At 38.8% G+C, this 71108-nt stretch overlaps 3 protein-coding genes across 6 annotated transcripts; 1 reads left to right on the top strand and 2 right to left on the bottom strand.

Moving 5' to 3' along the window:
- Positions 1-15147: 15147 nt before the first annotated feature.
- Positions 15148-21603, bottom strand: SNX20 (sorting nexin 20). Of its 2 annotated transcripts, XM_030457814.1 has the most exons (5): positions 21499-21539; positions 20877-20879; positions 20127-20301; positions 18755-18906; positions 15148-16261 (listed from the first exon to the last, which is right to left on the bottom strand). In XM_030457814.1, exons 3-5 carry the CDS (start codon positions 20290-20292, stop codon positions 15593-15595), a joined length of 987 nt encoding a protein of 328 aa, XP_030313674.1. In that variant the 5' UTR covers positions 20293-20301; positions 20877-20879; positions 21499-21539; the 3' UTR covers positions 15148-15592. The 2 variants fall into 2 exon arrangements, with proteins under 2 accessions (XP_030313674.1, XP_008499523.1); XM_008501301.2 differs by lacking the exon at positions 20877-20879 and having other exon boundaries at positions 21499-21603.
- A 4223-nt stretch (positions 21604-25826) lies between these two features.
- On the bottom strand, positions 25827-27487 carry LOC115598954 (atherin-like). The gene is made up of 3 exons (XM_030458003.1): positions 27434-27487; positions 26674-27149; positions 25827-26265 (listed from the first exon to the last, which is right to left on the bottom strand). The coding sequence occupies exons 1-3, from the start codon at positions 27485-27487 to the stop codon at positions 25863-25865; spliced, it is 933 nt and encodes a 310-aa protein (XP_030313863.1). The 3' UTR covers positions 25827-25862.
- On the top strand, positions 26164-51984 carry CYLD (CYLD lysine 63 deubiquitinase). 3 transcript variants are annotated; one of them, XM_030457559.1, is made up of 17 exons: positions 26164-26248; positions 31003-31663; positions 32543-32845; positions 33701-33806; positions 34742-34837; positions 35892-36008; positions 37589-37968; positions 39348-39513; positions 40196-40337; positions 40867-40989; positions 42030-42121; positions 43205-43271; positions 43704-43836; positions 44437-44545; positions 45615-45733; positions 46444-46660; positions 48139-51984. In XM_030457559.1, exons 2-17 carry the CDS (start codon positions 31157-31159, stop codon positions 48321-48323), a joined length of 2862 nt encoding a protein of 953 aa, XP_030313419.1. In that variant the 5' UTR covers positions 26164-26248; positions 31003-31156; the 3' UTR covers positions 48324-51984. The 3 variants fall into 3 exon arrangements, with proteins under 3 accessions (XP_030313419.1, XP_008499522.1, XP_030313420.1); XM_008501300.2 differs by lacking the exon at positions 26164-26248 and adding an exon at positions 26762-26919; XM_030457560.1 differs by lacking the exon at positions 26164-26248 and adding an exon at positions 26797-26919 and having other exon boundaries at positions 32543-32710.
- The last annotated feature ends 19124 nt before the right edge of the window (positions 51985-71108 follow it).

Raw genomic sequence — 71108 nt, 5'->3', positions numbered from 1 at the left:
TGAGTCTTATTCCTTGTTTTCATGCAGCACAGCAAACTATTGTTCTACTTCATTACCTTGGGTCTCTCAAGGATAAAAAGCACAACTTCAGTGAAACTGAAATGTTGGATACTAAAAGCAGTATGAGTCTTCCAGTTTGAATTGTGTTGTTAAAAAATAATTGCTGCAGAAGTTGTGCTCCCCTCCCAGCTACATCCTGAACATCCCTGAACTCTATTGTACTGTGGTCTGTTAAACCATTAAGTGTGTGTCTGTGTAAAGGCACTTGGGAACTTAAATTCACAGCTACACTTCTTTCAGATTAATTTTCCTGAGGTTTCCTATTTAGGGAAGCCTAAATTTATTACAAGAGGTCTGGATAACAGCCTTAAAATGGAACTTAGCACAAGAATAACTATTTCTATGACATTCCTGTTACAAGCTTCACCACTAATATTTTTCCTTGAACTCTCTGCCTCTTTATCTTGAAAATAACACAGGTAAATCCTTAGTCTTTTACTAAGAAGTATATTGGAAAGCCTACTAAATGAAAGAAATCCCCCAAAAAATGATCATAATAAAAAGGTGCTTTGACTTAGATGTTTCCCAGAAGTAATACAACAAAATTAAAATCAACCGATTCCCCTGGAAAAACACCAGTACATGTTGCTACAGCAATTCCTCAGCATGTTTTTCTAAGCTTAATGTAGTTTCTGGAATAGCTTCTTAGGAGGGTTTTCACAGAAATTACTGAAGGAAGGAGATGTTACTTGAATGAATAATAACAAAAATGTCATAGGTAGATGGTACAGAGATCTAGGAGCTAATTTCTGGTAGACTTCAAACGTGGCCACTCTGCTGCCTTCACATTTTCTATGTGAACATAACAAAAACAGCTTTGGAAAACTCCCAGCTCTCCTGTAAGCTTTAAGAAATTTCTAAGGAACTCTCTGAGATTTTTTTGTTTTCTTTTGATAAAGGAAGTTGGTGGTGTTTTTAAAGCTGTCTAAAATATTTTGACATGGAGCTGCAGTACCGTTTTCACTTGAAAAATTTCACTTTCATGTAGTTTGTGGAGGACTGGGAAGTTTCCAGTCAAGTTTTTTTTTTCTTTGAAAGAAAGTAACTTTAAAAAAGTTATTATTTCTTGCTGAAAATGGCAAGGATTTATAATTTTTTTTAACTCACAGTGTGGCTCTGAGAAAGCTGTTCTAAAATTCTGTCTAGTGTACTACAATAACTAAGACATGGATATCACTCCTTAATTTTCCTATTTTTCTCACTTTGGTAATTTTTTAAAATGTTTTTCTTGTTATTTCTATAACTATCCTCTTATTTTTCTTTTTTCCCCTGTATGCTTTAGTTGCTTTACTTCTGTGTCAACATTTCATTTTTCTTCTAGATCCCTTCTTTCTTTCCTCATAATTTCAAACCTCTCTAGATTTGTCTACTTTCCTGGTTTTTTCCTTTTTTTTCCTTTATCCTCTTTTTTCATTTCTTCTTTCATCTGTTTTTGTTTGTTTGGTTGGTTGGTTGGGGTTTTTTTGCATATGCTCCCTTTTTAGAAATACTGCAGTTTCCCACATACTTTTCTTTCCCAGTGGAAGACTGGGGCAGGCAGCAGACTGATGCTCCCTGGTAGTTTCCCAAGGAAACTGCTCACCTGGGAAAGAGGGTGCTGATGGATGGGAACTGGATAATCCTAGTGGTGGTTGCAGTTTAGCCTGTGCAGAGCAAAGCAGCTATCTCAGCAACTGATATTGAAGGTCTTTCTTTTTGCAGAAATTATTATTCTTTTTTAATATAAAATGTGCATTTCTGAGTACCACAGCCTATAGCCAGCAGAACTGGAGAGATGTGGAAGGGCTGGAAGTCAGGGGACAGATGAACCTGAGGATATCAAAAAGCATTCAGCTGTCTGAATGCTGGACAGGGTTAATGTGCATAGCCAGACACCTCAGTAGCCTCCTCTCTTTGTTCTCAGAACACTCTTCTTATTGCCATTTCCTTTCTTCACTTTGCAGATTCTCTTTCCTCTCTGATGCATCTCTGACAGTCAGTTTTGCTGTGTAGGTATGGAAATTACCCATACATTTTTATCAGTGTCAGGGCTCTCTTGATATGCCCTGGAAAGTTTTGACAAAGAAAAGAAAGGTAAATACCAAATGAAAACCTGTGTCTTCCTGAGGTGGCTTGAAAACATGATCAGATTTTTTTCAACAGTTTTATAAACATTAAAGAGCAGACCTTCTCCCAACAGTTTAGAGTTTCTAGTTTCTGTCTTTTGAGGCTACAAACCTTAAAGTCATCACTGACTCCTGTACAGGGAGACCACTCTGGAATCTCTGAGAAATTATTGTGTTTTGGGGCAGCATGGGATGTTATAATCAGCTTGTGTTGCTGAAATTATTTTTGGAGCTTCAAGTTCTACTGACAAGTTGCTGCTAAATGCCATTTTCAATACGTAACTTCAAGATTTGTAAAAATAGGCCAAAAAAATGTGTCCTGCTACTCTGGAGACCATACTGTTCCTTTGATAAAGTGTATGAAATGGACAGGTTATGGGAAGGGAAAAAAAAACCACCAAAAACCCCCCCCAAAACAAAAAAAACCCAGAACCCAACAAGATAAAAGATCTATTGTTTTGAATACAAGAGGCACTGTTTCTCTGCAGGTGTTCTGTAAAAGGGAAAGCTGCAAGGATAGCATTTGTGAGCTTCATCTAATGAGCACAGAACTCATTCCTCAGCCAATGATTCTCCCAGTAAATATGATCACAAAGGAAACTGAATTCAAACATCAATTTATTCCCATGCTAATTAGTGCATTCCCTCACTTTCACAAGGTAACTAATCCAGACAGAATCAAAACCAAAAGAAACTTTTGTTGTTTTTTGGTGTTTAACTTTGTAATTGGACTTTGGTTATTACAAATGGTACTATTTTAGGAGACCACTACACTGAGTATGTATGATTGTGACTTAGGAGGTGTGTGGACCAGATTCAGGCCTGGTGTTAACCGGTGATCCAGCCCAGTAAAGCTAAAGGTGGTAGAAGCTGCCTCAGGGTGTCTATCTGTTATTGTAGCTCCACTCACCCCTAGGCTACTTCCCTGGTTAATCCCTCCCTATGCAGCCTAGAAACACATTTCTTTTTCTTATTTAAGATTCCATAGACCCTTCATATTTAATATTAGTATAAAGGGAAAACAGAGCCCCAGGAGAAAGATCAAGAGTTTCTGTTCTGTTGAGGCATCAGAGTCGTTCTTTCTTAATGAAGAGGAACAGCAGGATGGATAAAAATCAATGACTCAAAAAATAAATTGGATTTTTAATTTAAAAAAAAAATCTTGAGTAAAACTAGTTGAAATTAACTTTTAAACCTATATGAAGCCCAATTTATTCTGATACATTAAATAATTCAAAGTTTAAAGAAAAAAATCCCCAAATGTGTTGCTGGCAAGCTTTTCACATGAGGTCAGTGAGTCACTACTCATTAGCAGTGAAGAGAAAATAGTTCTTCTGGATTCCATTTACTCAATTTCATTTAGTGACTGAAGTCAACACAAAGAAAATAGAGGTATTTGTTTTGACAAATATTGTTATTTTCCTAAAAAGACAGCAATAAAATTTTCTTTGTTAAATATATCCATTTTGCCATTATCTGGCACTCAGCACTGAGTCTGAAGAAGCAGGATGCCCATTTTCCTCTACCACCTATGGTTAAAAATTAAGTGTAAGTTTTAAAACCTTGAATTACATGATAGTCAGAAACAACCACTGCAATTCACTTTAATTGGATGCCTTTTGTTGATTAAAATAATTTGTTTGAAAAGCAAAATATATTTGGATAATTTTACACTTCCCCTTTGAACCTTTGCATTATTTTGTATTTGTAAATATGGATTTATAATCTATGATTTTGTTATTACCCTCTATAGTTGCTTCAATAAATATGTATAGTTGCACAACTGTCTGTGCAGACATGAAATAGCTACACTTAGTAAAAGTCACCAGGCTGAGATAAACAGTCTCTCTTTAGGAAAATAATTGAGAAGCATCAATGCAAAACAAGACAAAAATAATTTGAAGTTCTAGTTTTTGCTTGCTGATTTACAGGTCATGATTCTCTCTCAAGCTGTTCTGTTCTAAGCCATCACTTAACACCCTAAAAAGCCCACGGGTTTAGCTCATCAGGGTTTAATGTGCAGTTGACCAGGCACGTGTGATAGCACAGGAAAATCACCATGTTATCAACTTTTGGCTTGTCTGTGTTTCAGCCCAAACAGGACACGGTGTCAGCCTTGAAAAACAGGAGCACATTTAGACGGAAGAAGGTGTTGAAGGGGGTGTGTGTGCTGTTGTTAGGAGGCTGTTGAGCAAATGAGCCTGCAGTTTTACTCTTTAATTTAAAGAACTAAGACTGCCTGCCCTGCCATAGCAAGATTTGAACTGGATCATTATCTGGGTTAGGGAAAGCACACAGGCAGCCCTTGTGGATGTGATATTGGTCAGCAAATCTAAAGCTAGCTAGAAACAGGAGCTGAAGGAAAAGTTTGCTCAGAAGGCTGAGAAGCTCTTCACAGCACAAATGAAAACCTTTCCACTTATTTGGGACTCCTCTCAATACACACACAATTCATTTGATCCAGGGGGTTTATTCTAATATTCTGAGGATGTGCTAACTGCCTTCAGTCCTTTCTGGAAGGAGGCACTTTGCTACTGGCAATATTTGCTTTGAAACTGAAGAGAGTTATGTTCCAGCAGGTCCTGAAAAAAAGTACTGTCACTTGCCATTTAGCACTGAAGGTTAAGGGCTAATCTGGATTCTGATTTTTGTTGCTGCTGTATCACGGGCCAGGGGAAAGCTGGGGAAAGCTGTATGTTGCCTTTTCAGCAGAGATCATTGAGGGGGAAAAGCAAATACTCATGAAGAAATGAAGCTCCACTTTTGCATATACAGTTGGATTTACCTCAATGCAGATTATTGATGCGAGTAATATTTCTCCTTACTCATCAATATCCTGTTCTGGTTTTTTTGAACAAGCTTTCCCCCCCCATTCCCTCTCCCCCTGTTGTCTTTGTACCCAGTATTTTTCCACACTTCATTTCCTAAAAGACTAGCAGGTTTGAGGATGCATTGTGATTTCTTTTCTACAGGGCTTTATGAAGGAAGCTGGAGGCAGTTCTCATTAGTCTCACTGACATCTTTTATCACTTATCAGAGGAACAAGCAAACGGAGAGCAATTCCTTTGATCATGGCAAAAGTAGAAAGAGTATTAAAAACCCTATGAAGATTCACTAAGTAGAAAGTAGAAACGACAGTCTGTGGCATGTTTCAAAGAAGTAACATGATTTAAAGTTGCCAGATTTGCTTGTATATATTAAAGAATTCTTAATGATGCTACATTTTACATTTTTACATGCACCCTTAGGTTTTTGTTGTGTGTGGTTTTTTTTTTTTTTTTAAGGGCAAAAAAGGTTTTTAGGTAGAATGGATGGATTAGATCAGTCAGAAAGTATCTCTAAAAGGTGAGCTGTGTCAGAGAGGAATCCTGTGATTCAATGAAAATTCTTGAAAATAAAAATAAGGTTGTAACAATGACACAATGGATTGAAAAAGAAACCTTCTCTCATAGCAGAATGTTAAGAAATCTTGTGAATTCCTTTTCTTTTCAAGGCATTCTGGGGTGAATCAATGTATGTTTGTAAAGGTTGAATATAGGAACTGCAATGCTTGCAATTATCCATATATACCTGATTGCCTAAGTCTGACCTCAGAATACCATTACTTCTTCAATCTATGGAAAAATAGGATTTTTCTCAGTGGTTCTGAGTATTGATTCACCTGGCATGATGCCCATGTCATGTACCTTGTATTATTACCAACAGGGCAGAGAGAACAGAGGAGAAAATACACTGCTTCCCACAACTATTGACCATTATGGAGTCTGGATCCACTAGTGCTTTGCTATACAGCTGCAGCTTGGTTATGCACTGCTTATAAATCCCATCTCAGTCAGATTCAAACAGGCCTTGAAGGCCAAAATCTTAGCCAGTGAAAATACAGAGACTCCATTTATTTAGGCATTTTCTTCCAGCATGGACTCTGTGTCAGCCTTGTCCCTGCAGCATTTTTTACTACCATAGCTAATTTTTAACTATGCATCATATCCAAATCAAATTCAACAATGTGGTACATTTCTACAGCACCTTCTATGAAAGTGTCCTCAGAGCACTTTCTGATCGAGCTAAAATTAGCTCTGAACTACATATAAATTCCTAAAAGATTTGTTTAAAGGAAAAGAACCCAAAAAATCAAACAAACACACAAAAACCCAAACAGGTAAAGAGAAGGTAGAAATCTGTGCACTCAGTTCAAACAGGCAGAGGGGCAAGTTCTTCTCTGTTACACCAGAGTAAAAGAGGAGGAACTAATTCAGTATGTTGCTTTGTAACAGGCTTGGCATGCGATTCTCTAAGTGAGTGCAATGCACTGCTCAAACAATGCCCACCAGAGTGACTTGCATGAATCTGTAAATGACCTGGACGTGGCAGGAGAAGCAATACCTGGGTGGGTTATCAGATCTCCCTTTATGTACACATTTTTCTCACATTTGCTTCTTCTGATAAGGAAAGCCACAGAGTACTTTGTCACACATAGGCTCAGTTATTCAAGAGGAAGACAGTGGGAGGAATAAACAAATAGCTTTAAGGAAAGTGAACCATGGATCCAAAATGATACAAATCTTTTTACCAGAGCAAGGGGTTTGGAGGTAAAGCAAACTTCAATTAGTTTCTCTGGATTAATTAAAGAAGATTGTTGCCAGAGGCTGTCAGGAGGGACAGGCTGACACAGCGTGCCATGCTGAAGAAGGAACCCAAGATTTAGATCTTTTCCTAGACCTAGAGATCTTAATGAAAATCTGATTAGCATATGATCTCTTTTATTGTTGCTAAGACTTTCTTTTGATCCTTTTAAATGAATAAATGTTTCATTAAGTCTTGATTACCAGCATTGCTCCCTCATGGAAGAGAACTATAGACCCTGAAGATACATCAGTCCTGAGAACATTAGGAGCTGCTGCCTGAGACAGGTGATGATTGTCTAAACCAGCAAGAAGATAAATGAACATAGCTCAGTGCTCTTACTAATGGTCAGGAGTGTTTGTTAACAGCTCTCCCAGGTGATAGTCCACCTCCATGGCTTGTTCCTGCTGTTTGCAGAGCAGTGAGACAAAGGGCATCAGTGTATGATGCAGCAGCTCCAAACCACGGCAGCTGCATACCCAGCACAGATACTTGAGGATCATCTGCAACAGGCAGGAAAGCCTTAAATGGCAGGGAACAAAGGGAAGAGAAATGCTACAGCCACATGGTTAGGAAAGACAGTATTTGAAATCTGGCATTTGTTACAAAGAACAATGAGAAAAAAGGATTTTTAAATACAACTGTACAAGGAGACATAAGGTCTTGTAACCATAGCTAATGGATTAAGCCAGTAAGTTGTCTTCTCTGTGGAGGTGTGCCTTGTAACACTTCATTGCTGCAGGCTGTAGCTGAAAAGTTACTATGAGATGAAGCTGAGCTGTATGGGAAGAAAGACAGGAAGCATGCATGTCTGAAAGCTGAGCTTTGGAGATCTCTAAGGCTATTTGTGCTTTTGTGAAATGAAGAACTTTACCAAAATAGGAAGACAAAATGTGGAGAATGTCAGGCTACAGTGTTCAGTGAATAAACCCATGTGGGCCTAAGACCAACAGTGTAAGGCAGTTAGGAAGTGAAGGCTCCCCTGTAGCCCAATGTGCTGCAGCCACCCTTTATCCATGAGAGACATGGTCTCTCAAGTACATTGTTTCCTATTTAGAGACCTTTCCGTAACTTGCAAATCTGACTATTTTGTTGTAAATACAATTGAAGTACCTGCAGCAGAGAGAATGGGATGGGAGGAAGGAGCAGAGAGGTCTGTGGAGCCATGTGATGCAGTTGTGGTACAGATGAGAAACAGTAGCTATAAATACATCCAGTGGAAAGATTGAACCTCTGGACTAACACATGAATAAACTGCCCGGCTCTACCATGTGTTTCTTCTGACTGTGATTATCTCTATAATTGTTCTTTGTCTCAGGATTCCACTTGTTTGTTTATTGTGTTTATTGCTCCCTTGTCCTCTTGGTTGTGAGCATCAGTGGCATTCTACAGTGTGGCATGAACAGGGGCAACATCCTGAGCTCAGATCGAGTGTCTCTCTCACCCTGCCTTTCTGCACTGTCTCTTAAGTCTTGGAGGGTTTTGGGGTGGCAGCAGCAAAGGCTGTTTCAGTGTACTCTGCTTTCCCAAAGGGAAATGAGATTTATATGGCAAATTAGGTCAGTTATTATTATGCTACTGCACAGCAGGACAAATTATAATTTTAAATATATTTAAAATGTATAAGTACTTTTAAAATACATTCTGATGTAGTACAAATCAAGCCTCTTACAGTTGCTGTGTGGACCAGTTGGTTGAACATGGCGTATAATAATCAAGGAGCAAGTCAGTTGGGTTTAGTGATGCTTGTGAAGACTATATAATTTATACTATTGTTACTGTTTGCTTTCAACCAAGTATCCTCACTGCTGTCTCCTCTGGATAAGAAAAATGTAGATGCATAAATAAAAAAATAGTTCTTTCTGTCAACCTTTCTCTTAATGTCTGCATGACTCTTCTCTCGAGGAGATAAAATGAATGGAAACTTACACTCTTCCTTTCCCAAAGTTTCCCAGCATCAGCCCTAAAAACGTAGCATTTGTTTTGCCACTAAATAATCAATTTTTAGCTTCTCCCCAGATTTCTTTTCTCTCTTCATGATTCTCAGATAGCAATACTTTCTTCCTGTCTGTGCCTCTTTTGAGACTTTTTTTATTACTCCATCATCACATTTTAGTTTCATGGCAGACTTCATAATCTCAAGGGCACCAGAGCCCTCTGCCAAGGTTTATGCAGATTTAAAGTCTGGATTAATCTGGCTTGGTATTTATAAAACGTTCTGAACATGTGAAGGACCTTAAAAGCACTGCATATTATTACTGAATCCATGGAAGCCCCCCCTGCTAACTCAGCACACATTTAAGCTGCTGTTCATGGAAATGAGGTGCAGTGACAGAAACAACTAAATCCATGTCTCCTCTTCTGAGACTGTCTCTTTCTGTCTTCTCTTTTGTTCTGTCTCTTTTTTTCTTTTCCTTCCAGGATTTCTGGAAGAAACTGAATAGGAAGGAGAGAGACCCCCTTCAAAGATCTCACCTCCAGAGAGTATTCTTTCAAAGACTTTGGCATAGTCTTCCTGCATTTTGTTGGGGCTGGACTGCCCAGATCCCTCATGCTGTTTCCTAAGCACTTTTAAAAGCTGGCAGCCTCTGCAGAAACCTTTTGGAAAAAAAAATATCTTGATGCAGGGGGATGCTGCTTTCAGACACTGGTCTGCAGCTGGCACTCAGTGGGGGGTGAAGCCAGGCTCCAAATCCAGGCCATCCCAGCAACTTGATAAAAATCCCTAGCACGACTCAGGGAACTGTAGGCTTTTGCTGGCCAAATCTGCCGTGGTTCTCAGGTGCTGCTTCCAAAAACATTTCCACGTTTTGTTATTTGAAGCACAAATGAAGGAGATGGCTGGCAACACAGTCCAGTTTTAGTCAGCATGTATTCCCCTTCTGTATTATCAACAAGGGGACAAAGTTGCAAATCAAATGTGTATACGTATAGTGTCAGGTGTATATTTATGCCTTTATATGACTGAATTTTTAATGCAGCTTTAAAATATTCTGTAGTAGTTGAACTCAAAACAGGATCAGCTTTCATTTTCACACTTGGGAGTGTGGCTATCTAAAATGGAGTCAAACTTTCCCCAGCACTGTTCAGAAAGCATTATGGGTCCATTTATTTTTACTTCCCTCCCCCCATTATTTAATAGTTCTTTTTAGAGTTGTGAGTTTTACTTGGTTCCTTTTGATCAGAAGGAAAAGGTACTGTAGGAACTGAGACACTGCAGTGACTCTGGCTTTGAACTCACCAGGTCTAAAAGCCTGCAAGAACATTTTCTCTTTCAGCTTTCGAGGCAGCTCATCCAGCTGGCTGATAAAGGGCTATGTTAAATTGTCTTGAAGGACAGCTACAAAGCTAAGTGCTACGACCCTACCTCACTCAGTGGAATTGATATATACATATATATATATATTTGTTTTACTCACATTAAAATTTAAATGTTAGAATTTAGATAAAAAAAGAAAAATAAAAAAATCCAAGTCATTAAATCCTTTATGTTATAAAAAAAAAGTTTATTTTCCCTTCACTTCAGCTTGCGGGTGTCCTAAACTCCTGCAAATGCTGCAGCTCCATCTAGTGGCACAGCAGCCGGTTGTCAGGGTAGAAGGAAATTTTTAGAAATACTAATTAAGAAAATTATTAGGATTTGAATTCTGCATATTTTGAAGTGTAATCTTCTCAAAATTTCCTTTTTAAAACAAAACAACAAAACGAAGTTAGAATCTTCTCTAGCTCTTCTTGAAATTAAAAAGATAATTAATTATACTAATTTAGAAAGATTAGTATATGAAAGTCCATCCAATCTATTTCTCTGGTATTTTTTTTTTTGCCTGAGTAGTCGAAGACTTACAGATATATTCCTATTTCTAATAAGAAAAGGTAGTACGTCTGAAAATGTGTATGTGTAGATAATTACATGGTGCTACGGTAGTTCTGATCTGAATTTCTTAAAACACTTGCCAAATATTCATTAAGCATCAAAACATTCAAATTTGTTTACTATATCCACTCATCATTCTATCTCTCCATCCATCATATATAGAGACTGTGCACATGTTTATGCAGACAGCAGACCACATTCTGCTCTCAATTACACTATAGCCTAATTTATTTTAGTGTAGTTACTTGAACTCTCACTGGTCTGATATGGAAATTACTGTCTTGTGTATCTGTATATAGAGCAGATCTATACACACAGAGTGTGATGAACATATGTTGTAATGTGATCTTAATACAAATAGGTTGGTTCTTTGGGGTTCTCACCTCATCCAGATGGGAATTGACTTTCAGTGTTTTACACCACTACAACTGTGTTTAGTTTTTCAACACATCTTGCTCCTGCCTTTGATCTAATCAGAAAATAAACATTCTTGATTTGATTTGCTCAGCTGCTGCCAGAGCCACAAAATATAGATTTCATCTTGTGTCCTGAACTCTACTCTCATGCTGCTTGTACAAATCTGTTGAATTCAATAAATGTATTTAGCCTTATTAAGATTCGGGAAAGCAAATATTATCCTCCAGTGATGCAGCAGATAACAGGAGTTAATAGCAAGTGTGTGATAAAGATCACAGGATTCCCTGTAAACAAGATGCTGCATTGCACAGAGAGCATCTTGTCTGCATATCCTTCATAAGTAACTAGGCATCCTCATGGGCTTCTTTAGTTATTTTAGAAAGTTGTGTAAACAGTATTATCTACTTAATGCCCCAAATGATATAATAATTGATATGGAAATGGGGCAAAGCTCAATAGATCATAATACAACTCTCCACGGACTCTTGGAGATGATCTGCCCAGATTTTATTTAAATTTTCTTCTAGCTTGTATGTATGCAGCCTGTGGTTTGTTAGACATGCTAGGCAGATGTTTGTTAGACAATGCTTTCTTTTTTTTGCCTTTTTTTTTTTAAAAGAAATTAAATATGAATTTAGGAGTACTTCAGAGGTGTCAATGGCAATATGAAGAACAAGATGATACTGAAAAGCTCTGATATATTGTGTGTTGTTGAGAAAAGTGGGTAATAACAGATTGCTAGCATATGTGGTACCACAGTGGTCGTATGGTTCCTCTTGTTCAGACTGCAAGAGTAGTGGAAATAAATGCTAGAGTTCTAAGAAATGCTTAAAACTGGAAAAATGTATTTGAAAATATTTTTCTGTTCCCTCTTGTGAAAAATGATATTGAAGCCTGGAGATTTTTCTTAATATATTCTAAAATTCTCTTACACAAGACTTTCTGCTTTATTTTTATAAAGTAGTGGTTAAAATATTTCCCTTATTCAACCACTCATTAGTTCTTTAAGTTTATTTATTAGTCAGACTCACTCAATTGTTTTCACTTTCAAGACATCACATGCAGCTGTCTCAGGTATAAATTATGTCAGGCAAAAACTAAGCTGTGTTGCTGTTGCTTTGTCCATGCAAGATGGACTTTAGAACATGCAACTGTGCCATGTCTCTGTTTTGCAGAGTTGTGATGCCACTTGTGCTTCACTGTTTCTCTATTTAGTGTGGTCTCCAGATACCCACATTAGACTTCAAGAAAAATTAGCTACTAGTTAGCTATTTGTTTGTTTGTTTGTTTTTTGAAACATTTTCAATGTCATTCAGAGGAAAAACAAGATGTGTTGGCAGATGGAGAGCCCCCATTTAATTTTTATACATCTTATGAAAAAGCCAGAAGACATTCAGTGCATGAATGGAGGCTTTGCATCCACTACTGTATCCCTGCACCAAGGAAAGGTAATGGGGAAAGTGACTCCCTGCAGGAACCTCGCCCTGCCTGGCTGCACTTTTTTACCTGAGGCAGGTGAAATTACATGTATGGGCAGAGGGAACCCAGTCCTCGCAGGCTGTCATTCCAAGGGGAAGATCATATAGTCAATATGGGAGCAGGAATGCTATTATATTTTATTTTAGTAGCATGTAAAAACCAAGTGAAAAGAAATAGGCAGAAGGTGATTTTGAAATGTGTGTAAATAAAAGCTGAATTCTTTTGGCAGGTCTAACCAGTCTCTGAGAGTACAGAGCTAAGACAGAACTGGCTGGTTGCCTGCAGAGCTGATGAGCCAGTCTGTCTCACTACAGTCCAGTGAAATAAATATATAATTCTTTTACTTCTCTAGTGTATAAGGAACGTAACTCCTGATTCTAAAATAAGACTGCACTAGTAAGAAACTATGTCATGGTCAATAAGTATATAGGTTTGACAATTTACTGCCCTAAGTTCTCTTCTATTTTAATATATCTTCAAGAAATGAAATAGGCTTCCATAAATCAAACTTGCCTCCATCCCAATGCACATTTCTGCAATAAATGTTGGGGTTAACTTATCTGGTCAACTGAATGAGGAAGCTTTACTGGGGAAGTACTGGGTGAGGAAATAGGGGCACAGAGGTTAAGTTACTCGTGCAAAGTTCTGACCAAGTCTGTGGGCAGAGCTCTGGGTGAAATCGAGGCCCTATGGGTCCCCTACCACTATCACCACTGTACTAGATTTCACAAAGGATTTTCAGTGTCATGTCTGAGATGAATAAATCTGAAAGTCACAGGCTCTGAATTTGTAGGAAGAGGATACACATGTGATTTGCCTGAAGGATGTTGAATTGTTTGGGAAGATTTTGGTTCTATTGTACTCTAACACATTATGAAATCACAAACTGATTTAATGAACACTGCACATGATTTTTTGATGACACATGCTGTAGGCTCTGTGGTTTCATACAGGAGGTGAATTGACAGGAAACAGAAACTGAACTCAGCCTTTGGGTGGGGCAGATGTGTTCTTCCTGAGTAGCACTGAAGATGTTGTGGCTGACTGGCAGATGCTGCACTGAAAAGGGTCTCCACTAAAGAAGTTCAGTGAGGAGGCATTAGCCAGCAGACATGTTGTTCTTTCTGCAGGCCATTCCTCTATTAATTAGTTAATTATCCCCCATTATAGAAGGAGATTGACCTCTGCCTTCTAGTGGATAGGAACTAAGTGACCTATCTAGGACCATTTCTCTGACAAAACTCTGCTAGCACATTATGTGGAAATATGGTCCCTCTGATCTTGCTGTCATCTGTAGGGTGAGGTTCTGTGGACTCAATTAGCTACTACATTACAGTCCCATTGTGGCCTGAGGACAATCCAAGGCAGTTCTGCCTGGGATGTGGCACACAATGAGGGAAGAGAGCCAAAGGGGGTAGTTATTTCTCCCTGTTCTTTTGGTCTTTCACCACAAGCTGCTCTGGAGACAGGAGCACCACAGCAGCTGTGCTTCCTTTCTGCCTTCATCTGAAGTCACCTTAATGTGATGCAGACCTTAGACATGCATTCTCTTTGCCATTTAGTTACTGATTCAGATCTGATACTCTAAGAAGGGGTTTCCTTTGATCCATTTAAATCTCCTACAATAATTGGATGTTGTGGGAAGATGAATCCTTACCGCTCACTTAATTACTCTTAAATCTCTTACTTCTGGCATAACTAGAAAAAACAGTAGTTGTCAAATACAAATAATGCACATATTTTGAGTTTAATGCCTAGCTGTTAATAGGTACTTAAAATATTATGCTTCCACCCTAGACACTCCTATTATTCTGTGCTTTTTCTAAGCCATCCTTTTTATAACAATGCACAGCATTTTTTTTTTCAGATTCAGTGCATTTTCAATTAGCTGATTCTTTTACGTGTCTGGAAGGTAAGTAAATACAGTTAGTTCTAATTTATAGCATCACTGTGCTTGTAGTATCTGTATCTGGAGTGCAGGCCTGAAAGTACTCAGTGGACTACATTCAGGATGACATGTTAATTACAGTATTTATGAGAATTATTTTACCAGATTATTAAAATAAGTGTATGGGAGAGATAACAGAGTTGTGGGAAATTACAGAAGCAGGTAAACAAGAGATTTTTTTCAGATCTTCGGAAGCTTTCACAGGAGTGTTAGGGCCAAGACAAGATTAGTATTTGTATATGTGGGTTGGATCCCTGAAAGAAATAGCTGTAATACCACAGTACCACCAAGATGATATCTGCATGGTGTGCCAGGCTGTAAAACTCAGGCAATGCCTGATTTACATAAACCTCTGAAAGGCAACAGGGAAGCACATGCTGAACACAGACTGTCTGTTAGCCATGTGTCTCACAGCTTGATAGTAAGAATTAAATGCTAGCTTTATATTAGCCAGATGTTCTCCTCAACAGCTCCCTTCTGTGGTTCCTTTCCATTATGTATACAGGGCATGTAATGAATTTTCCACCCCAGTCAGAGCTGCACTGGAAGATCACCCCAAACAAGAACCTGCCTTCAGTGCATGTCATAAAGCTGTATCAGCTACAAAAGGGACATGAAGCATCTTCATTCATAGAATGATCATCACTTTTATTTTTTGCTGCTACCAAAGCTGATTGTAAACCTCCCCCCTAGGTCCTCCCACCCACAGCAGTTGACTCTGGTGGGAACAGACCCAAACCCATCATTCTCAGAAATGACAGATGTTGTTTGACGAGGCTTCAGCTGGAGCAGTAAAAAACCTGTATTTTCTTATGCTGACTTTTCACACAAAATAGCATGCATTCAACATAACCAAACCATAAAACTTAATAAGCTTAATACCTTATGTGTTCCTCATATCTGTAAATATGATATTTTACAACATAAATGTTAAGGTCCTTTTTGAGCATGACAGATATTTAGGATTTTTTCCATTAATATAATGTTAAGTCATCCAAATTAGTAATTTCCAGTTCTTACTCTTTCAGGAGCTTATGTTTTGGGAAAGGACCTGGCAGCTTTGCTCTTTAAGGAAAATGTTTATGTTCATTGTACATACTCCCGAACTGCAAGTTCTTTCAGGGTTAAAACTCGTATGGGATCTTTCTTTGCCTTCCATTCTTCCAGTTTTTCTTGCAAAGACAGAAAATCCTTGCCAAGTTCATATGCCAAACTGATCATTGTTTCTAACAATGGAATATAATACCTGTGGCTAGAATGCACACAAAGGCGTGATAGAGCTTTTTCTCCATATTCAAAGGCACTTGCAGGGTTTTCCAGGTCCTTGTGGCACACCACGATAGCGCAGAGAGTTGGGACAACTGAGACAGGGTTTCTTCTTGTCAGCCTTTCCTGCAGACCGATGACTTCTAAAAGGATTTCCAAAGCTTTGGTGTACTGGCCACCTCGCAGGCAGCCATAGGCTTCCTGAAGCTCTGGCCTTATTAAAAAGTCAATAAATTTTTTTGACCTTCGGACATATTTCATAGAATATAGAAGTCTCAGGTAGTCCATGAAAGCTAATTTTCTCTCATTGATTATTTCTTCTGTGAAGTTCCCTGTTAGAGTTTTTTTGGGAAAGGTCACATCTTCCATTTCTTCACTAAATTCCTCCAGCAGATTTCTGTGCAGTTTCTCAAAATCTGAATAACGCCGTTCAATTACAGACTTGTTGCTGTCAAAACTCCCTGTTTGCAAAATGATGATTTTATACATCTAAACACAATAAAACAGAAAAATAAACATGAGAAGGACCATTCTATCACCAGTATAGTCAAATTTTGCCTGTAAATGCTTTGAAATTACTTTGTACTGATATATTCCAGCAGCCAAAACTTTCCTGCACCAGTTTTATGTGTGAAATCTTCTATACTCCTATGGCTTAAAGGAGCTGCTGCATAAGATTCTGGTGCATTCTAAGTGTAGGCCTGATCTTCAAATATAATTCCCACCTTCTGCTGGTTTGGACTTTTGTCACCCAACTTAGTCTTGTCTAAGTTAGTAAATTAGAGTTAGTAAATAAGTTGCAGATAAACTATAGATTAACAGATCCCATCCTGCAAGGTGCTGGGAATAATGAGCTAGCACCAGACTAAAGCATGTGAAATCACTTACGAAGCATTTCTGTAGCTGTACTTTGTTTGTAACAGCCATGTTGCAATCAGTCATCTTCAGTGAACTGAATGGATTTCCCAGACAATGTTGAATGTAATCTATTTTACATTGGTCATAATACTCAGAACTGTTGTTTGTATCAGACATTTCTAGGGATTTGGGGGTGTTATTAATGCTGTGAAAGAAGAGGGAGTATTTGGCAGCAGTGTTTGGTGTGTGCAAAAATAACACACCAAGCTACTCCAAAACCTTTTTTCCACTCTAAATCATTGTCCTGTTATTCAGACTTACTTGGCATACAAATAATGCAAAAAAACCCCAAACCATTTCTATGAAAAATCTGTTTGGTGTCCAAAACCCTTCACTAGCAGCTAACAGCAACAATGTACTACATTAAGAATACTCAAGAGCATGTCCTCCTCAGCTCTTCACCAGCCTCAAAATGTCTATAACAAATGGGAGAGCTGCAAAACAAAATTATGTGCTATGTGATGTGTAAATAGATTATCTTCTGGTCCTGATCCAAGCATAATGATGTTGAACAAGGGTCAAATCCCCAGTGTGTGTAAACCAGTGGAGCACCACTGAGACCAGAGTAACTGTGTCAACATATAGCATCTAAGGATGTGGGCTGGTGACCTTGCTGCCTTTTGGATGGTGACAATGTTCCCATTGAACTGCACCCTGTTTCCATTGAATTACACAGGAACCAGAGCAGTTCTACTCATGCCATCATTTCCTTTCTGATGATGAAAGCTGCAAACCAGTGCAAAACAGTGCATGAGTGTCTGTTTGATTATCTTCCTTGTTTTTCCTTAAAGAGAAATTATCTATCATTTGACTATCATGCAAACTGGTTGAATTTTGTTGTAATATAAATCTTTTTCATAGGCATGCACCTTACAACTACATTTAATTACTTACGGGTATGCTGAATACTCTTGTTCTCATAGTTTTACTAAATGGCCTCAAGTTGCACCGGTGGAGTTTTAGATTGTATATCAGGACAAAATTCTTTACTGAAAGAGTGGTCAGGCACTGCAACAGGCTGCTCAGAAAAGTGGTGGAGTCACCATCCCTGTGGGTGTTCAAAAAACATGTAGAGGTGGCACTTCAGGATGTGGTTTAGTTGGCATGGTAGTGTTGGGTTGATGGTTTGACTTGATGCACTTAGAATCATTAAGACTAGAAAGGACTCCTATGATGCTATTGTATGAGTCTAAAGTGATTTTTAACAATTTAGAAAGCTGGATAAAATTCAATGTATGCATGGACTGCAGCATCAGTAGGTGGTGGTGCAACAAGATAATAGAACAGTCTCCAGAACACATACATGCTTCAATTCTTCCAAGGTGCAACACCCAGTATCAGCAACACTATGATTTGTGGCATTTTCCATCTACAGAACTTAGAGGTTGTTGCAAATGAGGAAAACATCCCTATTGAGTTTCACAGGAGTACAGAGAGAGACTTGCTCTTTATCAGTCCTCCTGAAGGCCAGAGGCAGAATCAAAAATAAGACCCCAGTGTTAATACTGTGAGTAAAGATACAAAAATGCAACCTATTCTGTTGTCCTACATACTCATGTTTCAACATAAAAACATGGCAGAAATCCAATAACTAATGGAGCTACAGGTAGGGAAGGGGAATGATCCCAAACAATCTAACTGGAGAATGTCTCAGACTTTGTCAACAGCAAATAATTTTGCACTTGTGCTAACATAATCTCTGATGTGGAATTTATACAAATGAAATGCAGTTGCTGCAGCAGGCTAGCTCAGTGGAAATGTAACTATATTGATATCTTTATACTTGTGTGAATTTCCTTAATGTTGACAAGGCTCTGTGTGTTACAGATATTCAAACTACTAATTTACTTGATATCAGCAGATTTCATGAACCAAGTGCCAGAGTTGTTTTGTAGGAGGAGATTCCACCAGCTGTGCTCATACAGTCAGTGAGAACATGATCATGGCTTGCAACTCTTGTCCCACAGTAAGGCTTTCATGTAGTGAGACATGCTGTGTGCTGTGCAGACCCCTTTAGAGTGATTAAAATAAATTATCTTCTTACATATTAATTTCTTATCTTACCACATATTTAGATAAGTGGTGCTCTACAATTCTGGTTGATGGGATTTCAAAAAGGAGTTTGACTTGTCTGCACTGGCTTTTTTCATTCCTCCAATATTCCTGAAGCTCCTTGGTGGTCATTGAAGAGTTGGGACTTAACGATGCACTGGAATCTAAACCAATATATTTAGTATTTCAGGTTATAACCTTTGCATTTGGAAAGAAAATTCTTACACATTTATTGTGAAAGGAGAGCTTAAAATTTCTGTTGCTATAATAGCAAAATAAATCAAAACAATAAAATAAAATACAGATAAAATAATTGCTAAAAATAACTGATAATAAAGACAGGTCCAGATTCTTTGAGTAAAGCTGTTGTGGTCTGAAATTTTGAAAAACATCAAATCAGATGCAGAATACAAAGTTATAGAAAAATAGACAAGAAATATTGCATCATACACACAGATATACACATGCTTATAGAAAAATATAGGACAGCTGGTTGAAGACATTACTTACAAGGACATTTGTATCATTTCAAAAGGTTGTTTTATCTATCTTTTAAAACTGCTAACTCTTCTTAGCAGGCAACATATAGGCTAGCAAAGTGGATAAAAGAAATGGAATATATGTATTTCAGTTGGCACACCAGTGCCAATTTCCAATCAACAATGTCTCTGTCGATGCAGTCAGCTGAAGTCAGTCTGTGATGTGTCTAACATTCAGACAGTGGAGGAGAATGACCATAAATTAATGGGAAGATAACAGCTTTATGCAGAAATAGTATTGTAAAGGAACCTCAGTCCTCCTTCACTGGCCCCACTTTTCCTTGTTCTTAATCACTTGGCCACAGTTTCAGTTGTCAAGATCTTTGAGGTTTGGTTCAATCACTGCAAAGTATAGATTTCATAAGAGAGGTGGTGATTATGGCATCTTTGCAGGCTGAAAATCTTGATGATGTTATATATATTTTGGATTTTATATAAAAATGTATTTAATAACAGATGACAGCAATTTTAAGCATAGTAATAATTCAATGCTGCCTCTGTATGAGGCACATGAGCAACAACTGCTTGAGATTAGCTTCAGTCTTGGCATCCTTGCTCACGCTGCCAAGAAGTTCAGGTTTTGTGATGTACAGAAAATCCTCTCTTAAGACTGGTACACATTTTAGGTGGAAGGAATTTAAAAGGAAAACTGTGTGTATATGCATAGCAGGATGTGCATCTCTTTCATTTTTGCTACCTTATTACTACAAGTTAAATCAAGGTTTATTTTCAGTGGACTATATCAATGTAAATCTGGACTAATGCTGCAATAAATAAATCAAAGGTTTTAGTATAAAGCATTAAGGCTATAAATAGCTACATGAAAAATCAAGGAGAATATCAACCTTGCTGGTCATCTTTTTCTGCGTTTTCTTTTCTCACTTGACATGACATTTCAGCTTTGGGTTGAGTTTGCTCTTCATCATCTGGACTTCTGGTAGAAAATGAAGTAATTCTGTTTACAGCTTCTAACAGTTCCTTTTCTGCTGTGCAGTGTGAGTCTTGGTCCATGGCAAGCTACTGAAAGATTACAAAAAAGATTACAAAAAACCTTACCTGTTACATCATTGTATTATACCAGCAGTTGAAAAAATTCTAAGAGGATCCAAACAACTTTGCTAGGATGCTGTGTTCAGTTAGTTACAATTCAGCCAACAGGTGAAAATCAGAGCACAACCTACTCTAAAAAAAGACACAAGTCTCCCTGTTCCAAATGTAAAAATAACGCCCAAGCAGGGGTTGTTAAGTAATGAGAGGGTTTAGGACAGGGATGTTACCACATATCATTTTGCCTCCGCTTGTCTACCACACAATTGTGCAATGGTGGACACAGAAGTGAGGAAGGAAGCTCCTTCAGCAGACCTATTGATTCCTGGCAAAATGTGAGGCTATAAAAAGAAAACCAATTACTTCCCCTACTGGAAATGGAAGTGCAAACCACTTTCCTTTAGCAGAAACCCTTCCTTTGCCTGGCTTGGTTAAGTGTGTATGTGTTGTCACCCTCCTTAATAAGAGCATCATGGAAACCCCTAATTTTGGACTTCAGGGTAGGAAGCTAAAATTTTCACTGATCTCTTTGGCTTTCTGAAGAGGACCCACTTCTTGTCTAACTGGTCAGTCCTTTGAAAATCATGACAGTTTATCCCAAGAGCATAAACTTCCAAATATTTGGCTTAATGTAAAGATAATCTCAAATGTAGTGCATTAAATGAGGAATATGAAAATGGCTGGACAAATTTGGACAAATTTTTCTTTGTTGCACATTGGTATAACCTTATAAGCAAAATTGTATTTATAGTCAAGATATATATTTTTGTATATGTTGAACTTCATATAAATAAGATATAGATATATACATCTGTACATATATAAAAATAGCACTTAAAAGCAATATTTACCAGAGAAACACAGCACACTTCTAAACAGAAGAATGCAGAAGTGAATGCTAGAATACTCAAGCCTTGTGCCTTGAACATATCTGCCTTGAAAACTCTGCACTTCATATAAAGCTTCACAGCTAAAAATAATTTTAAGTTCTTTTAAATAAGCTATTTATTTTTTACATATCTTTAAAATCGAAAACAATACAAAACTCTGCAACAAATTACACCCTTTTACTGTCAACAGGCACTCATCCTGTTCCGTTTCAGGGTAAATGCCACTCCAGCTGTTACACTGAGCTGAAGCACTAGAAACTCAGGTGCACAAACCACTCACCTGGGGACTGCTGAGGAGTTTTTAGTTGTGGTGCAGGAGTAGTCGGTAGGAAGTCATGAAAAGCCTGCTTCGCATTTCAGAACACAGCCAAATGTGCCCGTGTTTTCTTCTAACAAGCAGATTCTGGTTTTTTACAAAAAGGAAGGAAGAAGCCTTGATTAAATCAGACTTCCTCGTCCAATTGGCTCACTGGTTCAGTGCTGGCTGATTACGCAGGAGGTTCCTCTGTGGCTCCAGCAGCCCCAGTCCGGCAGCAAGGGTGGGTTTACAAACCCCAGTGTCATGATTACCCGTGCACACCACAAAGTCTGGCAGAAAGGAAAGGCTTGAACAGTAAATGCAATTAGAAAATCAATGGAATCTTCTCTGCGTGGATTTCTGAAACCAAAAAACCTCTTAGCAAAAGAGAGATTAGGAAAAAAAAAAGGCAAATACCTAAGTGTGCTTATGTGGAAAAATAGGCCCCTTGGGACATCTTTAAAATACAGACTGAACATTGAGTTAATGAAAGAAAATGCAGATGGTACCACTAGAGATAGCCTCACTCTATGTAAACTTGCACTTCTGACAGAAATCCTGATTCTGTACAGTGCTTAAACATATGCTTAATTTCAAATATCTGCTTAATTAAGGTTGAGAAAGGAAAATTATCGTACCTGCCATTACTACTAAACTTGAGATGGGCTTATGTGGGTGCCTAAAATTAATCCTGTGCTTAAATTCTTTGTTGAACTGAGGGCAAAGCTGAAGAAGAGTGACACATTAATCCATGTCCTTTGGCCCGGAAGCTTCCTCTGGCAGCTCACTTCGCTTTGCTTTAAAGCACCAGGATAGCTATTTCTGGGGTAAATAATACAGATGCTATGTTGTTTTTTTTTTTCAGTAATGTCATTTCCCTATTGCCAAACCTCACTCACTGAAAAACCAAGTGATTTTAATGCAGTACAAATGTGGAAGGCAGATATCCAAAGGACCACATGGATCCTGCCCCACACATTCCTTTAGAACAAACAATTTGAAATAATGTAAAACCAGGGCCATAAACTGGCAATGTCTCTCTTCTCCTTTATTTTCAACATAAAACAATGCCAACTTCAACTTGGACTCAGTCTAAATGTAGAAGTTTTGCCAAAATTTCTGTCAGAATGATGAAAAATCACTCCCATGGAGCTACAGGCATACTGGCAAAAGCCCTGGTTGTAGATGCTGTTGTGTTGGCAGAGTCCTTTAGCTGGGTTAGTGTGTTCCATGCAGAAAGTGATTTAAGTTATACCAGAAAAGAAATCTCTGCTTGCCAATACAGCTCTAAGGTGTTGCTATACCAGCCAACCCTTTTAAGTGCAGACAAGGCATGGGTTTCTGGCTTCAGTCTTATTCTTTTAAAGTTAGATTTATGGATTTGGTTACAATTATGAACAAAAACCAAGGGGAATTTCAGTGCATTTCACTCATGCTGACTGCTCACAGATGTATCTAAGCTTTGAATTCTAAATCTTTTAATTTATGTGTTGCCAGAAAGCAATATATTATTTTGTGATGCTCAGTGCTATTGTCCTGCCCTAGATAAAGCTGAAAGTATATTTTTCAGTGTATTAAGTATGACCTACACTTTCAGTTATTTCAGAATAAGTAAGTTCGAGTCAAAATTAACCTGGATGATTAAAGAAAAGTGAAATGTTATGAGCATGGCTGACTGACATGAAATAATTTACAAGTCATTGGTGTTCTACAAGAATTCTGCCTACCTCAGTAGAGGAGCCAGCTGTTACTGAACAGGTTCCTTGTGCCCAAGATCCATGACATCCACAGCAGCTTTAGCAGGCTGCTGCTGCTCATACTGTTCCCATGAGCTCAGGTTTGGTCCAGACAGTCCTTGGCTGTTCACTGGGACTCAGTTTTGTTAGTCTGGCAGCATTTTAAAATGCTGGATTAGCACATTCAAAAGAAGTCCACAGTATACAGTGGCGTTTGCTAGCAGAATGCATAACTAGTGTCTTTCCTTTTATGTCCTCAGTCCCACTTTCAATGGTCTTAATACTGTGTGCTTAATACTTAATCAGTGGCAAAGGGAAATTTTCACAATACCATTCTGAGAGATGGGCACAGTGCACTTACACCATCAGTTTATCTGACTATTCATAAAACTGCGGTAAATTTTAATGGAAAACCATGTTGAGTCATAGCAATGGAAAAGGGATCTTCATGCACTTCCTCACTCAGGTTTGTATTCTGTGAAAGCACTGACTTTGGCATATATTAAGTGTTAAAATGTATCTGCCAAGGGATGTGGAAAAATAGTGCTCTGCAATAGCACAAGAGTGAGGCAAGGTTAAAGTCATAAAACTGCAGTGCATAGAAGTGGTTATCTTAGGACTTAGTTTGTCCATATTGGTTTAAGATGAAAGAACTCATTTTGGGAAGACCAACTTGAAAGTGTATGTATAAAACTTGGTAAGCAGCCACCAGATGAGCTAGCCCTGCAATGCTTTGTCAAGGATGACTGAATTGAAAGACCATTGTTTGTGCTTTTGATGGTTAAAGAACCAGAAGGAACTGTTGCAGTAGCATAAAACATTCTGCCTTGATTTATACCCTGATTTGGCCAGTTCACATTTTCTCAATCAGATAGATTATATGAACCCAGACAGACACAGTATTTAGCCACAGAATACAAAAGTGGTATCAGCCTGAAAAATTGACTTGAACCAATGTTATACACAAACTGAAGTTTACTGGCAGATTTTACTGTAGTTTTGTTATTCTTGTTAAATATTCTTGTTAAAGCATGTGGCAGTAATATCCCTATTACAAAATACTCTTCACCTTCTATCCTAAGAAATACAGCTTCAGACAACCTCACAGAGTCTCTGCTGGTTTTTCCTCTCAGGCCCCTAACTATGTAACTGATCCTTACACCAACTTGTTCACTAAACTGTAGATAATGAGAGAGAAAAAAAAAAAAAAAAAAAAAGGAGGAAGAAATACCTAACATAATTATCCAGGTCCACTTTCATCACATAACTGATATTTAGATAGTGCTGTAATGTTGTGTTTGATCCTTCTTCAAGAGCCTTCTCTGTTCTAGTGCAGCTACATAAATACCTACCATTTCCATGTCTGAAGTAGTGAAAAAGTCAGCTGTTCTGCATGAATGTTTTGCACTTTTGGGGTGATATCATGATAAATGAACACCATACTCCTATGCTGACACAGCACAAAATTCTGTTCTGTGCTATTTTTGTAACATTCAATTGTATAGTGTTGTGTCATTTGAATGTGGCATTTGTTTACCATATTTCATATTACAAAACAACTCTTGAGAAGAGTGTAGTTTGAAGAAATAATTTGCCATTTAATAGCAAATATCCTGTGCTGGTGTTACTGAAGGGGTTTTCAACATGAAAGAAATATAACAGGCCCATTTTATACTGCCAAAGCCCTGTTAACACTTTACAGCTCCTTTATATATTTAAAGGAGTATGAAGGAGCTTTAGAGTAAATAACAGTCTTGTCCTGCCTTTCATCTGTGGTCTGTCAGTGACACAGAGCTGTAATGCAAGCCCAGTGGGTCAGTAGGATATGAAGCTAAATGGTCTGTGTTGGTCATTCTTCCTGCTGAAATCATAGAGGGTTAAGTACAAAATCACATGGAATAGAGCAATGTTTTCAAATATTTGGTTTTGAGTTATTAAGTATTCCACATATAGTCATTCCTTTGAGTGTTTCAATATTATTATAATGTCTCTGTCCCCTTTGCTTCTCAAATATAATTATGGTGTACTTAGGCTAAAACAAATAGTCATGTTTCACATGCAATTTATTTATATTCAAAATGTAAACATAATGAAATTTGGGATAGCTATTTATAGCAGACATGCTAATGCATAAAAGGCAGCTCCACAAATGGAGGGAAAGGCAGCTGGTGTGTATAGATAGCCACCTGGAGGATTAGCAGAGCATAACCTGGGTTTGCTGTGTGCTCTGCAAAAGGAAGAAATGTAATGCATGCATCTTAGTAACTTTTCACTATTTATTTATTTTCTTTTAAATAAGCATGAGCTTAAAATAGAGCATCAGTTTGGAAAAAAACGATTAAAAAAGCTATTCTCTAAAAATAAATATGGTCTTCGGGAAATGCTGAATGTGTGATGAAAGCCTTTAAACCTAACTCTCCTTTTGAGCAGCTCTTGTTCATTGTCACAGTTCATTGTCTCATTATTTAAGAAAAATTCGCTATGTATAAAAAACTCTGCTGCCAAGTGGATAAAACAGTGCAGCATTCAGACAGAGTCACATTCAAAAGTAGGATGGTTAAAGAGGAGCTACATTTGGCTTTTATTAAATTAAATATTCAATAGCATTGCTTACATAACTTCAGAGTAAAAGTATTTCAGGACCGGACATTGAAGCCCGACCGAGTGTGACACTGACAGACAGTCCCGGCTCTCATGAGGGGCACTGGGAAGGACAGCCCCGAGCTCACCCAGCGGTTCGGTGCCGTGTGCCGGCAATAGCCCGCCCTGGCACAGCACTGCCGGGATCGCTGCTGCCGTCTTGGCAAGCAGCCCCGCTGCCCCGTTCGGGGTTTCTGAGGGGGCTGCCGTAAAGCCCTGACCTCGCTCCTTTCCTCTCGTCCCGCAGGATGCCGGCTTGAGCCCGCCCGGCCCCGCCGAGCGCCTCCTGATCTGCAGGGAGTTCCGCACCCTCAGCCGCGCTGCGGATCCAGAGACACGGTCGCGGTTCACCGGAGGTGAGTAGTAAACGGCACTGAAAACCGGTACCGGAGCCCCTCCCCGGGAGCTTCCCTGGCACGCAGCCCCACCGCTAGTCAAGAGGCGGGAGTGCTGCCCCCTCGATCCCCTTCCACGGAGGTCTGGAGAGCACCGTCCCTCCGGCAGCCCAGAAGCAGCGTGCCCTGAGGAACGGGAAAGCGTCTCCCGTACCCGAGGCGCAGCGCCGGTAACCGCCCCGGGCACCCGCCCCTCAGCCTCCTTCACCCCCAGCGCTGCCCCGGCCGCCCAATCAGCCCCTCCGCAGCTCCCCAGGTCCCGCCTTCCTGCTCCGCGGGACCAATCAGCGCCCTCAATGCTGAGCGCTGTGCCGGCCGCCTCGCATGACCCTCCCCTGCGGCTCACACTATCTTGATGGTGGGGAAACCCCGCAGCTCCTCCTTACCTGGCAGCGCTCTTCGCCAATAGCGCTACAAAGCGGCTGCGGCGAGGCGCTGTGATTGGCTGTGAGGGGTGGGTGGGCGGGCTCTCCGGGGCAGCAGGGGGCGTTTCGGTTGCAGCTGCAGCTGCGATTGCGACGATGAGGGCGCGGGGAGCGGGCTGGGCGGCGGTGCCGAGCGCTGCGGGGCTGTGAGCCGGGGAAGTCCCGCAGGCGAGCGGGGCGCTGAGGTGCGGGGCTGGAGATGAGGAGGTGAGTAAGGGAGCGAAGGGCCCCGCGGTGTCCGGCGGTGCTGTGGGACGTTGCTCGGCGCCGTCAGGTAGGGGCGAGGCAGTGTCGCGGCCTGGTCCCGCCTCAGGCCGCTCTCCCCGGCCACTGGCCTGGCGCTGCAGGAGCAGGGATCGCTGCGGGCCGGGCCGGCTCTGCGGCGGAGAGCGGTGAGGCCGGGCCGGCTCCGGGGTGGCGTTAGCTCTCGGCAGGGTCTAGCCGGGGAGCCGAGCCTGGGCCCTGGGTGTGAGCGCGAAGCCTTGGGCAGTCCCTTGCTCCGGCTCCAAAGTGTCCCGGGGTTTTCCGTCCCTGTCCGGCCCATAAGCGCCCAAGGGGGCGGAGACATTTCTCATAACTGGGATGGGTAGAAATAATTTTTCTTCACAACTTAACCCCAGAACGGCCTTTGTGACTTGCAGGTACGGTATGTGCCGCGTTTCACTCTTGCAGTGATAAAAAAAGGAAAAAAGCTCTCTTGCTGAGTAAAGTTTAAGATTACCTTGTTTTTGTTTAAAAATTTGGTCGAATGTATTTGGATTGAGAGGACTTGCATGGCATCTTGAGGGAAGGCTTATCGGCAGAAGAGTGATGGTGGTGTGTTGGTTGGTGTGTACTTGCTAAATCTAGTAATGCCAGAGCATTCTGATAGTTAAGAATGATTTTTGGTCTTCTGGGATAGAAAAATAAAATCAAATTTATAACACCTCACAAGTTTTAGTGGAGTTTTTCAGCTATATTTTTTTTAGGAAGTCGTGTTGCCAGTATAAGCTTATTTGTATCAGGCAGTATTTCAAATGCTATTTTTAAGAAACAGTTTCTTTTTTTTTTCTTTGATGGATTGTATTGTGGTCATGTAATTCCGTGCTATTTGAGCTGCAACTAATTTTACTTGCTCCTAGTTTTAGCCTTTCCTTGAATATGGTTTCTGTTGAAGAACATAATTTTGCATTTCAGGTTTTTAAAACGTGGTATTTAAAGTGAAAGTTCTGCAGGAAAAGTGTAATTAATTGTAGCCTCTTAATTTTACATTCTGAGTCAGAGATACAGACTTGTGTGTTTATGCTGAAACGTGACAACTGATTCAGACAGCTCTGAATAGTTCATCTGAGGCTACTGCAGGGTAGAAACAAAGTTCTCATATTTCATGGCAAACTGTTCTTATGATGAGATGTCTCTGTGGTGACAGCAGGGACTGAAGATGGGGGTAAAAAAAGGCAGTGAGGGAATCTTCGAAGTCAGGTACCTTATTGTGCCTACTTCTGGTATTCTGTAATTTTTTTTTCCCTAAGTATGTAGCATTGCAGTCATTTCTGTGTTTTGCCTGTTGCTCCCCAATAGCCTTTGAGCATGAAAATAATTGAGGTCATAGGTGGCGTAAAGAACACGGTGGAACAGGCTCTGACACCTCTGTCGTGAGGGCGAAGTATTCCTGCAAAAAGTGTTGGAGTTGCTGGCATGTTGTGCAGTGCAATGATGTTTCATTGCTGAGCAGAATTTATGGTTCCCAAGGTAATTCATACTGAGGTCAAATATTTTATTCTGGTGTTAGTCTGATACATGTGTACGTCTTGTTCAGTGGGTACACTTCACTTGCAGAGTAATCAATTCCATAGAAAAATGGCTGTAAAAAACATATGGTTTATGTAAATAAAATTCTGATATATCGCCAGAATTTCACATCCTTTTTAGCAAGTTGTTCTGTGCTGTTAAAATCCTGACTGAACCATTTTTATATTAAAGAAGCTTTGGCTTTTAGACTTATTTTCTTTGGCAGGGAAATTAATGGTAGATAAGTTTTTAAGGAAGGCATTTAATGAATTTCTTCTTAAAGGGAAAAGACACTTTTTTGTATTGTAGCTTAACATTTCCTAACACTTTTCTTCTAAACACATGAAGATTATGTAATATTGCCACAATGGACCTACAAGCAGGGAATACTTACTAAAAATAGATATAATAAATAATACTTTTGATAAAAACTACTTTTTTTTAAGCTCTGAGCCGACTTCCCTCTTAGTATAGTATTTTCATTCAAATTTATTAAAAATAATTGTTTCTAAAAGTAACATAGGAAAGGTCAGGATTGCTCTGTTGTCAGATACTTGCTTGAAGTGTATTGGGGGTGGGATACTTTAGTGAAATGGCTGGTAAAAAGGGAAGTCAAGTAAGTACATCAGATTTTCAAAGCTGAGAACAGAAAATGGAACTATGAAGGGCAAGATCATACGTTTTTCGACAAAGGGAGGAAACTAGATAGACCTGGGATGGAATTCTGTTTTATTATCTGAGTAGACATACAAAGGCTCCTGGTCATTTAGGCATGTTTTTTGGGGGGAGTGTTAGGGATAGATCCTGTTGTGTCCCTCATCAGTTCTGGTGGTAAACATTACTATTTCAGTCTGATACTGGTGTCAGAATTTTGTTGTTAATAATCAAACATGAAAGCCCATTTATGTGTGTCAAAAGTGAAGAAAAGTATTTTTAAACTTGAAAACAGACAGTTTACCAGACTTTATCTCTGTGAGGTCTGAAACTGTCCAGGTTCTGGTCCTTAGGTGTTAATTACTGTGCAGGTGGAAGCACTTTAAACCACAATTCCTGCAGCAGCTGTGTGTAATTGTGATGATGACCTTAACACCACCTGTAACACCTGTGAGGATGGGAATGCTGTGTTCAGTTCTAAGGGCTTTATGGCACCAGAGCCTTGCCAGCGGCTCACAGAAATGTGTGAGTTCCTGGTGACTGAAAGATGCTACTTGGCACAAATTTCTGTGGTTGTTGTTACTTCTTTGTAGGAGTTGTGTTAAATACTCTTTTTTGTTGTTTAAAAACAGTGGATGAAAATAGCTGTAGTACTGCAGGATTCCGTTGCTTTCTGATAGCTTCTGAAGCTGTAATCAAATTGAGTGTAAAAAACAGAAATATTATGGTATTTGAATGCCATCAGAGTAAAGTTCTGGAGGGTTATGGTAGCGAGAGGAGACACAAGGAAAAAGAGTATTTGCTTTTTATTTACTGACGTTTAATATATAAATAATAAATAATACTTGGGATTCTCCTTCAACTGAATGCAAACTGTGGTGTCACAGAGTAAAGGAAAATTGACATGTCAAAATTTTCTTGAATAAAAAATACCCTTTTTTGTCATGTTTAGAACAGCAAATCCTGTTGAGTTACTGTGTGCTGTTCTTTATGATCTAAACTACAGACATAAATATATGTGGGTATGTATTTTTTTTTATTGGCTGCCATGTGCAATTAAGTATTTTCAGATTTTTCTTGTTAGTTTACTGACTGTGAACTATAATTCTTAGGGTGATACTTAACTAAGGTGTTCCCTTCCAGGCTGTTTTAATAATTCAAAGTTCTATTTTTTATTGAAGTGATCGATCTTTCTAAAATGGCAAAAGTCTCCAGGTTTTTCTGCACAATCACATGCTGCAATGCTGGTACAACTTGTGTTTCATTCATTGTTTTTTGCTTACTGGAACTGGAAAATTCTATTATTTAAAGAAACAACTGCTACAAATTACCAAAGTATCTATTTTCTGTTGCTTTGTTACATTAACACAATTTTCTGCTTCACAAAATCAAAATGCTTTGCAGGAGGACAGATGCAATATGCTCTGTCAGAAATAAGCACTTTCTAAGCAAGGGGCAAGATCTTTGCAGTGGAAAGTGTCCATAAAGTACTGTTTGTAAACCTGAGCAGGATATTGGATACTTACCCCTGTTTATCTGAAATTAAGATTTCTTTTTTTTCTTTCACTTTCCTATTTTTTTTCTGCATTTCTGCTTTTTCCATAGCCCCTTGCTTCAGGGAACTTGAGTAGGAAAGGACACAGCAATAACCAGTGCAAAGGGGTGTGTCTCTGCTTAGCAGTACTGTGGCTGGTGTGAGACTGTTGACTGCCTGAGAGTTTTCTGGAGTATTTCTGCTCTGTTGGAGGAGTGGGGCTGGTCACAGATTTAAGTGATTTTCTGTTGTTTTACATAAGTACTTAAGGGTAGCTGTACTTTCCTAATTTCATTTTGGGTTTTTTGGGTTTTTTTTTTCCCCTCTTCTAGGCTTTCTGCTGTGGATTTGTCTCTTTTCAAAAGGAATATTGCATTGTTTCACAACGATTTGACCCTCCAGTAGAATTTGTCGAGATCAGTGCACAAAGATCAACATCTTACTTTTCTTGAAGACTTATGTGCAGCTTTTAAAGTTTTAATCACAATGAATTCAGGCTTATGGGGTCAAGAAAAAGCAAGTCCATCTTATTGGGAAGAGAGGATCTTTTACTTACTTCTCCAAGAATGCAGTGTCATAGACAAGCAGACTCAGAAGCTGTTGAAAGTGCCCAAAGGTAGCATTGGGCAGTTTTTTCAAGACCGTTCTTCTGTGGGACACTCCAGAAATATTCCTTGTAAAGGCAAGAAATTGCAGATTGGATTAAAGATTCTGGAACAACCTCATGCAGTCCTGTTTGTGGATGAGAAGGATGTCATAGAAATAAATGAAAAACTAGCTGAGCTGCTTCTGGCCATTACTAACTGTGAGGAAAGGTACAGTCTGTTTAAAAACAAAAGCAGGTTAAGTAAAGGCATCCAGATAGATATTGGCTCACCTGTTAGAGTACAGCTGAGATCAGGAGAGGAAAAATTTCCTGGAGTTGTTCGCTTCAGAGGACCCTTATTGCAAGAAAGGTCCCTTACAGGGATATACTTTGGAGTAGAGTTACTGGTAAGTTTCTTGGTAAGGGGGAGCATTATACATGTTTTGTAAAATGAGATAACAATCTTATTTAATGGAATAGCTGTAATAGATTTTTTTTTTTTTTTTCCTAGAAGCATGATTACCTCTGAAAAGTCTGTAACTCTCAGTCTGTTCATAGGTATTATTAAATACTTGTGAACACACTGTATCACATTAACCTTGTATTCCCCATGTTCAGTTTGTTGAGGTGTGTGGGATGGCAAAAAGATATTGACTGCTGGTTTTGTAGAGCTCTAAAAGTCAAATAGCAACTGGTTAATCTAGAGGATGTTGCTGTTTGCTCCTGGTGACATACTTCTGTAAAGTTAATGACAGCTATAAGCTTTTGAATGATTAGGTTCAGGAGAGTGCCACTCTTGCATTAGAAATATATTTTTCAAAGTTTCCTTTAAACTTTTCCAAAATTCTTTGCAGTTCCCACTAAGAACCTCAGAGAATATCAGGCCCAGGTGCTTCTGAAAATCAGAGCTCTCTATCTGGTGTCTAAGTGGATCTTTTGAATGCTTAGTGTGAAGTAGTCTCATCTTGATCTGGCACAAAATTGATGATGGAAGAAAGATTTGCACCTGATAAAAACATGCTTCTAGGAGTGAAAAGGCTTCTGCCTGCAGCTGTTCTCTAATGACACCATTCTGTTCATTCTTCTGAGACAGAAAATGTGTATATTTGCCACAAATTCAGACAATGGAATTCTCCCAGTATAGGTCATCAGGCAAATTCTTAGTGCAGTTTCTCCAAAAATTATGAATTGAATCATAACTGAATTATGTTACTGCTTTTGTAGTAATCTGTTGTTCATTTTTTTTTTCCTCCTTTTTTTCCCCTTCTTCCTCCTCCAACACTTAGGAAGAAGGTCGTGGTCAGGGCTTTACCGATGGGCAGTACCAAGGCAAGCAGCTTTTCAGATGCGATGAGGATTGTGGGGTTTTTGTTGCTTTGGACAAACTGGAGCTGGTGGAAGATGATGACAATGAACTGGAAAGTGACTATGCAGCTCCAGTTGACACAATGCAGGTAGAACTTCCTCCTCTGGAGATCAACTCCAGGGTTTCTCTGAAGATAGGAGACAGTATAGAGTATGGGACAGTTATATTCTGTGATGTCTTACCAGGAAACGAAAGTTTAGGATACGTTGTTGGAGTGGACATGGTAAGAAATTAACCTGACTTTAATAACTTTTGCATGTGTGTTATTTAGTGAATTACATGCAATAAAGAAACCTTATCCACAAGCTACTTCAGCGGAGGCTGGCCTAAAATGGAAATAGACACTTGTGTCCAAAAGTGTGGCTTGGTGGTAATTATTTGTTGGCATCAGGTAAACAGTATCCTATTTGATACTAAACAGTACAGGAGAAATACTGTGGTTATTCTGAGGAGCCTCCACTGAGCTACTTGCAATGTTAGATGTCAGTCTTGAAGTAACAGAGTTGAGTGTTTGTCTTGTGATACTGCCTTTGTTCTGCCTTTTGAAAAAGTAGGCTGGGTGCTTTTTTCTTTTAGTTATTTTTAAAAGCTGCTTTTCGTGTCGCTTTGACTTTTTTCTAGCTTAAAAATAGAGTTTTAAGCACAAAAGTTTATTCTTCAAAAAAATGTGAAGCTTATAATTAAAAAATTATTTCTAGCAACTTGATTTTTAAAAAATTGAACAGCTTTCAAATGTCTGGTAGTGAAAGCAAGTAGATCAAGTGCTTCCATTTTCTTGATTACAGTAGCTGTTGCTTAACTGCTCTGGAACTGTTCTAAGTCATTGATAAATAATGGATTTTAGTAGAAGAATGCTTGTTAAAATTGGAAATATTTCTCAAAAGAACAGTTTAAGTTTGTGTTAGTCTTTAAAGACTAATGCTTGCCTGTTCTCAATAGAAGCTTTGTTACAGGAAAAAGTGGGTGTTGTCAAACCTTTTTGTTTTCCTATTTTTTACATTCCTTAAGGCCTGTGTGTGTATTCTGTACAATGTACATCTTCTGTTTGGATGCACAGAACATGTTTTTCTATTTTTAGGATAATCCGATTGGAAACTGGGATGGAAGATATAATGGAATGCAGCTGTGCAGTTTTGCAAGTGTTGAAAGTACACTTCTTTTACATATCAATGATGTTATTCCAGGTATGCTCTGCTTTCTTAACCAGAAGGCAGACTTTGATAACATCTCATAGGCACAGTCTCATGATTAAAACAATACTGCGGAATTAATATCCTAAATTCACTTGAATTAGTTTAACCTTCTGTGTTGTGCTTCTCTTCGGTTTCCTCATCTTTTTTTTTGTTGTGGTCTCACCAGTAGAAAAGGCTCAATATTGAACAAAATGTCCAATGGTACAGCTGGACAGCATTAATGAACGCTTCAGTGTCTGTAGAGGGAATCTTTTTATTGAATGTTGTTCAGTTTACCCAGGAGTTTAATCATCTTGGATTAAAAAGCTTGGAATGTGCTGTCTGTGCCTGGAATATATTGATAACTTATGCATTCTGGGGGTAGATTCTTGAAAATTCATAGCAAGGCTGTGGACTGATTCACTATGCAGTAGCTCAGTGAATAGTGTTAACTTGCACCACTACAGATCCCTAATACCTTTTCTGAAGAAGCCAAAAAGTGTCCTGTAAAACCTTTGTCTGGGCTCTGCCTAATGGGCGTGCAGTCAGGCACAGCCTCCTGTCTAACATTCCTCTCTCTCTCTGATTTGCCCAACTTTTCTTATGTCCATCTTCTACTTGCTGGTTTAGTCAAGTGTGGTTTTGTATGAATTCTCCTTTCTTCTATGAAGAGTTCATGAGGACTTCTGTATTTTTGGGAAAAGAGGATTTGTTGTAGGTTTGTGGGTAGAAAACAAAGTTGATGTGATAGAAGCAATGCCCATGTGTATATGTACATAAATATATACGTAAAATGTTGGTTATGCGCCCACAAGGTTTTGCTCTTCTCAGCTTTAAAACTTAGGATGCTAGACCTTGGTTCAGTTATGTTTCAGGTTGAATTCTCTGTGACACAGTAAAAGTATAGAAAAGGGAAGCTAATATTCTCTTCATATACCACGTCTTAGAGACTGTGTCACAGGACAGGAGACCTCCCAAGCTTGCCTATACCTCAAGAAGTGGTGACAAAAGCTTGTTCAATCATAGTAAGCCAAAGGCTACAGGTACGTATGGGAAATGATTTTCTTTACCTATGTGAGATTACAGATTCCTGTTGCTTGGGTAGCAGTGTTGCCTTGCATTTTCTGTCACTTGATATGTAACAAAAAATAAGTTAAATTTCTGTGAAGCGGCGTACCAGGATTTAATCATAATAAAGATGGTAGACAGTTTCAGAGTGCTCAAAATAGCAAAAATTTAAGAGTATATTAGTTGCCTTGTATAACCAGTTCAGGACTGTGTTCTGTTAGTTTGAAAATGTGGTGTGTGTTTGGTCTTCTTGTATTTTTAAATAATAGTTTACTGTTGTATTCCTTCTGCAGGACTAGAAACTACTACATTTTTATCCCAGGAGCAGATCTATGTAGTAGTGAATATGTTAATTTTGCTGCGATTCAAGACCAAACTTGAATTCCCAAATATATAAATTCCCAAGTATATAAATTCCCAAATATATAAAAAATATATTCCCAAACTTCTTGTGACTCTTTGACCCACTCAGAAAATCCTCACAGGAAAAAAAGTGTGAAAGGGAAATATTTTTTTAAAGCAGAAATTAAAATTCAGTTTCTTTTGAGTTTACCAATGACTATTTAGGGTTGTAGAATACTGATGACAGAATACTCTGTAAGCTTTTGTTTTGTGTGATATTGGGTGTTAGAGATGGTCCTCAGTGCAGAGTCACAGCTGTGTGGAATTGAATTGGTAATATTTTTGCCTGCTCTGAATATTTTTTTGCTTTACAAACAAACAATACCCACTGTATTTCAAATGCTTTCTTATATCCATAATTTATGGTAAGGAAAAAATTGCGCTTGAGTGGTATTTTCTGCCTTCTTTTCAGGTTGGTAACTTGAAATTCCTATTTGGAGGATTGAGTTGGTTTGGAATAAACTGCTACTTTGTTGCAGGGTTGAGAGCTGTGTTAGCTTTGATGGGAGATACTGATGGTTTGAGGAAAGGCACAAGTATAGTAACAAGTTTATACTATGAAGTAAGAGTGTAGCTAAACTTTTGTAAGTAGAAATTAATCTCTCAGCAAAAGGTGTTGTTTCCTAGGAACTACCTCTGAACCTGGAAACAGAAACAGATCTGAAGTCTTCTACACATTAAATGGCTCTTCGGTTGACTCTCAGCCTCAAATGAAAACAAAACCCCCGTGGTACATTGATGAAGGTAAAGAGAGTTTACAGTCTGTCATGGATGCATATAAAATAAAACAAGTAAATAAAACAAGTATGAGTTTAAATTTAAAACACTTGGAATGTGTTGTCTGAGTGGAACACAAATCATAAAAAGCATCTTGGAACCCCCATGAAAATATATTTTCTCTTAATTGACAGACCTGTTGTTTTGTCCTGCATGTAGGAGATTACATTCTTGGCAACATGCACAGCTCTGTGGGAATGTGTGTGTCTTGCAGGCAAAATAAAAGCTGAGGCTTGGAAGGAAAATATGGAGATATTCCTTGTGGCCAAGTATAGAGTAGTTTTATTTTGCCTGTATTTTTCACAGACCTAAGGGAGCTACAGTGTTATGTCGTGCCAGCTAATGAGTCTTGAAGTATGAGGGGAGAAAAACCTGGCTAAGCATATGTGTTTTTCAGTATTTTTTAACTTGAGTTCTGCAAAAGCTCTCTCTGAATTCTTACAAGCGTGGGTGCTTGTGTCCCAAGGTCAGTGTATTTTGATTTGCTTCCAGATCTCATCTCTTCTCTACTTGTCAATTCTAAAGTCAGTCTGGCTGACTTGGTGAGTGAAAGGGTAAACACTAAACTGGTAATGTTCATTTGCAGTGGAAACCTACAGCAGTAGTAGCCTCCGAATTCCATGAACCATAAAAGAAAATTAGTTAAAATTGCTCTTGGATGCCTCACAGATGTTGTTCCAACAGCTTGGAATTCTGTTTTAAATTGAGTTTATTAAAATATATAAAATCCAAGATAAATATTCTATCTGGAAAGGACTGTGAAAGTAAAGGATTATAAAAATTTTGAAAAAAAATTTTGGACATCAACTTCTGTTAATAAAACACCGTGGGGAGAAGAGGTGATGAAAAAGAGGCTTTTACTCTGTTGAATACTAATTGTGTATTAGAGACCATGTAGAGATGAGAGAAGATACAGAACACTTGTGCTATTACATCTATTTGTGATCTCATTTATCAAGCACTGCATTAGTCATGACTTACTTAAATCCTTTATTCTTTATAGACACTGATAGATTCCTTGTGTTACAACCAAAGTATATGGTGATATAGCCAGGGGGATAAATGCTTTTCCATTTGCAAATCATGTCTGCAAGCAATTACTCATCTCTGTATAGTCTGTGAAACAAATAGTTTCCTCAGTCACACTGACCATTGAGTTTTTCCTAGTTTTGCCCATTGCAGTTATAATCCTTGGGGCTGTTAACTTGTATTCAAAGAAGAATTCCAACGTGAGGGTAACAAAAAAATAATCCATTTTCAATCTGAACCTCCTGTAGTTTCTGGTTAACATCTCCTTTCTCTGTGATGTTTGTTCCCATTGCCTGTGGTAACACTCTCTCCTCAGCCAGTTCTTTCTCTCCAGTGTTGCCAGGTGAGAAACATCTTCCTGCAGGTCCCCAGGTGTTAGTGTTTCCTGTACAGGACACCTATTAAATCAGATATGGTTGCAGAAACCCTTCGTTAGTTTGATAGCTAAGTCTTTCCTTTGGTAAGATAGGAAAAAAAACCCTGAACATTTACTAATATCTTGGTTTTACTTTTAACAGTTGCTGAAGACCCTGCAAAATCACTTACTGACTCATCCCCTGGATTTGGGCATTCTTCACCACCACTGCAGCCACCTTTAACAAGCTCTGTGTCTACAGAAAACAGATTCCATTCCCTCCCTTTTAGCTTGACAAAAGCATCGAGTACTAATGGTACCATGGGACACAGTCCTCTGTCTTTATCTGTTCAGTCAGTCATTGGTGATGTAAATACTACAGCTAACCAGGAGAGTCCATCAACAGCAGGCCCAGTTGGGAACTCACATGGTCTTGAAGCAGGTTCCTTGGCTGAAGTTAAAGAAAATCCTCCTTTTTACGGAGTAATCCGCTGGATTGGACAGCCCCCTGGAGTAAATGAACCATTAGCTGGACTAGAACTGGTAAATAAAAATAGTAATTTATACTTATATTAATTACCTGCCAGTAGTTTTGTTTCTGGCAGTTTGTGCCTGTGTCCTTTGCAAAAGCTTTCTGGAGGAATGAGTCCAAACAGTTTTCCCTGTGATCTTGTAAGATAAATTCTTCCATGAGCTCTGACTTTCATGGCTGCCCTAGACCTTGCTATGACAATGGGCTCCAAGGTGTCTTAGTGTCACAAGGACAGGGTCACCTACCTGAAATAAGGGCCCTTTGTCTGTGCTATGGAGATTTTAATTGAAAAAAGCCAACCATATTTAAAGGTTCTTCAAAATGCAGTTTTACATGAAGTGCCCTGGCTGTAAGTCTTTAGTGAATATGGATTTTTTATTTGTTTGTTTGCATGCCAGCAAGCAGACAGCATCACTTGCGACTGTTAGAGTCATAACACTGGTTTTGGGAATCAGTGGTAGTGAAATTGTTGGTATGACAGCTATGAGCTTTTGGTGTTCCTCTGGACCCTTCCTGAATTCACAGTTGCTGCGCACATGAATTGCTGTAATGTACTCGTTACCCCATGGCAGGTGCTGCCAAGGTTGTGTGGTTAAATGAACAGGTTAATTTTTGTTGTTTTGGTTTTGTTGTTTATTTATTTTTAAAATTTATTTAGTTTGGTGTTTTTTTTTCAGATAAAGCAGTGTACAGTTACATAAAACAATAAAAATCTTCAGCAAAGTAGGTGTGAATGTGACTGGGATTCCAGCTGACACAAAAGCTCTTGATGCTTGTGGGATGTTTTGGGGTGAAGCTTAAGCTACAGTTTGCTGCAGATGTTCTGAAGGTGCATCTTAGGCTGCCTTCTGTTAAACTGAGGCCTTGGACTTGCCTATCATGCATTAAAACCTGGCACCTGTAATTAGTGGACAGACACTTCAGATTATGTTAGCAAAGGGGAATAATGAAAACTTGCTGTTTTTCACACCTACTTTGTGTTGTTGTTCTTTGTTGTTTTTATGTGGTCTGAAGCAGATATTTTTCTTGTGCAGGTCACAGTCATACTGAAAGTATTCACCTTACCCAATGCTTAGTGACTGTATTTGAGTTTTAAAAGCTACTTGGTAGTGCATGTGTGCTCTCTGTAGCTACAGACGGCATCAGGAGTGACTGGCTGGATTACTTAATTTCATAATGTTGACAACATTTAATTCTCACACCTCCCCCAATCTATGGAATAAGTAGTAAGAACATTTCCTCAATAAAACTTGTTAAAGAACACATCAGCTGAAGCTTTGTATTCTAAAATGCAGGAACATATGTCAAGCTTCAGAGTGCCTTATTGGTAGATATTTTATCAAATGTCTCGATGCAGAATTCTAGAAATAATTCTCACTTGAATTTTCAGGAGGATGAATGTGCAGGCTGTACGGATGGAACGTTTAAAGGAACCCGATACTTCACTTGTGCTCCCAAAAAAGCTCTTTTTGTTAAACTCAAAAGCTGCAGACCAGATTCCAGGTTTGCCTCACTACAGCCTGTGTCTAACCAGATAGAACGCTGCAACTCTCTAGGTACTGAGCTTCTGCTTATTACTTATCAGCTGGGAACTGACTTGGGGTTTTGCTTCATTTATTCCTGCAATATGTTCTTTGTATTGAACACTTGAAAAATCTGTACAGATACTGCTGAAATGAGATTAGTGAATAGAAGAGCAGTCTTTACAGAACATAAAGTTTCTTTAGATTACTTTTTTATGCTTTAAAATGAGAATATGTTTGTATATTTTTGTATAGTGTCAAATTGTTGGGTGTTTTTTTTCCTAAATATTAGTATAGAAAAGCATGTATTTTTATGGTGGAAGTTAGTGGTGAAAATTAATTTTTTTTCTAACTTCAAGTATTTTAGATTTTTTGGGACATGTATTGCCTGGGATACCAGCAAAGAAAAAAGTGCCTGATACTTTTAAGATAGTGTGAACAAGGCATTTATGAGACAAGAGCTTCATTCCTACTGGGTAAAATTAATTCAGTGCTGCAGGCTTTCTGAAGCACTCTAACGTGCATTGTCAGTGGAATGTAAGGCCTTGTTCACTCTCTGGAAGACAGTGAATCTCAGCTGTAATAAAATGCTGTTCTAGTCTAGGGAAGCAATGCTTATGCTAAGGCAGCAATTTAGCTATGAAACATAAATAGGAAGATCTCAAGGGGATAAAATTTGAGGCTTTAAAGTGTCTTTTGAAAAAAAAAATTTCAGCCTTTGGAGGTTACTTAAGTGAAGTGGTAGAAGAAAACACTCCTCCAAAAATGGAAAAAGAAGGTTTAGAGACAATGATTGGAAAGAAGAAAGGTATCCAGGGTCATTACAACTCCTGTTACTTAGACTCCACCTTATTCTGGTAAGTTCATAATTTGTATAGTGGCATCCCATGCTAGCAATGCAGAACATGTGGTCTTTGTTGTAATGACTGTCAGCCTGTATTCCTGTGCAGCTTACAGAGTCCTCCCTGCAGTCTTTGACACGTTGCTACACTCTTGCAGTTCAACTGAGTTCTGCAGCATTGGCTGCATAACATGAAGTGCTAAACATGTCCACCTTGTACTGCCCCAGCTGTGCCTGTGCCCCTTCTGCTGTAAGCAGCTGAAGGATGAAGCTATAGCCAGGGATGGAGGGAGGGAAATACCTCTTATAACTTATTTGCTTTGGCAACAAGTTCCGTACTCTGCTGCAGAAAGGATATTGGGTTAGACTGAACTTGTACTATTTTGTACAGCTGTGTTGTCCTCTGTTCATAATTACATCTTTTTGAGTTTGTTTAGTTCTTTAATTATTCCTGCAGCTTTGATTGGTTTGTCTTATGTTGCTTAAGCTTGTGAATGGTTGTATCTTCCAGAATCAAAACAACCTCTTTGTTTTTTCATTTGTAGCCTGTTTTCCTTTAGCTCTGTTTTGGACACTGTGTTACTCAGACCTAAAGAAAAGAATGATGTAGAGTATTATAGTGAGACTCAAGAGCTGTTGAGGACAGAGATTGTGAATCCTCTGAGAATGTAAGTAAAGACATGAACTGCTCTGGTCTAGAGATCCTGCTGTCTGTGCATTCCTATTGCAAACCTGAAGTTTGGCAAGCAGCTGGTGCCAGTCTGTTCAGTCTGTTTTTTGATTATTTTCACTTACTCTTCATGGTAAATTTAATCAGTGCTAACTAGAAATAGTTGCTCAATGTTTAGTGGTGAAATACTTTCAGTAGTCTCTGTTTAAAAATGCAGTCAGCATGACCCTGTTGTAGAATTTGTGCAGCACTGATAAATACACATTGTTTGTTCACAGCATTCATTTGTACATGGTTTTAATGTTGTTCTTGACAAGAAAAGAATTAGGGTTATCTTATCTGGGGTTTCACAATTTGATAGATTTGGCAGGGCTCTACAAGTTTCATTAATTTTTACATGTGGTCTGCAAAACATTTTTATTATTATATTATTATTATTTGCCTGATATGTTCAAAGGTTCTCTGGTAGAGCTAGTAAGATGAATACCAAGTCACAGAAATAAAACTCAAATGTCTGAGAAGAGAAAATCTTACTTCTCTTACCTTCCCACCTTACTTAAAACTTTTCTTTGCATGTTTTGTAAAGTTTTAGAGGAAAATACTGAATGCTCAAAACTTCAGCTGCTCAGATCAGCAATAGAGTTCTATAGTGAAAGAATTCTATTAACTCTTACAGTGCTGTTACTACATGACATTATGAAAATGATATATTAATCTGTGCAAATTGGAATGAAAACAAATAAAAAGTAATTGCCTAAGAAATCAGAAAACACTTAAGGAAAGTTAATGTTTAAAAAGAGCCCTTAAAAGTGATATAAGAACATTGAGCACTGCCCTGCATCTATGCTGTATTAAAAACCTGGAAGCCAGATTGCATACGAGGAGGTAGTTTTGAAGAAATAATCCATTCACAGAAGAACACAGTGAAAGAAGGATCTGAGTGCCTGTGTGTCAGCATTTAAGAGTTTTATGGTGTTGTTCTGCTTCTCTGACTTGATCACAGACTGGCTAATAGCTTACTAAACTCATTTATCATAGATATGGATACGTATGTGCTACAAAAATAATGAAACTGAGGAAAATTCTTGAAAAAGTTGAGGCTGCATCGGGATTCACTTCAGAGGAAAAAGGTAACTGGAGAGATTTTCCTTTTTCTTGAGATTTGTAAGGAACATAATATGAAGGAACTGACATACCTTACCTGCTATAATTATAATTATACCAGAAGAAAACACACAAATGTCTTCCAGTGGCAGTAAGGTCTCTACCAGTGGGTAATAAAAAGCTCTTTTCTGCTTCCTCAGCTCTGTAAACAGTTGTTCACTGACTGGGTTTCTTTTCTTGCCTTCCTGTGCCCTTGTAACTCCCTTCTAGCAGTTAGGAGACATCCAAGGCTTTTCTCCAGAAATGAAGACTGTGATAAGACTGGGGTCTTTATCCTCTTTCAAATGTCACTCTGGTCCCTGAGGGATAATCTTTCCTCTACAGCATTTCATTGTCACAATGGTAGTGTAGTATTTTAAGAAATGAAATGTGTAAGCCATGTTAGAAAAATCAATTCCCAACCTTTTGAACTGCTGCATATAATGATTAATTAGCATTTTATTGTGTGGCTGTTCAGTTTTCATTTGGGAGAACACTACTTTCTTTGTAAATGCTAAATGCTGAAAACCAATATTTATTGCAGTTAGTCGCAGGAAGAGAAATACACCAGAAAGCTCTCAGTGCTGGGGAAGAACAGACCTCTGGGAAGCTCTTGTTGGCTGCTTTCTTGATTAAGAGAACTCAGGCTGGAGTTTAAATGAACTTTGTAGCATTGTGTGCTGTTTATGTAAGAGTTGCTGTCACTGCTCCTCACCACTTGCTGCAGTTTCACTGTTTTGTTTTGAAAGCTTTTATTTCTCCTGGAAAACTTGTGGGGTGCCAAATGGTTCTTTGGAAATAGAGCATCTTGCTGGATTTTACTGGAAACATTTGTTACCCTGTTGAGCCCGAGTCTTTTATTGGTGCTGTTTGACACCAAAAGAGTAAATAGAGGCTTGTATCATTAAAGCATTCATTTTTTTAATAGTCTTACTGTGTTGATGAAGCAGAAAAAAAGATGAACCTTTACTTCTTCCCTATTAAACTTTTCAAAGCTGTCATTTAAAGTCAGTCTTCAATTGCTTATCTGGTTTGCATACTAACAAGAAATTCTTTTCCTCCTCTCCCAGATCCAGAAGAATTTTTGAATATTTTATTTCACCATATTTTAAGAGTTGAGCCACTATTGAAAATAAGGTGAATCTTTGTTCTTTATTGAACCTGTATATTTGTAGAGGCTGAGGAGGAGATAATATGTGATAGCTCTTAGAATACCTTTGACTTGTGATTCATATTTATAGTAAGATTCAGTATAGTAGTTATATTGACTAATTTGACACTATTTCCTACCTTTTTTGGTAGGTGGGTTTTGCCCCCCTGCTCTCTATTTGCAAAAACTCATGAGCATAGTTTCATTGGAACTGGTCAAAGTTCCCCTTCCTAGCTCTGTTACCTGAGAGCCTTCCTGTCTTGCTGTTAGGTGATCTGCTTTTTAAAGCACAATGTATTTCAATGCAGAGAGGATAACACTTTCAGAATATTTTCTGGTAGATGTTACTTCTCTAGCAAAATGCAGTCATTGCTACAGTATAGATTCAGAATCTGTTTGGTTTTTTAAAATCTTTTTAGATCAGCAGGTCAGAAAGTACAAGACTGTTACTTCTACCAGATCTTTATGGACAAAAACGAGAAGGTTGGAGTCCCCACAATCCAGCAGTTACTGGAGTGGTCATTCATCAACAGCAACTTGAAATTTGCAGAGGTGAGTGACAGCTTTGTTAGAAGTGATGATAGGGAGATGTTTGCCCAGTCATTTTTTTCCTATGGGACAGAAGTAGAATGTGGTATAAAACCAAAATGCAGTCAAGGTGGAGCAGGAGTACTGGGTCTGTGGTACAAGTTGGCTACATTACACAAATATTTTTAGGTTGACTTAATGACATGGATCTTTTGGCTGAAGAGACCAAAGTAATTTAGGTAAAGAATTATTAAAAGAAAAGTTATGGCCAGTAAGTTGTCTTAAGCACTAACATTCTGATGGACCTGTGTTTGTAAAAAGCTTTACAATGGCAAGATATCTTTTCTCCTCTCCCCACCCCCAGTGTGGGAAGCATAGGCCAGAATATTTAATATTGTACTCAGGCATGACTGAGACTTAATGACATGTGACAATGGTTTAGGTGCCACTTTTCTGGGAATTTTAGCTGTAGTTTCTCAGAGATGTAATTTTATTTTGCTTGCTGTCGTGTTAATTTTGAAGTTTAAATGACATGAATCTGTTTATAGCATTAGAAGTATGTCTCTAAATGTCAGTAATTATCTCTCTCAAGCTCATTACATTATAATCTGGCATTTTACCTAGGCACCTTCTTGCCTGATTATCCAGATGCCTCGGTTTGGAAAAGACTTCAAAATGTTCAACAAAATTTTCCCATCCTTGGAATTAAACATAACAGACTTACTTGAAGATAGTAAGTACATAACATTGTGTTGTTTAATGAAAGAAAGTTGGTGAGAGTGACGAATGCAGTGAGAGTACTTACCCTGGTAGTTTTGGTATTTTGCATTTTTTAATTTAATACTTAGTGTGAGATGCTTGGGCTGAGGAGAAAGGGAAGTTTACTGGCTAGGAAGTTTTTTTTTTGTTTGTTTCTCATGTCAATTAAAAGCTATGATTCCGAATAATGTATAGAAGTTAACATTCATGATTATGTTTAATTCTTGAGAATCTGTTCAATTAAATTTCTTCAAAACACTGCTGATAAAATTGAGTTACTAGCAACAAAAGTCATTAATATTGGAGGTAGGAAATCTTAAAAACTAAGTGTAGCACAGATATTTGGTAACAAATGTTTACAATGTTAATGAAGTTTCTTTACTCTTCATTAGTTTGTGCTGCTTGTTTCATTTTGTTATTACTTTATCAAACTGGAAGTGAACCATGATAGTGCATTTTTTTAACATTAACTATATTTAATAAAATTGTATTACCTTTTTTTGTGTGTGACCTAAATTCCTGACATTTGTCATGCCCTGAATTTTTAATTGCCTTCATAAGGAAAGACATCCAGTTTTAAATTTGAGATGAGGATTAATAAAATTGCTAAAATGTATTAGAATAATCTCTGAAACTGTTACAGCCTTTTTTTCACTGTTTTAGCCATCAGTTTATGCTGTTTATTTGTTTATTCTGGTGTTAACAGACAGAGGAGCAAAGCTAGCTCTACTGCTATGGTGAGAGAGAACTAATCTGATAAAAATCCTGTTCTTATTTGGTCATGCAATTGATATAACTTAGTTTTTAACATCATTTGTTTTGCAGCTTAACACTATAAACATTTGTCTTTTATGTCAAAGGGAAGAAGTTAAATATAGTGGTACCTTTCTGCTTTGATTGGCAATCTGGTCTGAGCTATTTTCTTAATGGAGTGTTTTTCTCCATTTAGAATAGCAATCTTCTCTCTGTACTCACCTTGTCTTAAAATAAAAAAAAAAACCATCCCCAGGTTGGAGGCTGACACCCCTTTTTTAACCATGCAGCTCCAAGGCAGTGCCGTATATGTGGAGGGCTTGCTATGTATGAGTGCAGAGAATGCTATGAAGATACTGATATTTCTGCTGGGAAAATCAAGCAGTTCTGCAAAACGTGCAATACACAAGTAAGTTGTTGTCTCTATTATTCTACATGGGTTTCAGCTAAATGGTTTATGCTGAATTAAGAGGAAGGCATAAGAGCATAGTGAGACCTTCTTACCAGGGTAACTGTGTCCACCTAGCAAAGTGTAGCCTTCCCTGACAGACCTGGAACTCCACAGTCCAATTTGCTCATTACCAGTTTTCTTACTGAAAATACAGCAACTGCCATATCCAGCACTTCACACTGTGAAGAAGCCATAACCTTGGAATCTGTTTCCTGTTGCCTCCTTTAAAATCCTAGTTTTACACATTACCTTGTTTAAATTGCCAAATTTGTGACAGTGAACTGCTTCATCAGAGAGTGGTTTGGGTTGGAAGAGACCTTTAAGATCACCTAATTCCAAAACCCCCCCCTGCATGGGAGGTTGAGAGCTGTTTGGTAACTTGAATGAAGCTGTCATTGTCATGGCTGGTTTTCCAGTCTGACAAGGTCAGAAGATTGCTGCATTAAATGTCACCTCCCTTCTAACCTTAGCTTTGCATGTTCTGGGCAATACTGAGCTACATGGGTGGGGAAAAATAGAGGGAACATTTAGTCTGCTGCTGTTACTGCAGTTTCTTCTCTAATGTTCTCTTCAGTTCAGCAGGAATACTCCTTTTAGCTTTGTCTGCCACCGAAACCAGTAATCTTATTGGGTGTTTTATTTCATCTGAAATACCGCTTCAATTGTAGGTTCATCTTCATCCCAAGAGACAGAGTCATAAATTCAATCCATTGTCACTACCTAAAGACCTGCCAGACTGGGACTGGAGACATGGCTGCATTCCATACCAGAAGATGGAGTTGTTTGCTGTTCTCTGCATAGAAACAAGCCACTATGTAGCTTTTGTTAAATATGGGAGGGATGACTCTGCCTGGCTTTTCTTTGACAGCATGGCAGATAGGGATGGTAGGTCTCATATTTATTCTTACTAATTTTCTCTTTACATGTACTACTGCTTTAAATTTAGGTGCATATTTCTTAGCTTTTGGGGGTTTGATATATTTGATGCTGGGACACTGACCTTGACCCAGCCTTACTTTGACACATTGATTTCATAGCAACCTCTGATTTGCATAATCTGAATTTCAGGAAGATGGGGTACCTTAATAAGTAGCTGGTATAGAAGTAACAACCTGATGAAGTTTTCTAATGGGACTACTTGTACTATTTTCTATACTTCTCAAGTCTGTCAGAAAAATTAATTTTAAATAGTCAACTGCAGGAGTGTGCTCTTTCAGTCTGTATTTAAGTGGTTGTATACAATTATCAGATACTATGCAGATATCGTTATTGCTTAAATGACTTAGTATAGGTGTCTGTAGAATAAAAGTTGTCACACATTACAACATCTGTGCCATTCCTTTAAATCCCTTAAGAGTTCTCAGTGGAAAATTGTTCTGTAATAATACAGACATCAGTAAAACAAGATACCTAGATACTGCTGCATTAACTAGTGCTTAAATAAGGACTTCCTGTTCAGTTCTGATGCCCCAGAAAAACAGTCTTAGATGCAAGTGTCAGGCTTGCAACCTTTCATGCAAGAAGGGACCTTTAAACCTTATGTAGCAGTGTGACTTGGTGTGAGTAGAATTATCTTTCCTCCTGTTGAAAATGAAACTACCACAGGATTAAGGTGTACTTTAACAACCAGAAGGGAATCAAGCTGTGTGTCAGGGTGCTTGAAATGTGTACAGGTGAAGTCTATATAGAACCACTTTATTCAGGAATGTAGCGCACATGAGATACTCACTGGATAGATCTCCTGCTGATCTTTGGGTCTTTTCTATCATGATTATTTTTCTTCAGCTAGTGCTATAAAATAAAAATGTCTGCTGGGGAACAGTGTCATGAATGGCTGTACTTGTGTTTGGATTCATCCATTTGTATGTGGAAAATGGCCAGAAGCAAACTCTGCCTTAGTTTTGCTGGTCAGATCCAGACAGGGTTTATACATCCATCAACTATTACCAGCTGTCATGTTGTTAGTAAAATCTGTAGTATTTGAGGTGGAGTATATATGTGTGTGTATATATGTGTGTGTATATATATATATATATATATATATTCAGGTCACTCTCCTGAAGTTGTACAGAATTTTAAGTGTTAGTTTTAAGTGTTAGTGAAAATCCAAAGTTCTCATTCTGGTGGTGTGTTTGTGTGAGTGTTAGTAAACGTAACAAGATACTGACATCAGTTATGATTTTTCTTGAACAATACATTTTTCATGTAAGTTTACCCTGCAGTACTCCAGAATGCATATTTTGTTTTTTAGACAGTTTTAAGAAATAGTGATGCTGTTCTAATTAAAGTACATTTATAAAGAGTGAATATAAGTAGATGCTATGCTAAGCTGTTTTCTTTCTTTTTTCTTTTGTGATTAAAAGGAGGTCAGAATGGCTTTAACATTCCACAAGTTACTCCATGTCCAGAAGTTGGTGAATACCTGAAGATGTCTCTGGAAGAATTACACTCACTGGATTCCAGAAAGATTCAAGGCTGTGCACGAAGACTGCTTTGTGATGCTTACATGTGCATGTATCAAAGTCCAACAATGAGTTTATACAAATGAACAATTTCCTCTGGAAAACTGAAATAACCAGAACAGAGTTATTGAGTGCTGCATTTGCTGCATTTTTTTTGGATTGATTCATTTTAATGCAACCGTTGCTGGCAATGGATGCGATGACTGAGAGCAAAAGGATTATTGTTCTAAAAACTACATGTGGAGTTCTGTAATTTAAGTATTTAAGCATTTTGCACTCAAGGAAGTGTGCTGGTGCGTGTTTGTTTTATAAACAATCTAAGTGAAGTTACTAAAAGTAGAGCTTTAAGTGCATTGATCCTACACAGGCTTTTTCTGAATGTTAAAGGTGGAATTACATCAGGAGAAAACTCCTTAGTTCACTGAGAACGTAAAGCTACTCGGTGTTCTTGCTCAGTGCATTTCTGTGGACCAAGGATGATGATTTTGTGTTTTTCTCCCCTCCACCAGTTCTCCCCACCCTCAATCCTTTTAGCACCAAAGATTCTCTCTCAAAGAGAGAATAACCTCTGTTTTACTAAGAGAAATTTTAGACTGTCCATTGCCTATTAATTCTGTTTCATTACCTGTCTACCACATTCTTTCCAGTTCACACATTTGCATGTTCCAAAATTAACATTCATTTAAAGATCTGAATTCCTATCTTGTGAAAATTTAGCATATAGATTTGCTGTTAACTTGTAGTTTTTGGAGGGGAGTAAGAGAAGGAGAAGAAGGCACTAAGAAGTGATATTGCTGAAATATAAAATTAGCAATGAAAGTTAACAGGTGTCTTTTTTTAAGCATCTTTTTTGAAAAATAAAAGCAGTCTGGAACAGAGCAGCAACTATTTACAAATGATTTGAGGACAAAACAATAAAGTAGTGGATTGCCTCAGGGAATGTGACTGAAGTAGGCTCTAGTCCTTGGTAAAACAAAACTGACTTTTCTACAGTACATTAAGCTACTACGTGGGAATGTGTTACACTGGGAATGACTCTTCATTTCTGGATTAGTAATGAATATTAAACATCTCTGCCTGGAAAGAAGAAGCTATAAATATAAGTAGATCAGAGTTTTACTGTGCACCAAGTAACTACTGAAACCTAACCTGAAAAGCTGCAAAGCCTGTGTTGATGTAAAATATACCTTTAAGTCTGTTGGTTCCTGTTTGCAATGAAATCCTGTTGTTTTAGTTGCTTTTTGGCTATTGCCTACACTGACTAGCAAATGTGCCACTATATATATAAATATACAGTAAAATTTAGTTGTACAAATTGCATATACATGAGCTGTAAATTTTCAACTCAAGATGTTTTTTATGGATAACTGCCTTTTGGAGATGAGTCTGTAGAAGGAGAGGTCACAAAATATAATGGAGAAAAAGCTACTTTTAAAAGTCACTGTTCTGAAGATAAGGGAGACTGTTCCCATGTAGTAGAAAATTTGGTTACTTCATTCTTGGAAAATCTTTCTTTGGGACACGTCGTTCTACCACAGAACAGTACTAAAGAGAGGTTTAAAATACGCTTGAAGGACTAATCTGTCTAAAGCAAGGGCTGCTGAGATAGGTGATCCTGTTCCATTAGCTGCTGCATGAAGTGTCCTCTGGTTTTTCACTCTTAAGGGCAAGGAAGTTATTAATAGTGTCACTGTTGCTTTTGCCTCTAATAGTCTTCTGGCTTCTACCTACCCTTGCCTTCTTTATTCAGTCTGTGCTCCTTGACAAAGCTCTGTTTCTTTAGTGTCAGTACTACCATGAGCTCTTGTTCTCTCCTGAAAAAAAATTTCAGTGAGGCTTTAGGTAGTGGATTCTATAACCCTCAGTCAATAGATGGGGTTTTCCTTGGCTACATAGCATCCTGTTCTGGGAAAGCAGCAGCAGATCTCAGATGTGTTGGTAAAGATGCTGTAGAAGCACCTGACAGATAATATAAGGTAAAAACAGTAGCTATATGTTGTATTTATTAAAATGGGCTGGAGAACAGTTAGCCTGAGCAGAAGGTTGGAGACCCCACCATTGGCTGCATGTTGAAGAGAAGTGTGGCCATGTCCTTTGGGTACCTCTGTTGATGGTTTGGTTCTTTTTGTAGAGCTCTTTGTAAAGAAAAGAGGGGGCTTGCACAAAAAGGCAATAATACTAATAATATAATAATAAAACAGACTGATACCTTCATTCCTGTAGCCTCATGGTGACGCCCAACCTGAAAGCAGCTGCAAGTGGTGCTCCTTCTGAACAAGCAGCAAACATAAAGGCTCTGCAGAATGAACAAGCACAACCCTATCTATCAGTGAGACCAATATGAATGTAGTTTGGTGGTTGTGGGGCAGTTTGGTGTTTATTTTTTTTGTTTTTTGGGTTTGTTTTTCTCCCCCCACATTTCCAAACTTTCCCAATGCATTATCTTTCCTGTGTCTTCCCCTTGTGCCATCTTTCTCCTTTCAACCCCTTCCCAGCCCTTCACATGTATTACATACTACATGGAGTTGTGACTACTTTACCTTCTCCAGTTTAAACTCTCAGAACAGCTGGGGAACTGCTATGCCCAGAGGGAGGTGGTAAACATCTTAGGATTTTTCTAAATGAACACTCTTGTATCAACATAGCCTTTTTTTAAAATTTATTTCCCCCCCCCCCAACTGCAGATTCCATTTTTTTCAGAAAGCAAATTCTGTTAGCAGAAGTGAATAAAATGAGGTGGATGTAAATTAACTGCTTGGCATCTTGCCTCCAATCTTCTGGCCTTTGACTAGACATGGAAAAGATGTGTGAACTCTTCCTGGGATACACATAGGGGAGAAAGGAAAAGGAATTTGAATGCACTACTGGCATGGTTCTTTGTGACAAATACTGGGGGATTGGAGGCAGTACTTTACAGCCTTGCCTTTTGTACTACTTTATTACAAAACCTTAAATAGTTTTTGCAAATGGTACGTGATTACATGGCTAGGTTATTATCAGTTCAGAGGATGGAGATGTCTTCTAAACATTAAAAAAAAAAAATATGTTTTTGACTGAGTCAACTGAGTCATCTTTTAATCCAAAAAGAACTGCTTTATGCTGTATTGGATTGAAGGTAATCTGGCAAAGTGAACAAAATGTTATGGAAACCCCATTTTTAAATTTCCATTCTCAGAAGAGAAAAAATTGTAAAATAACTTTATACAAGGGTAAGAAACTTTTTTTTTAGCCCTCAGCTTGTACTTAGGGGAACTGAATAAGCCATTTTGAAGAAGCAGCTTGCATTTTAAAGCATCTACTGCTGTTTAATGGGATGCCCAAAGGTTCCAGTGGCTAAGCACCCACCTTTATGTTTTTAATGCACTAGGGAACCAAACAGTTGTGTTTTCAGTGAATGTGCCCATAGATTATTAACACTTGATGATTGCCTTATGGTTTGGCTGTTAAGTATTGTTAACAAGGGCCTTAACCTGTGAATAGGAAAACACATAGAAAATGGAGGGCCTGACAGCCTGGGGGGAAAAAAAAAAAAAAAAAGCCTAAGGAGAGAGAGAGAAACCTGCAGAGTTATGGTCGGCAACTCAGCCCCTCTTCTGCTAGGGATTTTTAGACAAAGGAGCACAAATCAGTAGAAAACTTTATACATCACAGCACCACTAAACATTTGCTCATCTTGAACGTAGAGTGTATTAGAGAAAAGGTGTTACAGGTTATGCCTTACACTTAAGTATAACAAAAAAACCCCAGCAACAACAACAAAGAAACTCCAAACCCCCAGGATGCTACATCAGAATGTTCTGTTTTGGTGTGGGAGGCAACTGGAGGGAAAAAATCCAGGTATGTATGTTCAGTAAAAGCTCTTTCTAATGTCTTTGATACCGATTCTGTGCTCTTGGAACCATAGTGCAGTCTTTACAAATCAGCCTGTGTGATTTCCAGTCTAAGCAAGTACAGTGTGTAACAGGAATTACTCATAAATGTTAATTTCAATTAATTTATTTTTCTTGTGCACTGTATTCTCTGCTCAATTGGTGAGTCATGAGGCTCCCAAACGTCCTGGGTTTGTTTCATAGGATGCTAAGGCACAGATGCTGTAAAATGCCATTTTATGGTTTCAGAACTGAGTGGGTGTAAAAAAGCAGCTTGAAAGCTTTGTGTATTTTTATCACTGTAACAAAGCATGTTTTTCTCTGTTCTTGATGTTTTGCTAAATAAACATCCCAGTTTTGTGTACAAATACTCTCTTAACATGACAAAAGCTGTCTCCAAGAATGAGTTAGGGGAACAAGCCAGTGTATCAGGTTGCCCTCAACTAGCCTTAACTTTTTCTTTCCCGAATGGTGGAGTGAAATTAGCTGCTGCTGGAAAGGAATGTACAATGTGTTATTTCTGTACTGATGTCAATTAAAAAATGTTATTCTTACGGTTCTATTCATTTATTTGGGAGTTGGAGTTTTTAGTGTCATGAACAATGAACATAGTGTTGAACTAGCTGCTTTGGTGTACTAGTAGAGGGATTTTTTTCTCATATATTTTTTGATAGTCACTCAATTTCAATATTTCTATTAACGTTAGCAATTGCTGTACTATACCAGATCAGGTCTAAGTATATGGTGTGTGTTTTACCAATTAATACCTGATACTATAGCTGAAAACCACAATGAAGCTGACTGTAGTTTGTGGGGGAAAATGAAATTATTTTAAAATGCTTAGTATGCTACCTTACTGATCAGCTCTTCCTGGGATACTACTGGAGGTTCAGTGGTGCATCTACACTACTTTACCAAGCTACCACTTGGAAATACTGCATACAAAGTTTGCCTGTATTCTCTATCTAGAAAAACAGTGCTATTCGGTATTTCTTGGTTTAATTTTAATTTCCTGAGCATTGTTTTATTAGTAGTAATAATAATAATTAATATGAAGTGTGGAGAAAAAGCCCTACCTAGAACTGCAAAAGGAATGCTCTCAATTTAAGTATTTGAAGAATCTTTAGCTTACTGCAGAGTCTTAACCACGTGTAAAATTAACTTGCAAAAGGTACTTTTGGAAATGTATTATTACAGCTTCTGGAGTGTAAAGGGTTGGTTTGCTTAGGTTTTGTTTGTTTTGGGTTCTTTTCGGGTTTTGTTTGTTTTTAATTGGGTTTTTACTTTGCAATGAGATTAGTATGTGACATTTTAAATGCTAAAGATGGACCCTCCTGTGAGTCACTGCGGGAAAGATGCTCAGGACATCTTCACATTTTCTACAGCCGCGACGCCAAAGTTTACCTGCAGTAGTGCTGAGCTCTGCTGTATTTCCAGTATTCGGCCACAAGAGGGCAGTGCCTGTACCAGCTGGAAACTTCCCGCCTATTCCAATCCCTAAAGTTAAAAAAAAAAAAAAAAAAAAAAAAAAAAAAGAGAGAGAGATTTATATTCATATGTGTCTATACAGCTGTTGTAATCCCATTTTTATTGTGCTGCTCTTAAAAACTACTTTTGGGCTAACGTAATAAGGTACATATAAAACCTTCACAGGTTAATAAATTTCACCCACACACCAAACTAACAGGATGGGTCAGGGTTCTCTGTCTCATTGCCACAGTGGCCAAAAGTTCCCTGACAGGTGACAACTGAAGGGTTCTCAGACTGCGGTGTGGGGCTCCATGTCCCACAGCTGCCCCTGAGTCCGGGCTCTGCTGCCCAGCACAAAGCTCCATGAGCAGAACCTGGGATCCAAATGACCCTCCTGTTTGACTAAAGCAGATTCTGCTGGGAGACCTTGGGTCATTTGCAGAGCTCAGTGGAAGTTAATGAAAACTGTGAACAACTTGATAGTAGTAGTTTGGTTTTTTTCAAACCAAAAACTTGAATGTGAAACAAAATGCCATGGCTAAAAGCACAGTGTAAGTCACATGTGCATGAGGAACAGGTCCAGTTGTGGCTGCTGAGCCCAGTCTGGCCACAGCTCTGCTTGCCCTCCCTTCTTACTTTAGATTTCCTCAAAGCTGCTCCAGGGCAGCTCAGGAAACGGGATATGGTGGAGTCCCACTGGTCTTGTGAGCTGGTGCAGGAATTAAGGGGGTCTGAGGACAGCAGGGATGCATCTTCATCTGTAGCACTGCTAATGCTTGGGTTAGAACCTTACAGCCACAGCTCTTCCCACTTATTTTTAGCAGGATAGAGCTGCAGGGTGCTTAGGGCTCCAACGCTGCTCCATGGAGCTATCCCCTCCCCACACCAACTCCCTCTCCCCTGCTGGGGAGCCTGGTAGACCCCCGGCTGCTGCCACTGGCTGCCTTGGGACTCAGAACCAGGGGTGCTGCAGGGTTCCAGTGCCAGCAGGGCCCTGCCCAGGCCTTCTACCCACAGCTGGGAGGTGCTGCCTGGGCTGTGATGGCAACTATAGAAAGGGCCAGCAGAGAAAAACAGAGCTACTCCAAAACCAGTGTTGATCTGCAGGAAAACCCTGGCAGCTGTACCTTAACTAAATGCTTTGCAAATGTCCCACCTTTAGGTTTCTAATTTCTGAGGAGTCTTCTCAACCCGTCCTGTTTATCCCTCATTTTCAGTTGATTCCCTGTTTCCATGAAGAGATACCTGGGAATATAAGGATAATTGCATGTAAGATACATAGTAATGTCTTTTTATACATAGTAATTTCTTTTTAAAGAGTTGATAAATTGGTTGGATTCACTTTCACTTTCTAACTAGCTAGTGCTCTCACATTAAGATGCTGTTCAGTAGGTACCATCTCACATTCCACATTGCAGATTTTTTTTTCTAAACCATACAAACTTCCCACCTATCAAAGTAATTTGCAAAGGTAATTTTGTTTCTACTCATCTATTACAATAAATCAATGAATAAATAAATTATAATGCAGCAATTAAATGTATAATGAGATGGGCAACACTATTAATAAATGCAGAGCTAGTTGCCCAAAGGTGAACAGACTTCCCTTCTCTTCTTACAAGTCAGGTAATGATCTTTCTATGATGGAGAAACAAGCAGCTGCTAAACATGTAAATGAAACCAAGGGATATACAAGTTCACACTATAATGCTGTTCTTCAGCCTCATTATTGTTGTCCCATTATCAGTTCTTCTGTGACTTTTCCTCTGAATATTTAAAGACAGGGAGGGGATATGCAATTATTTTTAAACATCCTTCTGCCAAATGACTGTCTGAATGAACCTAACTCTGTTGCTCAGGTGTTGGCTCCCTGTAACCTAACTAGTGTAGCAACACTGAGTTTTATACCAGCAGAGCTATTACAAAACCAGTGCTGTTCTGCAGAAAAACCCAAAAGACAATGCTGAAATTCCACGAGGCAGGTAAGGCCCCTTAAAAAAGAAAAAAAAAAATCATTCAGTATTAATAAATATCCCCTCTGAACAAAACAATACAAGCAGGGTATAAAGTAATGTATCTCCTGATTTTAAATATAGCTATAAACCTATAATATCACTACTGGGCTCAGCAGTTTTAATACTGCCAGAGGGAAAAAGCAGAATGATCTTAATATCGTTTTGCCCTTGAGTTCCTCCTGCTACAGTAGCCATATCCTGGAATGGTTCCCATTCCTTCAATTCCTGTCAATCTTCAATACTTTTTGTCCTATTAAAAATTAAGTTCCAGAGTTACTTTTTCACAGGAGCATACTGATTTCATTCTCTCTCTCTCTCTCTCTCTCTCTGTATCTCACTTCTCTGTGTTTGTGTTTACACGCATTTATGCTCCACCATCTGAGGTCATATTTATTGATAAAATTTGTTTTTTAAAGGAATGATTGATGCCTTTATTGGCTTTGCCCCAGTCTAAGCTGACTCTGGTAAGAATGATCCATTAACACGTAGGACTGAGGAGATACAGCATTGCCCAGAACATCAAGTTGTTTATCTAAAACTTCCCTGTATTTAGAAGAATAAGGTTTTCCTTTCCCCCTCCCTGCCCTTGCATACTGTTTGAGAATTTCAAGGGCAGCTCATTAGTTAGCAGAGACTTCAATGAAGCTACAGTGGTTGATTTATTGTAATAGATGGCAGGAAACAGAATTATCATAGCAAATTAGTTTGGCTGATAGGAAAGCTGGCCAGCAGATAAGAGGTGCTGCTGATGTTTGACCTGACCTGCACATGCTTCTGATGTAGTTATGCTGATTCACAGCTGGGGATGAGGAGTTGCACTTAAGAGAAAGTGCTAAAGAAGAATAAATAAGGCAGCCAGGAGCATGGCCAGTACCTACACACAGCATGCTACCTGGAAGCACTGTCCTTGAGGCTGTCTGGCTGCTCTGCAGTTTCTGGCTAAGGAGGAAATATTAGCTGATCCTTTCATAGTTTTTATACAGCTCAAACATTAAGCAGTAGACTATTCTACACAGGGAGCTGAACAGGTTTTTTTATCTCACATACTGCAGCCACAGAAGTCCAACTATATTTATCACCCCTAATGAAGCAATTTCCTTGGCTTTCCATTGCTGCACCTGTCTGGGTGCAGCAGCTGGCCTGATGGAGACCTACACAGTCAAGTGACCTATGGAGCTTTCACTAAGGATACATAAGTCTTATTCAGGATCTTTCATGCAGATCAAACCAAAAGCATCTAAGTCTCCCCCAGCACTTGACTCAACACTCCTATTTTTCTGTTTAGACAGGAAAAAAAAGAAATGACAAAGCTTTCAGTAAGTTCATGGTGCATGTTATTTAGCCCTCAGTGCAGCTGTTGCAGTAGTAGTCCAGGCAGAAAGAAAAGATACATGTGGATATAAAAGGGTCATATATGAGAGGAATTTAGTCTGGGACTTGTCATTAACATGTGCGTGCGTGCAAGCCCGGGTGGTTGTGGTGAGGGTACAGGGGTCATATAACAAAGCAAGATCTTGCCTGCCATAGTTCATCTTGCTTCCTGGGAAATAATGACCAGGGAAGGGATTATAGCCTTCAGGTGACACTGTTGGTTCATTGCTGTACAAGGTGCTCAAAAGATATTAAATTAATATAACATTTTCTAAGGAGACATTAGATGTGCCTCCAACTTAATGTTGTATTGCTGAGAATGACATTAAGAATTTTTGAGTACTAACTTTGTCAGCAGGCCCCAAAGATCTCCCTCCAGACAGCTGACAGTTTTAATATATTTCATCCTTCAGAAGCAATTATTCCTATGCCCTGAGATACCCGGTTTGGTGAGGGATGCTGACCTCACAGACAAATATTTTTGAGCTTTGAGGGCAACTGATTTTGTGCACTATCAAGTCCTGCATAAACTCAGAAGTGCAGAGTTGTGAAAGACCTCATCATAAGAGCAGGCTGAGATATGCACACAGAAGTCCTGATCCCCACAGATACTGGTATCAGTGAAAGGTCAAAGCTTTGCCATTTGTGGCAAACCTGGCTATATATATATGTTCATCAACACTGGGTAGAAATAAGTGAATAACAAGAGTTTTGCACTTTGGCAGAGGCATCCTGTCTTTGCAAAGGCTGGGAAACCTGCTAGGTCTTCTATAGCCAGAACTCTTTTAGTTCTTTTGATAAGTGTGGGAAATTCAATGATAAACATGAAGAGAAATACACTGGTAAACATGGAGGGGGGGGCAGTGGAAAAATGAACTCTTTGTCAAAGGTAAGAATTCAGTGATAAATAGATCTGTGCATATTTCTCAGCCTCATTCCTCACTTTCCAAGTCTGATGCTATTTTCATTAGGTCATGTTACCATACATGTCATTTTATACAAAGGTGCAGTATATCACAACTGGAGGTTGAGGTGCTTGTAGTGAACACAAATGAGCTTGTAATGGTCCATCTGCTTTGATTTTATTTAGTGATCCCTCAAGGGCTGGGAGCTAGAGTGAGAATAACAATGCTTCAACCCATCTGCTATTGTAGTACCAGCTCCAGTTGAATTATCACATGTTCTGAGTGGCTGGCATATGCTGTGACATAAAGCTACAAGAAAGTGTTGCTCTCCAGCTGTTGTGTTGACAAATACTTTTCAGCCAGTCATTAAGTTCAGCTCAATAACCAGGAGGAAGCTACAACTAAAAGTTGATTATTATTTTATTTTAAGCATTAGAAATCATCGGTACAATATACCAATATGTGACAATATGTTACTAAGGGCACACATTGTATATGAGCTCTAGCAATAGAAATTGTTCTGCAATGCCCATACATTTTTGTGTTACTGGATTGGCATCTCTGTAACTGACGGTGTAAATCTTAGCAATGAAACTGTGGGTAACCTTGTTTCAGAAGCAACACATCTGAAGCTGTGTATGTATAAACTTGCTGGTTTAGTGGTGCTATGGACCATGAGCTTGCTTGCCCACAGAAGGAATGATTCAGAAAGAGATCATGATCCAAGGCCACATGCAGGGAGGGGTAACTAGATTGTCTTAAATTGAGGAGGAAAGCAAGTGGAGACCCGTGTAGAGACGTGCCTGGTGGATGCAACAGGTTCAGATGGCTCAGCTGACACTGCACCTCACCTGGGCTGCAAGGTCTGACTGCTAAAAGTCACCACTAATTTTGTCTGTACTCCCTCTTCCACTGCTGGTGGCCTGCTGAAGAGTTTAGGACATTCTGGACACCTGCTTCAGGGCAAGTCTTGGAATAGTATTTGTGGATCTACTCTGACAATGGTTCGTGGGTTCTGAGAGAACTTGCAGATGGAATTACTAAGCCACATCCATCATATCTGAGCAATTATGGCAGTCCAGTGAAGTTCCCACTGACAGGAAAAGGGGAAACAAACCCCTCACACTTAAAAAGGGAAAAAAGAAGATCTGGGGAGCTACAGACCAGTCAGTCTCACCTCTGCCTGGAAACATGACACAGCAGATCCTCATGGAAACTATGCTAAGGCACATGGAAAGTAAGGAGATGGCTGGTGACAACTAGCATGGCTTCACTATGGGCAAATCATGCCTGACAAATTTGGTGGCCTTCCACAACAGGGTTATAGCACTGGTGGATAAGGGAAAAGCAACTGATACCATCTACCTGGAATTGTGTAAAGCATCTGACACTGTCCTGTACAACATCCTTGTTTCTAAACTGGAGAAACATGGAGTTGGTGGATGCACCACTTTGTGGATAAGAAATTGGCTGAATGGTTGCACTCAAGAAGTAAGGTCAGTGGTTTGATGTCCAAGTGGTGATCAGTGATGAGTGGAGTTCAGTGTTAAGACTGCTGCTCTTTAACATCTTTGTCAGTGACATGGGCAGTGGGACCCTCAAGCAAGTTTGCTGCTGACACCAAGGTCTGTGGTGCAGCTGGCATGCTGGAGAGAAAGGCCGCTATCCAGGGGGACCTTGACAATCTTGAGTGGTGGGCTCATACAAGCCACCTGAAGTTCAACATGGCCAAGTGGAAGGTCCTGCACATGGACTGGGGCAATCTCAAGCACAGATACAGTCTGGGCAGAGAATGGACAGCCATGAGGAAAAGGACTTGGGAGTGCTGGTTGATGAAAAGCTCAACATAAGCTGCCAATTTAGACCTGAAAGTCCCAGTATCTTGGACTGCATCACAAGAAGGGTGACCAGCAGGCTGAGGGAGGTGATTCTCTCCCTCCAGTCTGCTCTCATGGACTCCACATGGAGTACTGTATCCAGTTCCATGGACCCAACATAAAAAGACATGGAGCTGTTGGAGCAAGACCACCTCTCCTGTGAATCATCAGGCTGACAGATGGGGGTGTTCAGCCTGAAGAAGAGAAAGCTCCAGGAGACTGTACAGTGGCCTTCCAGTATCTGAAGGGATAAAGCTGGAGAGGGACTTTTTGCAAGGGACAAGGTGGCAACAATTGAAAACTGAAAGAAAATAAGCTTGGATTAAGTTTCAGGAAGAAATTCTTTACTGCAAGGGTGGTAAGACACTGGCACAGGTTCCCCAGGTAAACTGAGGATGCTCTCTCCCTGGAACTGTTCAAGACCAGGCTGAGTGGTGTTTGAACAAGCTGACTGAATAGGAGGTGTCCCTGTTCATGGCAGAGGGATTGGATCTTTAAGGTCACTTCCAATCCAAACCATCCTGTGATTCTATGATTCTGTCCTCCTTCCCCTCTCCACCCTGTCCTCTCAGACCTGCTGTGGGTATGGAATCCACTACTGTGTCTTAGTAGAAAAATAAAAGGAATTTCTCACAGGTCCAAAGGCTCATAAGCAGCTAGATATATGTAGGAAATGTGAGGTCTACTGAACAGTTTGACGTTCCTCTCTTTCTGTGGACACATACCCAGAGAGGGCTCATGCCTTCTGGGCACTGTCCCCCATCCAGCAGACACACGTTCGATGAGAGCAGAGCAAATAAAAACTATCTTGATATTCAAAAACACTCTCTGGCATTCTTGTACCTAATCTGAACACAGATTACAACCAGAAGACACTGAGCAGTGGATTCAGGGCATGGCTCTTGTGCATTTCTGTTAACCATTGCATTAGGGATTCAGTTCTTAAATATGACTTACGCTGGTATATTGTCTCAGGAAAACAATAGGCACTGTTCATACTGAAGCATTTCAATTCTAGAGGTTTATATTTCCTATTGTATCCAAAGACCTGTGGGTGCCAGCTGTCACTGGTGCTGCTGTTGTATTATGATCCCCTGGCTAGTGCAGGAATTGTTGATTACGTTGCCTTTTGAATCAGTTGATTACCATGAATAATAGGCCAAAAAGGCTGTCAGCATTTTGACTTTAACTATAACTGTTACAATTAATTATGGGTTTAATTAGCATATATGCCTAGCAGTAGAGAATATAATACTTCATGGGTAACAGATGATCCTGCAGCTGTAATATAAAGTGTGATACAGGTTGGGATAAAGATAGTTATTAATAAATGGTTTCTATTGTTTGAGGTCCTTATTTATACAAATTAGCCCGCATGACATAATCAACTCAAACTGTATAATTTATAATAATTGATTTCATTTTGACTGACCACCAGTCGGCCTACTACATGCCCTCAGAAGAAAAATAGCCCTATTAGGATAAGTTTAATCCTAAACATAGCTAATGAATCCTATTACTTTAAGGTCATATTTGAAGCTTTTGTTAATTGTCAGAACCATTTAAAATTGATTAGAGTTAAATTAAATCAATGTAATGTTTAGAAAAACAATATTTTTAATGGATGAGGCCAAGCTGACCTCGAATAAACATATTTATCAACCGATTTCAGTGAATGAGAAGGCTAGCAGCTGGGCTCATAATTCACAATTGTCTATAATATGGGAAATGTCACTATCTAGGCAATTAATTATGTCAGGTAATAAATCTGTTGCTCACAGTTGAGCATTTGCCAGTTGGGGTGGCAATCCCCTCTGCAAGGTTATGATGTTATGAGACTCCGCTCCCCAAAACCCACACCTTACAGTAACAGCACACCTACATATAACTTTAGGAGGAATGAATGTGGTGTTTTTATAACTGCCAACTTCCTGATAATGTACCAGACTGTGAAATAATTTCTCTACCACTTCATTTCAAAGAACAAGGACATTCTATGAGGAAAAAGTTTTGCCAAACTATGTAACAACATTTCCCAGGTTGGAGAGGTCAGAAGCTAGAAACAGGTCCTCACAGACCACTAATGAATGATTGGTTTAAAGTTGCTATAATGAGTGGGAAAATCCATACTGATCAGAGAAATAATTCTCTTTTGTGTAAGCTTGAGATTGTGAGACATTCAGAACAGGTGAATGTGAAAAAGGCTACGTGATATTTCACAGGTAATGATGGGTACAGTTTAATACAACAGGAAATAGGAAAAATAATATGCAAGGAGTATGATCAGTTTAAGGTTAATCATGCATTCAGCATCTTAGGAAAATGGCATCTCAGAGAAATGACTCAAAGCATCTATTCTGTGTTCAATATTTCATCAAAAAGAAAACCAACAAAGGTAAACTAAATTTTCATAAAGGGTCAGAAAGTAGTATAAAAATGCACAACAGTAACTAGAGACAGATACGTTCTCATTCATATAGTATTATACATGCAGCATGAGCTTTCTTAAGTTGAACTGATCACCCAAGAAAAGACTGACTGTAAGTAAATAAAATATTTCTATTGAAAAAGAGTGAGATACTTGATGAAAAGTTCACTAAACTAAAAAGAATCTTGAGCAGTTCAAAAAGATTTCTACCAGTTTTGGCTGCTGCACTTCCTCTCTGGAACTAGCCTTTTTGTTTTGCATGTTGATAAAAGAGGATGTGTTCTGGCCAGCACTGTGTTTGCAGTGGGTGACCCATCCCTCTAAGGGAGGCTATCCTGCTTTTGGAGAACCAGTATGAGGTTCAGCCATAAACTTCAGTGTTGATTTTGACCATTAGCCCTAAACTATCCTAATAAATCATCATATTGTAGCCACCATAATAAAAAGCTCGTCTAGTCCATACAGTCTTAGATTACAGATTACAGATATGTAAAAAGGCCTTTCAGTCATAGTATAAGAATAATCTTCTATGAGAAGATGAAGAAAATGCAGGTGCTTTGTGGGTGCTCAAAGAAGATAAAGTATTTTCACTTAGAGGTCCTGCCAGCAGGTATTTTTAAATGTTTTCATGGACAGCCATTTATTTCTCAGGAAATAAGAAACATAAGAGCTATTCTGGCAAGATCACACCCCTCATATAAAGCACCTTCATCTGTGCTACGCCTCTTACATAGGCTACAGACAAGCCTCAGTCCCACAGTCCCTCTTTCCATGATGGGAAAAGTTTTAGTTCCCACAGTTCATCTTCCTCACACTTTGCTGTGAGTTTGCTTTGAGTGCTGCTCTGCCTGTTTAGGCTGGGAAAAGCAGTTGCTCAGCCACCAGTTCTGATATGGTTCAGCACCATTCATGTCAGTGGGTAAAATCCAGCTTTTTCTTACATTAAGTTATCTGTGTTACTAAGACAAGCAATAGTGAAAGAGAAATTTACCCAAACACATACAAACTGCATTTACAGTGAGCTGAAGCTGCCATTTGACTTGGAATCTCTGGCAGAGACTTCGAGGCTACTGTTTACAATTAAGAAATTGGTTACATTTGTATATAATTATCAGCAGGTTTTGAAAATATATGAGAAAATCAAACCATCAGCTGTGAAACACTATTCTGGAGAGCTTCACCTTAAAACAATTTTTCTGTGTGCCTGTGTGAGAGAGAATGAAACTGTGTTTGTCTGTGTGCATATAATTACTATTTCATTCCAAGGGTAAAAGTCCTCTCCCTGTCCCCCACTCTCCCATTATGGCAAGGAAAATTGCTCTTCTAACCTGTCTTCAAAATTTAATAACTTTACTTGCAACCAACCACTGTAGACCCTGACTGGACTCTGAATTATTACTGTGAGATGAAACATTTCTTTAACAAAACTGAGTCCTTTAATATCCCCCATCTCTGTTATTAGATGGACAAATGAATTTTACTTTGAACATAACATGTGGCATTGTCTGAAAATTGCCAGTATGAACTGAAGCTGGCAGGTATTTTCTTGCTCTCCTCGTCAGTGATTGCCATTTATTATATGTTGCACCTTTATCTGTCAAATACTGCCGAGCGCTATATTGATTTGTGTCTGCTGCAAAGCAAAGGTCACTTTGATCAACATACTACAAAACCAGAAAAAGTAGGGTTCTGACATTTCATTACCTGGGAAAAAAAGGACTAAAATAAATAAGAATATGTTTGAGAACAGAGCACTTCAATATCACAGTGTGCAGTAACTGTAATTAACAAAAGAACTGCTCTATTGAGGTTAAAGAGAAAAAAAGAGAAGGCAGGTTGTCTTGCAGAGACTATTCTTTACCTGACAGATTCTGTAACATTACAGCTGTGATCTTACAGAAGGGTTACGTTCATTATAAATAAATTATGTTGGCTTCTCAGATCTAGACTTTTAAGGAGCAATAAAACTCAGGAACTCTTCAGGAATCTGGTCAGATTTTATAAAACTTTTAATTTTGTATAAAAAACCTGAGTGAGGCTGGGATTTCCTGTGATATCCCCAGAAGTGGTCCCACCTTAGGAATGCACACTTTGAACAGGTAGAACAAAACACTGGAGAAAGAACTGGACCCACTGCTACATGTGGCTTGCCCAAGGTACACAAGGAGTGAAAGGCAGAGCCAAAAATTAAGCCCAGATCACCGGTTTCTCATTTTAGTTCCCAACAGCTTGGATGTCTTTCACAACTAACCCACAAAGTAAAGACTGGTAAGGAAAGTGGTGTCCCAGGTACCCCAGTCTTGTTATTTGTCTTGTTAGTGTCTTTTGGGCAACCTCTGTGTGCTGTGTCCCTGGGATCACAGATACTTCTTTGGCTCAACATTTCTGTTGATATTCTTGGAATTAATAATCTATTTTTGCTAGCAAACATAATAATTTTATTTTGGTTTGGTTTTTTGTGGGTTTTTTCCTTTTTTTTTTCTTTTCCTTTCCTTTTCTTTTCTCTTTTTTTCCATGCAGCACACAGGTGCCCTCATTTGAGAGCTAAGTTGCTGGACTGGGCTTTGGACAGAGCCATGTCTGGTTATTCACATCTCTGGTCTTTCGACACAGGAAAAATAATCTCTCATTTTACACTTATTACTGCTCTACCTGAACACAGGCAATGAAGTGGCCAAATGGCTTTCCCACCATTACTGCTGTGAAGTTTCCTTTTTTTCTGGTTTTATTTATAGTACTAGTTCTTCATCTAAAGTCACATTTGCATTGAAACAGAGCAAGGAGTTTTAACTAAGATCTTTTGTTATATCTATGATCACCAGGGCACAGATCACAGCTTGCTTGGCATATGGCAGTGCTTATCATGTCAATAACAAAGTCTGAATAATGCAATTCTTGGTTGTAATTATCTTTTATTATTATCAAGGGTCATTCCTGGGCTCTTCATCCTTTCATCTGATGTGGAATTTGGGGCTTCCTTATTAATTAAATAGCCAGTGTGATTGAATTAGCCAATTAGGTCTGCCTGAAGGGCTGAGCATTGATCCAAACAAAGGGCCTGACTCCACAAACTTGTTGTGGTGAGGGAGAATCTTGCAGGCAGTGTGCTGGCTCCTACGGGTGGGTTCAAAGGACCTGGCAAACTATTGTTTGCCTGTCCCAGTTCATTTATATATTTGCAATTATTAGACCAGGTTTAAAAAAAATTTATTTGGATAATTTTCTTGTAGGAAAGTACTGCTTATCAAACATGAAACCTTCCACAGAGATTTTATTAAAAACAATGTGTTTGAAAAAAAAAAACAAGCTTTGCCATATAGCGTTCTGATGTTACTGTTTTTTGTCTCAGTGTGACTTTAAGTAGTCATATTTCAATTTAAAATTTGTGAAATTTAAATTGAAAATGGGAACAAAACTTTCTAACATTAGGAATCCTGACTATTCATAGATATCAGAACAGTTTTGCTGTAAAATTTGGTATCACAGAAAATTTCCAACTAATCAAAAAATTAGACTGTCTCAACAGTTTCTTCAACAAGACAATGTATGTTCCCTAATCTTAAAGCACAGCTTAAAGTCCCACATGGCAACAGGGTTTTCCTTTGCACCATTTGCATCTTAAGTATCTGTGCCTAAAAGGAACATTGGATATGTTTGCAAATGCAGCTCATCTCTCTCATGCTCCACCACTCTCACTCCCTTTTTTTCTCCCTTTATCTTGACACGTTTCCTATTTCTTCTGTACTGTGCTTCACTGAATAGCAGATCAAACTTCAAAGCAACTTTTAGTCCAAAATTTGTTTCCAAGCTCCTAAGCTATTCTTTTTCTGACAGCAGTGGATAAGAAATTGTCACTACCACTAGTGACATGTCATCGGGAGATACAGGAATAACAGATGGGCAGCAGTGAGATAGCAGGAAGTAACTTCTTTAAAAGACTGTGTTGACATCACCAACTATGAGAGCAGAGGTAGCATGGCCCCCAGAAGGGAATTCAATCCAGTCAGTTCTGCCTCACAGGTGTTTTGTCTTTCTTACTTATGTACATAGATCATACTGGATTTAAGATTGCTTGAAGTTTGAAACAGCTATATTAGAATAAACAGAAACTATTAGTGAGGATTAAGAAAAGGATGGACGGCCACTAACTTCATTGTTTTAAATGATCCCACTAAGTGATAACTAGGATTGCTGATGTAACTGGTGTAGCCAAAAGTCATTAACAAGCAACAAGAAACCCTGACTGCAGTGTAAGATCAATGGGTTATGACATTTTGATGACAGGGTGATGAATCCGACTTTCTAAATGAAGAATGATAGATTATGAGTCTTCAAAAGTATGGCTCATTATTAGCATATCCAGGCAACTTGTGACACCAACCATACATAACACCCAGTACAGTGTGTCAAAAGTCATTGCTTTGGGTGGGTGGCCACAATTTTGGTGAATATTAATTGTTCTGATTACTGTGAGATATTACTGTAGATTGCATAAAACAAAATAATGCACAGCATCTACAAGGAAAGTGCCACAGAGGCAAAGAAAAGAGGGTGATTTTTTAGACCTAAGTGCATTTTTATGTAACAGATGGTCCACACATCCTATAAGAAACCTGTTCTTTCTGATGGCAGTAGGAAAATTATTTGAAGCACAAGATGGGCTTCATTTGCTGCATTTTATGAAAGTCTATGAATTTGTCTTCCAAACCAGGAATTACATAGACTCATAGGAAAACTGATTTCCTGATTTCAGAGAGAGCAGAGTTAGTACTAATTGCATTTGAAAGCCTGATATGCTATTTTAAATTTGTAAAAAATGTGATTTTTTTTTTATACTACACTGCAGTCTAGCCTGAAGTTTTGTTCCAGAGTGTAAACTCCATTGTACAAAATTATTGTGTAGTGGGTAATATGAACACTGTCATGGAGAGTACAATAAAGATAGGGCATAAGAATAGACATAGTAATATAATAATTTCTGAACAGTCCATCCCAATACCCTATTGCTTATTGAGCATTATTTTCAAAAGGGGTTGATATTACAAAAGAAAATGTTAAATATAATTTTGAAAGGTGTATCAAATGTAGTCTATTCACCATTATGCTTTATTGTCTCCTTCAGAATTCTTGGGAAGGCTCTGGGCCACAGAAGGGAAACCAGTCACAGCAGAAATTTGTGCCATAAGATCTGAAAGAGTGAAAAAAGAACACAGCCAGGAAGAGACAGATTTATCATGGGACAGAAAGCACTCAGCTACCCTCAGCTGCTATCTTCTGCATCACTAGATGTAGGATACACAGGATTTCCAACAGGCATTTCAAAGAGTTTCAAGCCACCACATTTAACACGATATTAATTTGGCTTGGGGGATATCATAATGTATTGACTTTCCATCTTGGACACTAAGACATTAGAAAATTACAAGCTCAATAATATCACTAATTCTGCCAAGTCTAACCAATTATTCTGTCTCTCAAAGGACAAAGAATACAGAAATGCTTCATACTGAGAAAATTACCTTTTTTTTAAAAAAAACAAAAAGAAAGACTACTGTGAATAAATGTTCTTTTAAACCAGGGAAGGATCTGCTGTAAGAGATTTTTTTTCCCCCTTTTCTGGTAAAAAAAATGGTGTTTGGCTGAAATAAGGTGTTTGAAATAAGGCCTCTTCTTGTAAGACCTGTTTCTCCAGAATCATCAAGGTTGGAAAAGACCTTCAAGATCATCCAGTCCAACTGTTAGTCCTACACCACCATAACCACTAAACCATATCCCAAAGTGCCATGTCTACCCATTTTTTGAACACCCCCAGGGATGGTGACTACATCACCTCCCTGGGCAGTCTGTTCCAATGCTTCACCATTTTTTCTGTGAAGTAATTTTTCCTAATATCCAATCTGAACCTCTCCTGGTATAACTTGAGCATGTTTCCCCTTGTCCTATTGCTAGTCACTAGGGAGAAGAGGCAACACCCACCTCCCTACAGTCTCCTTTCAGGTAACTATAGAGAGCAGTAAGGACTCCTCTCAGCCTCCTCTTCTCCAGGCTGAATAGCCCCAACTCCCTTACCCTCTCCTTGCAAGACCTGTTTCTCCAGACTCCTAATCAGTCTACTTGCCCTTCTCTACACTCTCTTCAGCACCTCGATGTACTTTGGATACTGCTTTGCCCAAAACTGCCCACAGTACTCAAGGTGCAGCCTCACCCAGTCCTTAATAGAGGGGTAGGATGACCTCCCTGGTCCTGCTGGTGACCCTGTTCCTGATACAGACTAGGATGTCATTGGCATTTTTGGCCACCCTGGCACACTGCTGGCTCATGTTCAGCTGTCAACCAAAACCCCCAGGTCTCTCTCAGCTGAGCAGCTCTCCAGCCAATCCTCCCAAGTCTGCAGCAGTGCCAGGGGTTGTGGCCAAAGTGCAGGACCCAACATTAACAGTGGATTTACAGAAATTGCTCTGAACATCTACAGACTTCTCGTGTTGTCCTGCTATGGCAGTTTGAATGCCTTATAAAAGAGAACACAGTTCTCCATAATTTTTAGAAACAGAAACTGAATCTGTTTACAGCAGTTTCAACACCAGGGTTCCTGGAAAGTGAAAGAGAACTTATGTTGCCCCAAAAGGGTTTCAGGCTCATCTTGCACCCCTTCCAAGCATATCCATTTGCTTCTCTGGCCACCATACTGCCCTGTGGGGGAGGGATCTTCACCTGATACTTGCCTGCTGTTCAGTAGGTGAATACTTTTTGTAAGAAGTCCCTGAGACAACAATAGAAATACTCCAAACAAACAGCTAAAATTCAGCCACATGTCCTTTCTCCTCGACTGTTACTCTTCCACCTGCTGCATATTGATTTTTTTTATTATTTCTCCATTTTGTTTTTTTACCATCTATGGAATACATCTATACAATTTTTATTCTTCAATAAAACAATAGTCAGTGAGGTCCCTAAAATGGGAGCTTGATCTCAAAATACACAGACAAAATTGCCTCTTACCACTTGAGGAAAATGGGCAGAGTTTATAATTTATGCTGAGCATCATTGGAGAGACTGGAAGACGGTTTCTAGAAACAAAGACAACTGCATGTGCTGCCCAGATTGTAAATAATGCAACAGAAAAAATAATACCAAATCTACCTACTCCTGTTAAAGTTTCATACTTATTTTTATATTTTCTCCATAACCATTTAAGTTCCTTAACTTAATATGGCTCACTTGGAAATAATAGTTTGGTTTTTGAATTGACTTGACAGTTATATATTTGGCACATATAAACTGTAGTTTAGCAAGCAAAAAAATAAGGCATGATACTGTCTGTTATGTACAAAAATGCACACCAGTGGATTTTTTTCATGACAGTTTTAACATTTGCAGAGTAGTATTTCAACAATGTGATTTCCAGACTGTGTTCATAGACCATTGCTGGTCCATGAAATGGTGTTGTGTTACTTGCCAGGTATATTGAGGAATATGTCCCTTACACACCTGCCAGTGTGTTTGCATGGAGGTGAGATACTGATAGGCAGTGGGGGGGCAGCTGCAGACCCTGGGCACATTCATGGACGTTCAGAGACAGACCCAAACCCATCCAAATTCAGGATCAAGTCTGTAAACAAGGAAAGGCTGGCTTAGTACTGTGTCCCAAGTACTCTGGAGCCTTGATCACCTTGGAACTGACTCTATGGAGCCTGTCCATTGTGTTTCCCAGTATGAAATGCCTTCATATATGCCAGTAACTCTTAGTAAAGGCAGACTAAGACAAACCCCAAGACCTCAGTTTATTGAGTAAGGTAGCTCATCCCTAGACTCCCATCTTCCAGTTTTAGGCAGTATTTGGCTCTCAGACTTCCAGGGAAATGTGAGCTCAGGATACTCCTGAGCAGCTATCAAAGCAGCTACTTCGATCTGCACTTGGAACAATTACCTTACTGCCTTATTAATTTCTGTGAGGTGTTAACCCAGACACACATGAATGGTAATTTAGATGTCATGAGGAGTTATTGAACTCCTCATGTAAGAAAAATCTGTACAGTTTGCTGTGACTGACATCTCATCTTAGTGTCACAAGAGGATGATAGCTGGATGATAATGTCATTTACTTGTTTTTTCCCCTCATAAAAAAGAAGAAAAACCTAGAAAAACAGGGAAGCCCCTAGCAAGCATCACAGTAGTTCATTCTGTTGATGATTACTTTTTATTATTTGGACTTTAAGAATGCTTTGTGCTTGATGTTGTAAAAACTGAGGAGCTAAAGTTGACCCTTTTCTCAAAAAGCTTTAAAAGAAGAGTGCTAGCCACAGAAAGGTGGACTTACACAGTCCTGGTAGGTATAGTACTCTATGAATTAAATTTTTGCTCATTTACATAGAGTAAAATGAGTGTCAGTTCTGATTAACTGAGATTGCTTTGAAAGTTGGAAGAGGAGCACTACCAGATCCTGCTGGAGAGCAAGTCATAGACAGGATAGAGCCATGTAATCATCACAAGAGCTGGAAACAAACAAAAGATTCCCCTATGCATTAAAGTAGTTCCTGCTTCCCTCCCATCCTGATTCCCATTTTTTCTTATGATGAGGGTCTGGGAATAAGTGAAGAATAGTAGTAGCTTAAATAAAAAGACAAAATGCCTGTAGGTATAACTAGGAAAGATGTTAAACACTGCATTAATGAAGTAATTTACAGATGTGTCTTCTCAAAGGTGTATAGTCAAGTTTTAGACCTAGAGAAGGAGGCCATCTTCCATTTTAGGACATCATTAGCTCTTATTCCATGAAAATTCCTTCTTGTTCAGATCAATAATATAATAATAATAATAAAAATATAACCCATGGCCTGTGACTTAGGCTATCACTTGAGTGTTTCAAGGCTATAACTTAGAGATGTGATTTTCCCCAACCCCCTATCCCATCCCACAGAAAACTTGTGATTTTATGT

The sequence above is a fragment of the Calypte anna genome, chromosome 11, assembly GCF_003957555.1.
Source record: "Calypte anna isolate BGI_N300 chromosome 11, bCalAnn1_v1.p, whole genome shotgun sequence".
In the NCBI taxonomy this organism is placed as follows: domain Eukaryota; kingdom Metazoa; phylum Chordata; class Aves; order Apodiformes; family Trochilidae; genus Calypte; species Calypte anna.
Note: the sequence above shows the minus strand (reverse complement) of the source record. Positions and strands in the feature narration are given on the sequence as shown.

Excerpts from the sequence above, each read along its gene's own strand:
- SNX20 (XM_008501301.2), bottom strand. The coding sequence starts at position 20,292 with ATGGACCAAGACTCACACTGCACAGCAGAAAAGGAACTGTTAGAAGCT. Across the intron at positions 18,907-20,126 it reads AGAAAAAGATGACCAGCAAG|ATTCCAGTGCATCGTTAAGT; the intron begins GTTGATATTCTC and ends ATATTGGTTTAG. Across the intron at positions 16,262-18,754 it reads ACCACTTATCTAAATATGTG|ATGTATAAAATCATCATTTT; the intron begins GTAAGATAAGAA and ends TATTGTGTTTAG.
- LOC115598954 (XM_030458003.1), bottom strand. The coding sequence starts at position 27,487 with ATGCAAGTCCTCTCAATCCAAATACATTCGACCAAATTTTTAAACAAA. Across the intron at positions 27,150-27,433 it reads AATTTTTAAACAAAAACAAG|ACCCTGCCGAGAGCTAACGC; the intron begins GTAATCTTAAAC and ends CTCCCCGGCTAG. Across the intron at positions 26,266-26,673 it reads TTGGCGAAGAGCGCTGCCAG|TGCCGTTTACTACTCACCTC; the intron begins GTAAGGAGGAGC and ends ACCGGTTTTCAG.
- CYLD (XM_030457559.1), top strand. The coding sequence starts at position 31,157 with ATGAATTCAGGCTTATGGGGTCAAGAAAAAGCAAGTCCATCTTATTGG. Across the intron at positions 44,546-45,614 it reads AACAGACTTACTTGAAGATA|CTCCAAGGCAGTGCCGTATA; the intron begins GTAAGTACATAA and ends TTAACCATGCAG. Across the intron at positions 45,734-46,443 it reads GCAAAACGTGCAATACACAA|GTTCATCTTCATCCCAAGAG; the intron begins GTAAGTTGTTGT and ends CTTCAATTGTAG.